The 72089-nt window shown below is 35.1% G+C and overlaps 5 protein-coding genes and 1 long non-coding RNA gene across 6 annotated transcripts; 3 read left to right on the top strand and 3 right to left on the bottom strand.

The window, feature by feature from the left end:
* The first annotated feature begins 3937 nt into the window (after nt 1–3937).
* On the top strand, nt 3938–6455 carry LOC149989968 (uncharacterized). Its single transcript, XR_016505820.1, has 2 exons — nt 3938–3972; nt 4786–6455. It is a non-coding gene; the product is annotated as an uncharacterized LOC149989968 (long non-coding RNA).
* On the bottom strand, nt 5312–9126 carry LOC149989967 (uncharacterized). The gene is made up of 2 exons (XM_090254925.1): nt 8417–9126; nt 5312–7318 (listed from the first exon to the last, which is right to left on the bottom strand). Exon 2 carries the CDS (start codon nt 7145–7147, stop codon nt 5591–5593), a length of 1557 nt encoding a protein of 518 aa, XP_090111051.1. The 5' UTR covers nt 7148–7318; nt 8417–9126; the 3' UTR covers nt 5312–5590.
* Nucleotides 9127–41367: 32241 nt separating this feature from the next.
* On the top strand, nt 41368–43244 carry LOC112290451 (large ribosomal subunit protein uL30y). The gene is made up of 4 exons (XM_024536691.3): nt 41368–41624; nt 42241–42338; nt 42562–42699; nt 42831–43244. Exons 1-4 carry the CDS (start codon nt 41445–41447, stop codon nt 43147–43149), a joined length of 735 nt encoding a protein of 244 aa, XP_024392459.1. The 5' UTR covers nt 41368–41444; the 3' UTR covers nt 43150–43244.
* Nucleotides 43245–47989: 4745 nt separating this feature from the next.
* LOC112295044 (SNF1-related protein kinase catalytic subunit alpha KIN10) lies at nt 47990–53608 on the top strand. Its single transcript, XM_024546202.3, has 10 exons — nt 47990–48879; nt 49291–49475; nt 49850–50032; nt 50196–50327; nt 50631–50816; nt 51351–51440; nt 51671–51754; nt 51944–52102; nt 52316–52618; nt 52996–53608. Exons 1-10 carry the CDS (start codon nt 48687–48689, stop codon nt 53107–53109), a joined length of 1629 nt encoding a protein of 542 aa, XP_024401970.1. The 5' UTR covers nt 47990–48686; the 3' UTR covers nt 53110–53608.
* Nucleotides 53609–55467: 1859 nt separating this feature from the next.
* LOC112295168 (protein PLANT CADMIUM RESISTANCE 7) lies at nt 55468–57066 on the bottom strand. The gene is made up of 2 exons (XM_024546431.2): nt 56325–57066; nt 55468–55753 (listed from the first exon to the last, which is right to left on the bottom strand). Exons 1-2 carry the CDS (start codon nt 56778–56780, stop codon nt 55655–55657), a joined length of 555 nt encoding a protein of 184 aa, XP_024402199.1. The 5' UTR covers nt 56781–57066; the 3' UTR covers nt 55468–55654.
* Nucleotides 57067–58437: 1371 nt separating this feature from the next.
* On the bottom strand, nt 58438–60172 carry LOC112295102 (large ribosomal subunit protein eL15z). Its single transcript, XM_024546323.3, has 3 exons — nt 60128–60172; nt 59647–59813; nt 58438–58983 (listed from the first exon to the last, which is right to left on the bottom strand). Exons 1-3 carry the CDS (start codon nt 60129–60131, stop codon nt 58540–58542), a joined length of 615 nt encoding a protein of 204 aa, XP_024402091.2. The 5' UTR covers nt 60132–60172; the 3' UTR covers nt 58438–58539.
* Nucleotides 60173–72089: the final 11917 nt, after the last annotated feature.

The raw sequence follows: 72089 nt of genomic DNA, 5'->3' as shown, positions 1-72089 counted from the left end.
TTAAAAAAATTAGTAGATTAATTTAAAGAAAGTTGGTGTAAGAAAATTTATTTTAAAATTTATTTATTTTGATTATAATATTTAAATTATAGAAGATTTAGATATTTAATATAAAATTTTGAAAGAAGATAAGAGCTTAAAGATGAAGATTCAAACTTCTAAGAAGCTTATTTGGAAGAATTAAAGCAAGGTTTGAATGGATGAAAGAAAGAGATAAAGGTCTTCATTCCTATTGGTCAAAGATCATGACCAATAAAATTTTAAGAAGCTTTTTGCAACCATAACAAGGATTTTAGCAACTTCAAAAGAAAAATCTCAAAATCAAAAGTAAGAATTCTAAGGTCTAGAGTTTGAACTATAATTTGTGTATAAAATTGAGAGGATTTGGAATTAGGATGAAGAAGATATATCCATTTGAAATTAAGGGATATTTTTAGACATATTATTGCTTTTTTGAAAATATGAGGAATTGTATAATAGCTTTTATGAATAAAAAAATACAACTACAAGAATAATTTTAAGATCTACATCTTTCATCAAAGAATTATTATATTTAGAGTTTGTATGAAGGAATTATTTGAAGTTGAAGATAGCACAAGTAATTCAAAGACAAGCTTACGTATTAATATAATTACCCTCATGTGGATAATTTTAAATATAAACTTAGTACTTTTTTATCTTGAGATTTAATTGAGCCATTAGTGATAGCAAGAAGCTCAGTGCTTTCTTGAAACAAACTCTCTCTACTCCAACAATGCTTTATTAGATAATACTTAAGGTGATTTATAGATTTTTTTGACATTTTTTATCTATTTGATAGAGATAATGTTTCCTTATTTCCTAAAAAAGATACATATAGTATGCTTTGGAGTAGCTTAGAGCTAGATGGTTTATCTCTTTGTAATCTAAAAAAGAATGTAGTGGCAAATATTTATAGTTGTGTATCCTTTCACAATGTCTTAAATTTCTCACAAGAATTGTTAGAGGCCAATTAGCTAAAAAAAGAGGTAATTTATCAATTTCAAGATGGCTTACTTTTGAAAAACTTGAGATGCAAATGAGCTTGTTATTCTTTTATTTTACCTTTTGGTAGGATTTGGTCTCAAATGTTGCAATACAAAGGATCCATAGATTGGATTTTTGTTTGAAAAAAAATTCTCCCATGTTAGACTAAGTAAAAAAATATTAAGAAAGAAGTAGGATTTTCTGTAATAGAAGATGATGTTCTTTGTCAGAGCCTTGAATAGGTCAAAAATGTATTAAAATACTTATTTAAGTTGCCTTTAGAGATCACACATCAAGTAATAGTGATGTGATTGCTTCAACGTCTAAAAGCCAATGATGGTATATATATATATATATATATATAAATTATTACACTTATTAAAAAAAAAAATTGGAGACTAGAGATACTAGATAATAGAAGCCAAATGGAATAGAATTGGAGTAGAAAATACAAATGGGTTGAATGGTGAGATCTCCCTTCTTATGGCTTTTGAATGAAATGAGATAGTGTAAGCCTATTACTACAAGCTTGCTTTAGAAGAAAAATAAGGCAGATTATGTTGACAAAGTTATAGGTTGAATGAACAATTTAAAAAGTATGTTGTGCTGAATTTATGTAAATAAAATTAGAGACTGTATTGTAGCTAGTGACATAATATTAATTTAAGTTTGAAACTTTTTTAAAAATCTACATTCTAAAGGCTTAGTAAATATGTTAGCTTCTTATTCTAAAGAAGGTACGATTTTTAATTGAATTTTTTTATTTTCTATCTTCTTACAAATGAAACAATGGTATATAAAAATATATATTTTTTTAGAAATTAATATTAGAATTTATAGCCATCTTAATATTTCTTTTATTATCATAATATATGATAATAGATTTTAGTATGTTGAGACCAAAATCCTATACTAATTTATCAAGCCATGCAAATTTATGAGATGTTATTAAAAGGCCCATATATTTAGCTTTGGATGAAGAGAGGGCTACAATAGCTTGTTTTTTGGATATCTAAGTGATAGGACTCTTTTCGATCTTGAAAATAAAATCTATTGTTGATTTATCAACTATTTAATTTTCTATTTAATCAATGTGTATGTAGTCCAATATGATGCAATCACATGCGTTGGACTTTCATAATCACATGTATCTATAATGTATCAAATGATACATATAGTTGTTGTTATTTGAAGCTCTTCAAATTGTTGCATGAATCTACTTATAATATTGATTGAATGTAATAAGTTTGACCAAATATAATTCATTTGTATTAATTTTTTAATTATTTCTTGTAGTATGTGAAGTTTATTATATCTTCATGCATTTTTGGAATTATTTTAAGTTATTCCGCTATAGATGTAATAAAAATTTGGCATTGTTCAGGTCCATAGAGCTTAATGACCTTGTATACATAGTTTTTATATATCATGAACAGACAATTTCAACCTTGAGGTATAACATGAGATCATTATTGCCAAGCTTTGACATCTCAAATTTGATTTTTAGTGTTATCTTGAATCAAATTATCTACTTTCTGTGATTGCCTATAAATTTGAGATCATCAATATAGAATATTAAAAGAAAAATTCTTCTATTGTGATATACCACATAGAGGTCGTAATCTCTCTTTCTTATTTTGAATCTTTGGTCTTATAATCATGTATTAAACTTATCATATCTTATCTTTGAAGCATGTCATAGGCTAATTATCTACATGAAAATCTTGATAATTAACAAAGTCTTTGTAAGTAAGAAGGTCTAGGTATAAGGCATTAAGAAACTTATAGATGAAAGTTGACTCTTTTATTTGAATTTAAAAATATGGTTTCATTAAAGTCAAGATTGCAAGTCACTTGCACTTTGTGAAGTTTGGATAAATAGATGTGATATGCCTTTGATTTAAAATATGTCCCTACATAAAGTCTTATTTGAAATGAAGAATCTAATTTGTATCTCTATATTTGGTTATATGTATGTCTTTAAATAAGATGTAATAGTAAGGGTTTCTTAGTATTTTGATTGGTAGAGGACTACAAACATCTCTATATATTAGTGTTTAAGGAGATGTAGTGCGTCAATGAGACTTCTCAAAAATATTATCACAAGCTTGTTTTACTTAATGATAGACTCAGCATAGGATGTTTTTGACCAAAAATCTTGATAGCCTAATGACTAGTTCTTAAGAGCTCATAGTAGTTAGACTTTTAGCATTTATGTGTCTTAACCATTTATACCAAAGTATAGATAGGTTTTTTGAGGAAATTTTTAGATTGTGTAGTCCTAGATTATTTTTTTATTGTAAGGTTGGCTAGTTGTTTGGTTTTTCCTATTCAAAATTTTGGTTCTAGATACTCTAATTTATACAATCTATTGTTTGGATCATGTGTTCTTTTTGCTACTATTATGTATAGTTTTTGAATTGATACTATACTACATTGTGTGGAACTGAAGATGCAGAAATTTCCTACATTAAAGATTTCGCCAATAGATAGGATGTTACCATAGAAACCAAGAACATAGATAACATCCTTTAAGGTTTTTAAGATTTTTCTCTATTGGTAAAGGTCGAAATATTTGGTACCAAATAGGTCAATTGTGCCTTAACCACCAATTACATGACTTTGTTTGCCGGTTGATGTCACCAGTGTATTTTGTGATTTGTCTACATTGCTAAACATTGAATAATCTCTTGAAAAGTGTTTGGAAGCGCCTGAATCTATAATCCACTCTTTTCCTTCAACTCAACTCTGTAACTGCTGGCAATTCTACCGCTTCTTGTACAGTTGTCACTTGGCAGATCTGAGGAGTTTTCTGGTAAGTAGTACTCATTGGCGTATTCTTCTATCAGATTTACTCAAAGGTTGGCTGCCAATGATGTGTTTCCATGGTTCTCTTTTAAATAATAGGAGGCTCGTGGTGGGTTTGGTTGATATGGCAGAGACTCAGGAGCTCTATAAAACCAAGCGGTATGTTCAGGTTTGCCACATCTTCTATATATGAGTGGAATATTATGCGGTCTTGATGATCCTCCTACATATGATCAATGGAGTTCACTGGATCCTTGTCAATTCCAGTGTCTTCTCGATGGAGTGCTGGTATGTCGCATTTCATGACGTCCATTGTTTCCATAACGACGCTGGTTGTATAGATTTCTTACCTTCATGAGGAGAGCTTCATCAAGGATTTTCGTCAACCGTCGTCATGCCGCATTTGTTTCTGTAATTTGTTTCTGTTCCAAACTTCTTGCAGAGTAGGCAAAGTTTTCACAGAGAATATCTTAGATACTAGTTTCTCAAAGTGGCGAAAAAGGCAGTTGAGGATGCAATGAACAATCACCTCTCTTGACTGCTCTTAGTTTATTGCTTGAGGTCTTGGAGGACATTGTTCACATGTTGCGTGAAAGTTGATATGTTCTGTTGTTCCGTCATCTGCAGGCATTTCCACCTGTTCAACACCATCATGGTGTCTGAGATTGTATTGGTTTGGAACATGGTGTTTTGCACATTCCAGACTTCTCTCGTGTCGGTTATGTCTGGAATATTGTAACTTAGATTTGATCAACAAATTGAGCATGACTTTGGCTCGTCTAATTCTTCTCTGATCTGAAGCTATGATGTTCGAAGGCTCCATTTTCTTCCGTAGGGTGCTGGCTTCTTCTCTCTTGGGATCCGCAGACGTCGGTGTTGCAGAAGATGTTGGTTGTATCAAGTCCCATAGATCCTCCCATTCGAATATGCTTTGTAACACAATCCCCTAATGCTTGTAAATTTTTGGTCCAGTTAGCATAGTTCCTTGGAGCAAACATGTTCAGGTGTGCTCATTGTGCCGATCTATAAGAACAATATATCAGATGATTAGTTTTGAAAGAGACGGTTAGCTATCACAGTAGTAAACGGAAATAGTGGTTTGCCGAGTAACCAACGTGAACAACTTACGAGTCAATAACTAGAATCAACAAAGAGAACCTCATATGAGGATACAACTCAGATGCTCCGGATATGCTCCGGATTTTGCAGTGCTAGATATCAAGGTCTCGAGCAACTGGGTATTACACGGAAGGGATCCATGCCAGTCAAAAAAAAAACAAAACAAAACAAAAAAAAAACAAAAACAAAAATGTTTCACAACATTGATATCCGTTTCTCAGTTGGATGGTTTGTCTAGTGAATTGCGCGACGAAGAGTGACTAATACACGCATTTCTCCACTGGACCCAGTTGGACATGTGCATCAATGTAGACTCGAGCACAACAGATACTGCAGCTTGATAGTTGCAACTGTGTAAACCTCACATGAACACTCGAGATAAACTACTGAAGCTGAACACTTAAATTATGGTACAATGCACCTGCAAGAGCTCAACACTGTGTCTGGATCGATGAGCGTGACAACCGACCTCCTTCACTATCTACAGTTACAAATCCAGACTTACAGTTCTCCTTCGTCTTTGTTGAGCCTTCTACTGAACGCACTTGTAGCCCCGAGATTACTAACCTGCTTTGCGCACACTTCGTGCACCTGAAGATCGAAACAGACGCTGACATTTAGTTGAACACCAATCTATACCTGAATCACCGACATCTACTCATAAAAACAACATGCTCGGGGAGTTACAGACAGAGGCAGGTGCGGTAACAAGCGGAGTTTTTGGCAATTTCAAGCCAGTAATCTGGCCAATGGGCATGCGGTGCGCTATCTCGTCGAAGGACTTGCGCGAGGCTCGCTTCACAATGTCTTGGACGGTCAGCTCATTGTCCTCAACTTCACCCAGTACGTGATGGTGATGCTCGTGAAGGTATTGCGATGAGTTGCCCTGCTCGAAATCGTCGCGATCATCGTGCAGCATGGCTCTGCGAGATTTCTGACCAAGGGATGGAGTCGAATTAAGGGAGTAGGAGCTCTTTCGGCGCTCCCTCGGCTCCTTCAATAAAACAGGTGTGTTGTAAGCCAACGAACCATGTCTAAGGTGGTCACGGAGTCCTTCAGCCGGGTCGGGGTTCCTCATGTCGCTGGATAATCGAACAGTGCGGCAAACGTTTGGAACAGTCACCATTTGCACACTAGATTTCAAAACAGGGGAAAGGAGAACCTGTTTGTTGTGAGCGGGTCGTGACCCGGTCTTGGTTTTAGTTGGCGATACGTACTGCGCTTCATAGCCATCGCTGTGAGCGCTATCACTAGAATCGTCGTCGTAAGGGCCAAATCCGATTTTCTTAAGGTCACCTTCTTCACTTGATTTGCGCCCCTTCTGGGAATAATCATCCGGCACTATGCGCGCTTGACGTGTAGACCTTGGAGAAAGGCTACCCTTGGCAGTTTTCAAGCTGAAAATGCTACGCAACTTCGAGCTTTTTGATTGATGGTTATCCTTATTATCTTTGAAAAGGGCAACCTCTGAGGATGAGTCGAAGGAGGTGTGTCGGGTTCGACCTTGAAGCACTTTCCCCCAGCTTCGCGTCTGCAAAAACTGCATTGTTTTGAATAGTTTCCCTTGTGGTAGAACTTCCTGCACATCCTTGCAAAGCTCGTCGTACATGTCCAAGTTCAGTTCCAGTTTAGGATTAGATTGATATTCATATCTGTTGCTTCTGTTTCCATTGCATCCATACCCTAACTGGTCTTGGGCGTCTCCCAACGGGCACGACTCGTCTACAGTGTCCAAACAGTTCCCACAAACTTGTTGAGACTTGTGCACGCTCTCGAGCCAAAATCGCTGCTCGGGTCTATCATAGTCTTCCGGAGCGCCGTAGCCATGTCGAGGGTAGCACTGCTGGTCCTGGTCGTAATATTTAGGAGCATCAAATGAGACCTTCTGATGAGTGTCGACGGATTGTAAAGCTCGATCAAGATGCTTGAAGACAGAGTCTAGCTCATACGCATCAAACAGAGTACTAGAGGCATCTTGAATTGGAGGCACATGACTCCTGGTTTCAGGACAACATTCGAGTTCACGTTTACTGAGTGCTTCAATCTTGAAGCGCGTCGCCTGCGATGCTGGAACAGCACCATTGTAACGGTTCGACCCACCTCCATTGCGGTGCTGAAACACTGCCCATGCCACTGCCTTGGTGGTTTCCTGAATGTCTCTCTGTACCGATCTCTCGTAAGCTCGCGTTAGTGGCTCTTCCATGTTAGTGACCATGCCATGAATAGTTCCTTGTTACAACACAGTTTGGAATATTCCACCCAAGTTGTGACTCGCTTTAGAAGGACTTCTACTGCATCTGCACAACCGATAGAATCCCATGATCACCGCTTTCGGAACATGTAGAGGTCTCGACATCTCATCTCTATAGGCGTAGTTGGATTATATCTGAAATCAAACAAGGAAAAGGACGAGCCTTAGTTTCCGAACCCTGTGCACAATTTGCTCAAAATCTTACTTGATGGAACCCTCTCGCACAACCTGATCGGCATTCAAATGTGTACGAATGTATCACAACAGAGACGGCATCAAAATGCTATTTGAAACACATCCAGTGAAACTTGTAAGAATATATCGCCAGTAGAAATGGGAGGTGAAACACTTCATTAAGAATGTGCAACACACACAAAGTACCTACACCTTGATTCAATGCTCCTTCATCCTGAAACTGCTTTATAGTTTCTTCTCAGTAAGAACCAACACGCTATTCTTAGCATCAACCAAGTCACAGTGAAGGACAGAAAGACATTCCATGTCGACAACTTTGAACTTCTTCAGTTTAAAGCATCTAAACTAGTTCGTCAGGCATCGAAGCGATCCTAAATAGCATTTCATACATAACTGTTCAAAGATTCTAATTCAGGTCATGCGGTTTGTTTAGTCACACTGAAGACAATGAATTGACTGTAAAGTTGACGGTAAACGATCGACTGCGGAATATTAGAAGATCTAACCATCCGAAACAACTGTATAAAATCTAACCACCCGAAGATTATTGTATAAATTACAGTCATTAAGAAGGAGTACATTCAGAGAGTTGCAGATAGTCTATGCTTGCGTCCTATTCCAATGCAGACAAGTATGATGACCATTACAATAACCTTCATAATAACAGTTTGCAACTGTGCTTTTTCAACCCATCCCCGTACCGACTCATTATCACGCGACATCTACATTCTCATGTGGATATTTCGGTAAGACAAAAGACGGGCTATTTCTGCGCTCACGCCGCTGTTTTACATATTACTATCTATGACATCAGGCTCTGGTGTACAACAGAACCCATGAGGCAATATAGAAGAAGCCTTCAAATTTGTCGTGTATACCAGCTGTTGCAATAACCTCTTCTTAAAACAAACAAGTCAAGACTAAAAACCCACTCTCTAGGAGCAAGAAGCAAATTCAAATTCCGTCTTCGCAGACAAATGCTGCACGTTTCGACGTGATCAACTGAGATACACTGTAGGACAGCAAAAGCAAAATTACCAGGGCACGGGATACTTGCTCAGCATCACTGAAACTTAGCGATCGGATCAGCTGAAAGACGAGACTCATTCGTCCCGTTGCAATGTTCTTGTCGCTTGCGGTTCTACATAAGGCTGCACTCGAGTTGTATGTACAAATGCCTCGCACATCCCGCGCTTGCAGTCCATCTGTTTTGACGGTCCTGCCGTGGACCGAGATTTCTACCACTACCCGAGATGCTGCTAATCAACTAATCCACCTCCACGAAGTATGCTCAGCACCGATCGTCAGTCAAATTGTGTGCAACAAGTCAGACACAACCGATCTTGGACAACTGCTTCCTGAAGATGTTTGCATGACTGAAATCTGAGACAAAGAGAGCCTGCAACTATCCAGCAATCTGGCTCCGTCGAATCTGCAGAAAGCCCAACAAAAACTCGCCTCACACTTCAGAGAGCACCCCAAGGAGAATAAAGCACATCTCTACACATCGACCGTCTTTGAGACTTCGTCAGGACATGCTTTACTCATACGAGACAACGACACAGAGGGAGAAGAGATGCCAGAAAATCCAGATACTGCCGATCGCTCGAGCGTGCCTCATCCACTGCGCTATTCCACCCACAGTGAGACAAAACAAGGAAGATGAAGGTCGTTGGGCAGAGTCCCTGATGAGTGTGAAGGCAATATGCCGAGCAACTAGCCAAGGATGACACGCTGGCCGATTAACCTTTCGCAGAAGGATCTAACGCACAAATGGGGACTGTGTGGATGAGGATCCAATCTTGGTGAGGCTCTTACAGGCTACCGAAATCCTCGGACATAGACTGGTAGGCCCATGAGGTTCACGATGCTGTGGGCCCACAGCTGCAATACCTATGTTGCGGTTTCGTAGCCCTCCTGAGTCATTAGAGCTATCATGTGGTGCTGAAGTAAACAAGGCGAGGAGGTGAGTTGGCTCTAGTTCGAAGGCGGCGGCATAAAGCTGGTGATTGTACAAGATCAAAGACATCTCTTACTGACCTACATTCATAAGTACAAAAAAAACAATTTGTCAGGAAACGGATTGGGGTATGGCAGTGACAAAGTGGGTGAAAGAGAAATCTCCTTCGAACACACGGCGATGAAGACAAGGTTCCCATCTGAGCTCATCTTTGCATACGTAGAGATTTATCAGACTGTCCAACTGGGTTGCACTATATTTCTACCCATGTACAATTCAACTGTTTCTTTCCACGGTCCTGCATCTGTATTATAGAAAGTAACGACGGGAACTTCACAAAAAAATTTGGAAAAGATTGTTTGTTTCCGAGCATAAATTAAACAAAAAGTATAAATACTATTCATATCGATGATATCTGATTTCATGCATTGATTCTTTGTATTGCAATCTCAGTTATTAAATACATGAAATCAGTATTTATCATATTACTGATTTCATGCAATATATCTGATTTCATGCACTAATTTTACGCAACATAGTAGTTATCCGAAACAAGAATTATGATAAATACTGTTTGACGATTGGACGGCATAACAATATGTAATTCATCTTTAATATATTCTGAGAGTGGAAGAAATAGTTTTCAGCCTGTTTGACCAATCGTGTGGTGTGTTTATCAGCGTAAGTGAAATAACTGATCCCATACTCCAAAAACTGTAACCACCGAAGTACACTTCATTTCATTTGTTCTCTTGAAAACCACTTCCGTTAAAAGTACCAGGCTGAACAGAATGTCGAGAATCTCCATAGTTTCATGCAAAAAGAACATGCAAAACGAACTTGTTCAAAATTTGGTGTTCATGTCATTTTGGCTGCACTTGTGAAGTTATTTTTTGTGGTGTGATTGTTTACTCAATAGATGATGTGGAATCGAGGGGAAAAAAACCAGGCACCCTGCAAGACAGTTACGGTCAAAAGTAGATTCCTAGTCTTCTACTTTCCAGCTCTGACCACAATTCTCTTGTGGAACTTTGTCAGTTCAATCGATGTACAGCTGTTTGAATTACCATTAGGTCGAACACCTTTCAATTCTATCATAGGGCAGACATTTCTCACCGACCCCTCTGAGTGAAAACAAAATTAGACAACAAAAAGACTAGGGAAGGACCCACAATTGGGTACTTTCGACCTCTAGGTAGAATCCATCGATGCCAGGCAATTCCAGTGACCAAAATCACAGAAATGAAATAGGAACACTGTCAGCCCCCGAAGATTCAAGATGTGAAAAAGAATGAAGTGAGACCATTTCTAAAACACCGAAACCTTTCCGATCCCCCTGTCATCAGACTTTGTCACAACAGCGGTCACCTGAGCGGCATTCAATACATGAAGTACCGATACTAATGAAACAAACATGACATTTTTTCCTCTGTTTTTCTCTTTCTTCTTTTTCCCATTCCAAGGACGTCTGTAACATTGGGACGTAGAATCGGCACCTCTTCTACCATGGTTTCAGTTTTTTATTTTTATGTTTCTTTGTTTACTTATTTATATTTTGGTACAAAAGGATATATCCTTTGCATTGATTAGAAGTGGTTGAGAGTTATTCAAGTTCCTATCATCATTTGTCTAAGGCAAATTTTGAAGCATGGTTACTTCACTATCTAACTAAACATGATAGTTGCTTTCTTTGATCTAAAGAACTAATAGACCTCCAAATATGTAATTATGGTTTTATTTAATTGACAGGCTTATTTGTGCTGTAAAGATTTTGTTTGTCATCCAAGATTGGCATGATTTTGTTAACAATGCCTTATTGACAGTGGCTTGATATTTTATTTTATTTTTTATTACTTCCTAAATTAATTTTTTATATGCTAACATGTTAAAACATACAAGTTTTTTAGTCTTCATATCACTCCTTGCCTCATTATTAAATGTCCTAATATTTTTTTTGCGTGCAAAATATCCATAAACAAGAGCTTTTAAACAATGACCAATTTTTTTGGATCTTTCAAATATCTAAAGAATTTCTTCTATAAATATGGCTTATTTCTAAAAACAAACTTTATATATTCTCTATTTTATAAAAGTTGTGACTAATTTATGAGAAATATTTATAATATAGTTTTAATTTTTTTTTAGCTCAAGAGCATTTACATAATCTATGAAGTATTATTTTGGAAATTTTTAGAAAATATATTTAAAAAAAAATCATATTATGATTAGATAATACCTTCTAAAAATTAACTATAATACTTATATGATAAATTAATGACATGTATATATAATGGACATACATATTTTGTCAAAGACATACTATTATGGATATATATATATATTATAATAATTACCTATATGATTAGATAAAAGTATGTAAAAATAAATAAAAATAGATTAATTTCATAATATCTTCTAGAAAAGCTTTCGAGAAGCTTTATAGACATGGTTTTGACTTTACATGTATTTATAGTTGACTTTTAGGTTAAAAACTTGGTCAACAAGTTAGCAACATGTCACATATGTGAGTAGCTTGTAGAACAAGTTAACTATGTGTCACGGACATACATATAATTACCTATATGAATAGATAAAAGTATGTAAAAGTAGGTTAATTATGTAATATCTTCTAGAGTAGCTTCTTAGAAGCTTCATAGATGCTGCTTTGACTTTATAGGAGTCTATAGTTGACTTTTAGGTTAGAAACTTGGTCAACAAGTTAGCCATGTGCCACGCATGTTGGAAGCTTAAAGAACAAGCTAACTACGTGGTCCATCCATAGAAAACTTGCCTTGCAAGCAAAGGCATGTGGCCTAGAAAGTCAACATATATTGGAGGTCTTATAGAACATCGCCACGTGGCTTCTAGTTAGATAGTATATATAGAGGCAAGAGTGAAGCCCTCTTCACTCTTGTCAACTCCTTTCTTGCTTCTAGTCTAGTTTCAAGGGTCTCTAGTTTTCTTGTATTTTGGCAATAGCCATTCCAGTTTCTTTCTTAATATACATATTTCTATTTTGTCCTATTTCTTTTTGAGAAAAGTCTCACTTACTCTTTAGCTTTCATCGAGTTCTTGTCCTTGACAGATTGACAAGAGTACACTTACAATATCAGAGCTTTGTCTTTTCTTGATTAAGAGTGGATTACCCCTTTTTCTTGATAAGACATAAGCGCATTAGAAGTTGCGGATTACCCTCTTTTAAACTGATATTGTTCTTAGTATTTTCTTTGTTATCAATTCCTCTCTTCTATTTGTTTTGAGCGTTATTAGGCATCTTCTCTTTTCTAAGTGCTACTATGGCAGAGCTTGTTGAAATGAAGAGTGCAATGGCACAGATGCAAGAACAATTGAGGGAGTTAATGCTTGCGATGCATCAACTCAATTTACCACCACAAGGAGCAACAAGAATGGTAGGAAGTGAAGATATAGAGATGATTGGGGCTGCTTCAACATCTGCACCAAACCATGTCCCTTCTCCCAGAATGGAACACCCTTCGAGTGTTAGAGAACCGAGAGTTGCCTTGCCCGAGAAGTTTGATGGTACCAGATCCAAGTTTCGAGGATTCATCAATCAGGTCCAACTAGTGATTGAACTTCAACCCCAGAGCTATCCAACTCCAGGGTCACAAGTAAGATTCATTGGTACACTTCTTTCAGGTTCAGCATTGTCATGGTTTTCATCTTTTCTTGAACGACGAGATCCAATATTGGATAATCTGGAGGCTTTTTTGGCGGAGTTTCGATCCATGTTTGGAGAACATGATGCAATTCGTGTTGCAACCAACAAGATCCGTATTTTGCGACAAGGCAATCGATCAGTAACATTATATGCTTCGCAATTTCGACAACTTGCAACTGATATCAAGTGGGATGATGCCGCACTTGTGAGTCAATTTCTCTACGGATTACAATATGAGGTAAAGAAATTGATGCTTAATTTATCTGATCCTCAAACATTGAGTCAAGCAATTGACTTTGATGTGAAGTGCGACAATCGACTTTTTGAATTTCGATCCGAGAGTCGCACAAGTGGGCCTCAACGTTACTACAATTCAATGGCAACACCGACGTCTCCTCAACACATACCTTCAGAAGTAGAGGATATGCAAATTAATGCGGTACGTTTCAAACCTCTTACTGAGCAAGAAAAGTCTCGTCGTCGACAAGAAGGATTGTGCTTATATTGTGGAGAATCTAAGCACACTGCTCAACATTGTCCAAAGAAGCGACGTAACTACAAAATGAGGAGTACGGCTGTCAAAGAAGACAGTATGTCGGAAAACGAGTACGTCCAGCTACAATAGGGACCGTGCGGCTGGAATCTTGTACAACTTCTAATAAAGGTCCTATCCTCTCCTCAGAACCATCTCCTTGTTTTATAATAGATGTGCGTTTAGGACCTAATAATTACAAAGCCTCTGCCTTGGTAGATTCAGGAGCCTCATCTTGTTTTTTAGATGAAGAATTTGCTAGATGTCATAGAATATCATTAATACAAAAAACTAAACCTGTACACGTAGAAGTCATAGATGGTCGTCCGTTGTCTTCTGGAGATGTAACTCACGAAACACTTCCTGTAGATGTAGTAATAAATGGTCATAGTAGTTGCGTAATTTTTAATATAATTAGATCTCCCTCTAATCCAGTAATTTTAGGCTTATCATGGTTAGAAAAGTATAATCCTCGAATAGATTGGATTTCTCGTAAACTTGATTTTCCTCAGAGCATTAATAACAGTTCTATTAACCAAGTAAAAAACCATGAGTCTAGTATAGTAAAACTCGCACCTATAGGTGCAAAAGCATTTATACACGCAGCAAAAGAAGGATCAACTTTTGCTATTTATGCTGCACCTATTTTTGAAAGCGTAAAGACTTCAAGTGGCATTCCAAGTCAATATCAGGATTATCAAGACGTTTTTGAGAAAAAGAATGTAGATATTCTTCCTGAGCATCGCCCATACGATTGTTCAATCGATCTCAAGGAAGGAACTCAGCCACCATTTGGACCAATTTACAGTTTATCGCAAGATGAGTTGGCTGAACTCAAGACATATATTGACGAAAATTTAGCGAAGAATTTCATACGCCATTCAAAATCTCCAGCAGGAGCTCCAATTTTATTCGTAAAGAAAAAAGATGGATCTTTACGAATGTGTGTTGACTATCGAGGACTCAACAAGATCACAATCAAGAACAGGTATCCATTACCTTTGATATCAGGACTCCTTGACCAGTTAAATCAAGCTAAGATCTATACAAAAATAGATCTAAGAGGAGCATATAATCTAGTACGGATCAAAGAAGGAGATGAATGGAAGACTGCGTTTCGAACCAGGTACGGGCATTTTGAATATAATGTCATGCCTTTTGGACTCACGAATGCACCAGCTGCTTTTCAACATCTCATGAATGATGTATTTCGTGAATTCTTAGACAATTTTGTCGTCTGCTACCTAGACGATATCCTGATTTATTCTAAGAATGTTGAAGAACATGAAATACATGTTCGTCAAGTATTACAAAAACTCAGAGATGCAGGATTGTACGCCAAGATGGAAAAGTGTGTATTTCACACTACTCAAGTTGACTTTTTAGGATACATCATTTCAAATGATGGTCTTATGATGGATTCTAAGAAAGTCCAAACAATCATGGATTGGAAGATTCCAAAGACTGTAAGAGATGTCCAATGTTTCTTGGGATTTGCCAATTACTATCGGATCTTCATCAAAGACTTCTCACGAGTTGCAGCTCCACTTACACGCTTGACTAGTAAAGATAAATTCCAATGGAATCAAGAAGCGGAAGCAGCATTTGAAGCCTTGAAGACATCGTTTGTCTCTGCACCAGTCTTATATCGTGTTGACTTTTCCAAGGCATTTTTTATGGAAACAGACGCATCGGATTTTGCCTTGGGTGCAGTTTTATCACAAATGGGAACAGATGACAAACTTCATCCGATAGCTTTTCATTCAAGAAAATTCTCAGCAGCCGAGATCAATTATGAGATCCACGATAAAGAACTTCTTGCAATCGTGGATTCTTTTCAAGAATGGCATCATTATCTAGAAGGTGCTTCTAGTCCAGTCATTGTGTATACAGATCACAAGAACCTCGAGTATTTCATGTCAGCACGCGTGTTGAATCGTCGTCAAGCTCGTTGGAGTATGTCTTTGTCAAGATTCGACTTCATTATCACTTATCGGCCAGAAAAACAACAAGGTTTGTCCGATGCCCTGTCTAGACGTTCTTATTTTGCACCAAAAGAAGGAGATGCAGCTTTTGAGCAACAAAGAACGGTCCTCTTGAAACCGGAGCAATTTCATCTCCGAGCAGTGAAATCAACATTGACTGTTGATTCAACTTTTCTCAAGCAAATCCAGTCCAGTATGTCCTCAGACCCTCTTGTTCATGATATCGAGAATAATTCTTCCAAGTCTCATGATTCTTCTAAGTTCGAGTTCAAGAATAATCTATTATATTTTGAAGGACGCCTATATGTTCCAGAAGGAAAAGCACGTTTGCGTGTTCTTCAAGCACGTCATGACTTTCCAGCAGCAGGGCACTTTGGATATAATAAGACTTTGGAACTCATATCAAGAGATTTTTGGTGGCCACAAATGTGGAAGTCAGTCAAAGACTTTGTACAATCATGTGATATTTGTTCAAGATCAAAAATTCCTCGACATCGACTTTACAGACTTCTTCAGCCATTACCTATACCAGAACAACCATGGTCTTCTGTTTCTATGGATTTCATCACAGATCTTCCAAACTCAAGATCTTATGATTCTATATTTGTGATAGTAGATCGTTTCACCAAGATGGCACATTTTGTGCCATGTACAAAATCTATCACAGGTGAAGAAACAGCTAAGCTTTTCATTGATAATATCTATCGCTATCATGGATTGCCTAAAGATATCATATCAGATAGGGAAACTCAATTTGTGTCGAGATTCTGGAGGACTCTTTTCAAGATTTTAAAAGTGGACATAAAGCTATCTTCAGCTTTCCATCCTCAAACTGATGGACAAACAGAGCGCGTAAACCAAGTCTTGGAACAGTATTTAAGGTATACCATCAACTACCAACAAGATGATTGGACAAACCTTCTGCCATTGGCAGAGTTTGCTTATAATAATACGGTACATTCCTCCACGCAACAAACACCTTTCTTTGCCAATTATGGCTATCATCCACGACTTGATACTTTTGATTTTTCAAAAGTTGATAATCCTGCAGCAGAAGATATGGCAAATCGGTTGTCAGAGTTACATGCAATAATGAAGGCGCAGTTGAAGAAAGCTCAAGAACGACAAAAGATAAATGCAGATGTATATCGTAAAGAGCAACCACAACTCAACGTGGGTGATAAGGTATGGCTACTTCGTCGTAATATCAAGACCACTCGACCTTGTGACAAATTGGACTATCGTAGGCTTGGCCCCTTTTCTGTTTCTGAACAGATCAACCCAGTTGCATATCGGTTACATCTACCGGAGTCAATGAAGATCCATCCTGTATTCCACGTGTCTCTTCTTGAACCATATAAGACAGTGGATATACAAGGAAGAAGACAAATGCCACCGCCTCCTATAGAAGTAGATAATAATGAAGAATTTGAGGTGGAAGAGATATTAGACTCAAGGCGGCGTCGAAATAAGCTGGAATATCTTGTTCATTGGTGCGGATATGATATTAGTGAGCGCACATGGGAGCCATCCAGGAATCTAGCAAATGCATCAGCTAAAGTCAAAGTTTTTCATCAACGACATCCATCAAAACTAAGATGAAAACCTCTCTTATAAAAGAGACAAGATTGAGGCAAGATAACATTCAATTTCCTATCCTTGTTTGTAACTTCTTTGCATTTTGTGACGCTAATTAGATGGAGAGCCAACAACCAACGGATTCAACTCAAGAACCTTCATTTGCTGACTTACCGGATGAGACATTGCGATTGTCACAACCTTCAAGACGACGCAACCGAGATGAAGACCCTCAAGAACGACATGTTCTTCCTCGAATAGATGGTGAGATACAACGCGTTTGGTATCACGACCTTGGAAGAGATTCTCGATGTTTGGTGATATTATTGGAGATAGGAACGACTCCTGATGGTGTTTCAAATGTATTATTTGAAGGAAGTTATGAAGGCCTCAACAGTGATCAAATAACAGGGTGGTCTTCTCGCCCTGGAATGGGACACTATCGATGGCTAAGAGGACCCATCAACTATCTTCGAAGAGAACAAAGATCAGAGTATGTAGCAAATACAATTCGCCGCATATTAGATTTTCTCAATATATAATCACCGCTCCTCGTGGAACTCGTCCCTAGAAGGGGGGGTAATGTCACGGACATACATATAATTACCTATATGAATAGATAAAAGTATATAAAAGTAGGTTAATTGTGTAATATCTTCTAGAGAAGCTTCTTAGAAGCTTCATAGACGCTGCTTTGACTTTATAGGAGTCTATAGTTGACTTTTAGGTTAGAAACTTGGTCAACAAGTTAGCCATGTGCCACGCATGTTGGAAGCTTAAAGAACAAGCTAACTACGTGGTCCATCCATAGAAAACTTGCCTTGCAAGCAAAGGCATGTGGCCTAGAAAGTCAACATATTGTCAAGGACAAGAACTCGATGAAAGCTAAAGAGTAAGTGAGACTTTTCTCAAAAGAAATAGGACAAAATAGAAATATGTATATTAAGAAAGAAACTGGAATGGCTATTGCCAAAATACAAGAAAACTAGAGACCCTTGAAACTTAGACTAGAAGCAAGAAAGGAGTTGACAAGAGTGAAGAGGGCTTCACTCTTGCCTCTATATATACTATCTAACTAGAAGCCACGTGGCGATGTTCTATAAGACCTCCAATATATGTTGACTTTCTAGGCCACATGCCTTTGCTTGCAAGGCAAGTTTTCTATGGATGGACCACGTAGTTAGCTTGTTCTTTAAGCTTCCAACATGTGTGGCACATGGCTAACTTGTTGACCAAGTTTCTAACCTAAAAGTCAACTATAGACTCCTATAAAGTCAAAGCAGCGTCTATGAAGCTTCTAAGAAGCTTCTCTAGAAGATATTACACAATTAACCTACTTTTATCTACTTTTACATACTTTTATCTATTCATATAGGTAATTATATGTATGTCCGTGACATTACCCCCCCTTCTAGGGACGAGTTCCACGAGGAGCGGTGATTATATATTGAGAAAATCTAATATGCGGCGAATTGTATTTGCTACATACTCTGATCTTTGTTCTCTTCGAAGATAGTTGATGGGTCCTCTTAGCCATCGATAGTGTCCCATTCCAGGGCGAGAAGACCACCCTGTTATTTGATCACTGTTGAGGCCTTCATAACTTCCTTCAAATAATACATTTGAAACACCATCAGGAGTCGTTTCTATCTCCAATAATATCACCAAACATCGAGAATCTCTTCCAAGGTCGTGATACCAAACGCGTTGTATCTCACCATCTATTCGAGGAAGAACATGTCGTTCTTGAGGATCTTCATCTCGGTTGCGTCGTCTTGAAGGTTGTGACAATCGTAATGTCTCATCCGGTAAGTCAACAAACGAAGGTTCTTGAGTTGAATCCGCTGGTTGTTGGCTCTCCATCTAATTAGCGTCACAAATGCAAAGAAGTTACAAACAAGGATAGGAATTTGAATGTTATCTTGCCTCAATCTTGTCTCTTTTATAAGAGAGGTTTTCATCTTGGTTTTGATGGATGTCGTTGATGAAAAACTTTGACTTTAGCTGATGCATTTGCTAGATTCCTGGATGGCTCCCATGTGCGCTCACTAATATCATATCCGCGCCAATGAACAAGATATTCTAGCTTATTTCGGCACCGCCTTGAGTCTAATATCTCTTCCACCTCAAATTCTTCATTATTATCTACTTCTATAGGAGGCGGTGGCATTTGTCTTCTTCCTTGTATATCCACTGTCTTATATGGTTCAAGAAGAGACACGTGGAATACAGGATGGATCTTCATTGACTCCGGTAGATGTAACCGATATGCAACTGGGTTGATCTGTTCAGAAACAGAAAAGGGGCCAAGCCTACGATAGTCCAATTTGTCACAAGGTCGAGTGGTCTTGATATTGCGACGAAGTAGCCATACCTTATCACCCACGTTGAGTTGTGGTTGCTCTTTACGATATACATCTGCATTTATCTTTTGTCGTTCTTGAGCTTTCTTCAACTGCGCCTTCATTATTGCATGTAACTCTGACAACCGATTTGCCATATCTTCTGCTGCAGGATTATCAACTTTTGAAAAATCAAAAGTATCAAGTCGTGGATGATAGCCATAATTGGCAAAGAAAGGTGTTTGTTGCGTGGAGGAATGTACCGTATTATTATAAGCAAACTCTGCCAATGGCAGAAGGTTTGTCCAATCATCTTGTTGGTAGTTGATGGTACACCTTAAATACTGTTCCAAGACTTGGTTTACGCGCTCTGTTTGTCCATCAGTTTGAGGATGGAAAGCTGAAGATAGCTTTATGTCCACTTTTAAAATCTTGAAAAGAGTCCTCCAGAATCTCGACACAAATTGAGTTCCCCTATCCGATATGATATCTTTAGGTAATCCATGATAGCGATAGATATTATCAATGAAAAGCTTAGCTGTTTCTTCACCTGTGATAGATTTTGTACATGGCATAAAATGTGCCATCTTGGTGAAACGATCTACTATCACAAATATAGAATCATAAGATCTTGAGTTTGGAAGATCTGTGATGAAATCCATAGAAACAGAAGACCATGGTTGTTCTGGTATAGGTAATGGCTGAAGAAGTCCGTAAGGTCGATGTCGAGGAATTTTTGATCTTGAACAAATATCACATGATTGTACAAAGTCTTTGACTGACTTCCACATTTGTGGCCACCAAAAATCTCTTGATATGAGTTCCAGAGTCTTATTATATCCAAAGTGCCCTGCTGCTGGAAAGTCATGACGTGCTTGAAGAACACGCAAACGTGCTTTTCCTTCTGGAACATATAGGCGTCCTTCAAAATATAATAGATTATTCTTGAACTCGAACTTAGAAGAATCATGAGACTTGGAAGAATTATTCTCGATATCATGAACAAGAGGGTCTGAGGACATACTGGACTGGATTTGCTTGAGAAAAGTTGAATCAACAGTCAATGTTGATTTCACTGCTCGGAGATGAAATTGCTCCGGTTTCAAGAGGACCGTTCTTTGTTGCTCAAAAGCTGCATCTCCTTCTTTTGGTGCAAAATAAGAACGTCTAGACAGGGCATCGGACAAACCTTGTTGTTTTCCTGGCCGATAAGTGATAATGAAGTCGAATCTTGACAAAGACATACTCCAACGAGCTTGACGACGATTCAACACGCGTGCTGACATGAAATACTCGAGGTTCTTGTGATCTGTATACACAGTGACTGGACTAGAAGCGCCTTCTAGATAATGACGCCATTCTTGAAAGGAATCCACGATCGCAAGAAGTTCTTTATCGTGGATCTCATAATTGATCTCGGCTGCTGAGAATTTTCTTGAATGAAAAGCTATCGGATGAAGTTTGTCATCTGTTCCCATTTGTGATAAAACTGCACCCAAGGCAAAATCCGATGCGTCTGTTTCCATAAAAAATACCTTGGAAAAGTCAACACGATATAAGACTGGTGCAGAGACAAACGATGTCTTCAAGGCTTCAAATGCTGCTTCCGCTTCTTGATTCCATTGAAATTTATCTTTACTAGTCAAGCGTGTAAGTGGAGCTGCAACTCGTGAGAAGTCTTTGATGAAGATCCGATAGTAATTGGCAAATCCCAAGAAACATTGGACATCTCTTACAGTCTTTGGAATCTTCCAATCCATGATTGTTTGGACTTTCTTAGAATCCATCATGAGACCATCATTTGAAATGATGTATCCTAAAAAGTCAACTTGAGTAGTGTGAAATACACACTTTTCCATCTTGGCGTACAATCCTGCATCTCTAAGTTTTTGTAATACTTGACGAACATGTATTTCATGTTCTTCAACGTTCTTGGAATAGATCAGGATATCGTCTAGATAGCAGACGACAAAATTGTCTAAGAATTCACGAAATACATCATTCATGAGATGTTGAAAAGCAGCTGGTGCATTCGTGAGTCCAAAAGGCATGACATTGTATTCAAAGTGTCCGTACCTGGTTCGAAACGCAGTCTTCCATTCATCTCCTTCTTTGATCCGTACTAGATTATATGCTCCTCTTAGATCTATTTTTGTATAGATCTTAGCTTGATTTAACTGGTCAAGGAGTCCTGATATCAAAGGTAATGGATACCTGTTCTTGATTGTGATCTTGTTGAGTCCTCGATAGTCAACACACATTCGTAAAGATCCATCTTTTTTCTTTACGAATAAAATTGGAGCTCCTGCTGGAGATTTTGAATGACGTATGAAATTCTTCGCTAAATTCTCGTCAATATATGTCTTGAGTTCAGCCAACTCATCTTGCGATAAACTGTAAATTGGTCCAAATGGTGGCTGAGTTCCTTCCTTGAGATCGATTGAACAATCGTATGGGCGATGCTCAGGAAGAATATCTGCATTATTTTTCTCAAAAACGTCTTGATAATCCTGATATTGACTTGGAATGCCACTTGAAGTCTTTACGCTTTCAGAAATAGGTGCAGCATAAATAGCAAAAGTTGATCCTTCTTTTGCTGCGTGTATAAATGCTTTTGCACCTATAAGTGCGGGTTTTTCTATACTAGACTCATGGTTTTTTACTTGATTAATAGAACTGTTACTAATGCTCCGAGGAAAATCAAGTTTACGAGAAATCCAATCTATTCGAGGATTATACTTTTCTAACCATGATAAGCCTAAAATTACTGGATTAGAGGGAGATCTAATTATATTAAAAATTACGCAACTACTATGACCATTTATTACTACATCTACAGGAAGTGTTTCGTGAGTTACATCTCCAGAAGACAACGGACGACCATCTATAACTTCTACGTGTACAGGTTTAGTTTTTTGTATTAATGATATTCTATGACATCTAGCAAATTCTTCATCTAAAAAACAAGCTGAGGCTCCTGAATCTATCAAGGCAGAGGCTTTGTAATTATTAGGTCCTAAACGCACATCTATTATAAAACAAGGAGATGGTTCTGAGGAGAGGATAGGACCTTCATTAGAAGTTGTACAAGATTCCAGCCGCACGGTCCCTATTGTAGCTGGACGTACTCGTTTTCCGACATACTGTCTTCTTTCACAGTCGTACTCCTCATTTTGTAGTTACGTCGCTTCTTTGGACAATGTTGAGCAGTGTGCTTAGGTTCTCCACAATATAAGCACAATCCTCCTTGTCGACGACGAGACTTTTCTTGCTCAGTAAGAGGTTTGAAACGTACCGCATCAATTTGCATATCCTCTACTTCCGAAGGTATGTGTTGAGGAGACGTCGGTGTTGCCATTGAATTGTAGTAACGTTGAGGCCCACTTGTACGACTCTCGGATCGAAATTCAAAAAGTCGATTGTCGCACTTCACAGCAAAGTCAATTGCTTGACTCAATGTTTGAGGATCAGGTAAATTAAGCATCAATTTCTTTACCTCATATTGTAATCCGTAGAGAAATTGACTCACAAGTGCGGCATCATCCCACTTGATATCAGTTGCAAGTTGTCGAAATTGCGAAGCATATAATGTTACTGATCGATTGCCTTGTCGCAAAATACGGATCTTGTTGGTTGCAACACGAATTGCATCATGTTCTCCAAACATGGATCGAAACTCCGCCAAAAAAGCCTCCAGATTATCCAATATTGGATCTCGTCGTTCAAGAAAAGATGAAAACCATGACAATGCTGAACCTGAAAGGAGTGTACCAATGAATCTAACTTGTGACCCTGGAGTTGGATAGCTCTGGGGTTGAAGTTCAATTACTAGTTGGACCTGATTGATGAATCCTCGAAACTTGGATCTGGTACCATCAAACTTCTCGGGCAAGGCAACTCTCGGTTCTCTAACACTCGAAGGGTGTTCCATTCTGGGAGAAGGGACATGGTTTGGTGTAGATGTTGAAGCAGCCCCAATCATCTCTATATCTTCACTTCCTACCATTCTTGTTGCTCCTTGTGGTGGTAAATTGAGTTGATGCATCGCAAGCATTAACTCCCTCAATTGCTCTTGCATCTGTGCCATTGCACTCTTCATTTCAACAAGCTCTGCCATAGTAGCACTTAGAAAAGAGAAGATGTCTAATAACGCTCAAAACAAATAGAAGAGAGGAATTGATAACAAAGAAAATACTAAGAACAATATCAGTTTAAAAGAGGGTAATCCGCAACTTCTAATGCGCTTATGTCTTATCAAGAAAAAGGGGTAATCCACTCTTAATCAAGAAAAGACAAAGCTCTGATATTGTAAGTGTACTCTTGTCAATCTGTCAAGGACAAGAACTCGATGAAAGCTAAAGAGTAAGTGAGACTTTTCTCAAAAGAAATAGGACAAAATAGAAATATGTATATTAAGAAAGAAACTGGAATGGCTATTGCCAAAATACAAGAAAACTAGAGACCCTTGAAACTTAGACTAGAAGCAAGAAAGGAGTTGACAAGAGTGAAGAGGGCTTCACTCTTGCCTCTATATATACTATCTAACTAGAAGCCACGTGGCGATGTTCTATAAGACCTCCAATATATGTTGACTTTCTAGGCCACATGCCTTTGCTTGCAAGGCAAGTTTTCTATGGATGGACCACGTAGTTAGCTTGTTCTTTAAGCTTCCAACATGTGTGGCACATGGCTAACTTGTTGACCAAGTTTCTAACCTAAAAGTCAACTATAGACTCCTATAAAGTCAAAGCAGCGTCTATGAAGCTTCTAAGAAGCTTCTCTAGAAGATATTACACAATTAACCTACTTTTATCTACTTTTACATACTTTTATCTATTCATATAGGTAATTATATGTATGTCCGTGACACATATATTGGAGGTCTTATAGAACATCGCCACGTGGCTTCTAGTTAGATAGTATATATAGAGGCAAGAATGAAGCCCTCTTCACTCTTGTCAACTCCTTTCTTGCTTCTAGTCTAGTTTCAAGGGTCTCTAGTTTTCTTGTATTTTGGCAATAGCCATTCCAGTTTCTTTCTTAATATACATATTTCTATTTTGTCCTATTTCTTTTTGAGAAAAGTCTCACTTACTCTTTAGCTTTCATCGAGTTCTTGTCCTTGACACTATGTGAGGCACACATAGAAAACTTATCTTCCAAGTCAAGTCATGTAGCTTGCAAAGCCAATACATGTTGAAGGTTCCATAAAACATCGCCACATAGCTTCTAAATAAATAATATATATAGAAGCAAGAGTGAAGCCTTCTTCATTCTTATTAGTTCCTTTCTTGCTCTAGTCTAGATTCAAGAGTCTTTAGTTTTTTTAGATTTTGGCAATATATATTCCAATTTCTTTTTAATATACATGTTTTTTTACTTCTATTTTGTCATACTTCTTTGAAGAAAGTTTGACTTGGTTATTTTCTTTTATCGAATTTTTGTCCTTGAAAAATTTATAAGAATATACTTACAATAATTTATTTTTAATTAAGAAAAGGTAAAGCTTTGATACTCTATTTTCTTGATAATACTTAAGCATATTAGAAGTTGCGGATTATCGTCTTCTAAATTGATAATGTCTTTAATATTCTCTTTGTTTTGAAGTCCTCTTTTCTATTTATCTTGAGCAATATTAAACATCTTTTCTCCTTTAAGTATTATCATAGTAGAGTTTCTTTAAATAAAGAGTGCAATAGCACAAATACAAGAATAATTGGAAGGATTAATGTTTACAATGCATCAACTAAATTTACTACCACAAGAAGCAAGAAAAATGGCAAAGAGCAAAGATATAATATGATTGGAGCTGCTTCAACATTTGTACCAAATCATATTCATTTTCTTATGGTAGAACAGCCTTCTAGTATTAAAAAGTCAAAGATTATACTGTTCGAGAAGCTTTGTAGTACAAGATCCAAGTTTTGAGGATTTATTAATAAAATAAAACTTGTATTCAAACTTCAATTCTAAAGCTATCCAACTTTAGGATTGTAAGTTAGATTCATTGTTATACTTCTTTCAGGTTCAGTATTATCATAGTTTTTATCTTTTTTTGAATAATGAGATCTGATATTAGATAATTTGGAGGCTTTTTTGGTGAAATTTTGATCCAAATATAGAAAACATAATACAATTTGTATTGTAACTAACAATATTTATATTTTTTACAAAGATAATTAATCAAAAAAATATACTTTACAGTTTCAATAACTTATAATTTGTATTAAGTGAGATGATGCTGCATTTGTTAGCCAATTTTTCTATGGATTACAATATGAGGTAAAAAAATTGATGCACAACTTATTTGATTTTCAAACATTGAGTCAAGAAATTGACTTTGCTGTGAAGTGTGACAATTAAATTTTTGAATTTTGATTTGAGAGTTGCACAAGTATGCGTCAATGTTATTATAAGTCAATGGCAATACCAACGTCTCTTCAATATATATATTTCAAAGTAGAAGATATACAAATATATTTTAAATCTCTTATTAAATAAAAAAAGACTTATTGTTATCACAAAAAATTATACTTGTATTGTGGAGAATTTAAGTACACTACTCAACATAGGCAAAGAAACAACACAACTAGAAAATAAAGAATACGATTGTCAAAGAAGACAATATGTCAATAAATAAGTTTGTCCAGCTACAATAAGGGGTGTGGAATTGAAAACTTGTATAGCACCTAGTAAAGGTTATATTCTTTCTTCAAAACCCTCTTCTTATTTATAATAAATATTATTTTAGGACCTAAATATTACAAAGCCTTTGCCTTATTAGATTCATGGATTTTAGTATGTTTTTTAGATGAATAATTTGCTAAAAGACATAGCATACTTTTAATAAAGAAAACTAAATATATTCATGTAAAATTCATAGACGGACATTTATTATCTTCAAGAGATGTTATTTATGAAATCCTTCCTATAGAAATAATAATTAATGGTCATAGTAACTTTGTAATATTTAATATCATTAAATCTCCTTCTAATCCAATTATTTTAGATTTATCATGGTAAAAATAATATAATCCTCAAATAGATTAGATTTCTTATAGTCTTAACTTTTTTAAAGTATAATTAAGAATATAATTAATCAAATAAAAAATTAAAAGTTTAATATAACTTAATATATATTTGTAGGTGCAAGAACTTTCTTGCATGTTACAAAAAAAGGATTATCTTATGTCATTTATGTTACATCTGTTTTTAATGGTTAAAAGGCTTCAATTGGCATTCCAAGCCAATATCAAGATTTTCAAGATATATTTGACAAGAAGAATGTAGTTACTCTTTTAGAACATTGTTTCTATGCTTGTTTAATTGACCTTTAAGAAAAAGCTCAATTGCCGTTCAGACCAATTTATAATTTATCAAAAAATGAGTTGGTTAAATTCAAAGAGTGTATTGAAGAAAATCTAGCTAAGAAATTCATATATTATTCCAAATCTCCAATAAAAACTCTAATTTTAGTTATGAAGAAAAAAAATTAATCAATAAGATCACCATCAAGAGCATTTATCTACTACCTTTGATATTTGGACTTCTTGATGAATTTAATGAAGCTAAAATCTATACAAAAATAAATCTACAAAGAACATATAATTTGATATACATGAAAGAAGGAAACAAATAGAAGATTGTATTTTGAACAAGGTATGGACATTTCAAATACAAGTTAATACTTTTTGGACTTACAAATGCACCAACACCTTTCTAATATTTAATGAATGATGTCTTTTGAGAGTTTTTAGGTGATTTTATTATTTATTATCTAAACGACATCTTAATCTATTGTGAGAACATAGAAGAATATGAACTCCATATATTTCATACTATTCAAGTTGACTTTTTAAAATACATTATTTCAAATGATGGACTTAATGGATCTTAACAAAGTTCAATTCATTACGGATAAGAAGATCCTAAAAAGGGTAAGAAATGTCCAATACTTTTTGGAATTTATCAACTACTATCGCATCTTCATTAAGGACTTTTCTTAAGTTACAACTATACTTACATATTTGACTTATAAAAAAAAACTTCAATAGAATCAAGAAGCAAAAGCAATATTTTAATCTTTGAAGATAATTTTTATTTTTGCACCAATCTTATATTACATTAACTTTTTAAAGTCATTCTTTATAGAAACAAATACATCAAACTTTGCTTTGAGTATTATATTATTTTAAATAGAAAAAAATGATAAACTTTATCTTATATATATATATATATATATATATATATATTTTAGTAATTGAGATCAACTACAAGATTTATTAAAAATAAATTCTTACAATTATGGATTTATTTCAAAAATAATGCCATTATTTAGAATGCACTTTTAATCTAGTTGGTGTTTATACAAACTACAAGAATCTTCAATATTTTATGTTAGTATGTATTTTGAATCATTGTTAAGCTTGTTGGAACTTGTCTTTGTCAAGATATAATTTCAAGATCACTTATCAATCTGAAAAATAATAAGGTTTGTCAAATACTCTTTCTAGACATTTTTATCTTATACCAAAAGAAAAAAATGTATCTTTTCATCAATAAAGAATGATTTTTTTGAAGCTAGAGCATTTTCATCTTTGAGCAATAAAATCAACATTGATTGTTGATTCAACATTTTTCAAACAAATTCAATCAAGTATGTCTTTTGATCTTCTTATTCATGATATCAAGAATCCTTCTTTTAAGTGTCATAATGCTTCAAAGTTTGAATTTAAAAACAACCTATTCTATTTCAAATGACACTTATATATTCCAAAAGAAGAATCATGTTTATGTGTTCTTTAAGCATGTTATGACTTTCTACCAATCAAACATTTTGGAAAAAGAAGAAGACTTTGGAGCTTACATCTAGAGATTTTTAGTGGCCACAAATATGGAAGGCAGTGAAAGATTTTTTTTAATCATGTGAAATTTGTTCAAGAATAAAAATTCCTTGTCATTCATCCTATAGACTTTTCTAATCATTGTTCATATCCAAATAATGATGGTCTTCTATTTCTATAGATTTTATTATGGATCTTTTAGTCTTATATTTGTATGATTTTATATTTATGATAGTAGATTGTTTTACAAAGATGGTACATTTTTTAGCATGTACAAAATCTATTACAGGTGAAAAAATAGCTAATTTTTTTTTTATAAATTTTTGTTACTATAGTAGATTATCTAAGGATATTATATTAAATAGGAAGACTCAATTTGTATTAAGATTTTGAAGAATCCTTTTTAAGTTTCTAAAGATAGATATAAAGTTAACTTTGGCCTTTCATCCTCAAATTAACAAATAGACAAAGTATCTTAATTAAGTTTTGAAGTAGTATTTGAAATACACCATCAAGTACTAACAAGATGATTAGACTACTCTTTTGCCATTGACAAAGTTTATCTATAATAATATGATACACTCTTCTACTTATCAAACATCTTTTTTTGATAATTATGATAATTATCTATAATTTAATGCTTTCGAATTTTTAAAAGTTGTTAATTTTATGGCACAAGATTTTATAAATTATTTATTAGAGCTATATGCAACAATGAGGATACAATTAAAAATTAAAAAAAAATAACAAGATAAACATAGATGCCTATTATAAGAAACAACCAAAATTCAATGTAAGTAACAAGGTATGATTACTTTATTGTGATATCAAAATTATTTATTCTTGTAAAAAATTTGACTATTATAAGCTTGTACTTTTTTTATTTATGAACAAATCAATCCAATTGCTTATTGATTATACCTATCAAAGTTAATAAAGATTCATCTTATATTCCACATATGTCTTTTTGAACTATATAAAAAAATAAACATACAATGAAAAAAACAAGTGCCACCTCTTCCTATAAAAGTGGACAATAATAAAGAATTTGAAGTTGAAGAAGTCTTAAATTTAAAGCAGCACCAAAATAGGTTAGAATATCTTGTTTATTGATATAGATATGATATTAATAAATGTACATGAAAGCCAGAAAAAAATCTTATAAATATAGTAAAGAAGGTAAAAGCTTTTTGTTTACAACATCTATCAAAACTTAGATGAAGAATAAAAAAACTTTGCTAATAAAGAAATAAGATCAAGAAAAAATAATATTCTACCTTCTATCTTTGTTTGTAGATTTTGTATATGTTGTGGCACTAAAGAGATGGAGAACCAACAACCAACAGATCCAACTCAAGAATTATTATTTGTTGACTTGCCAAATGAGACATTACAATTGTCTCAACCTTCAAGATAATGTTATTATATTAAATAAAGTTTGGTTTGAGAATGCACCGAGTACCTCGTTGTGGAAGATAAAAGGAAAATTACAACAACAAGTCATAACAACTCTAATAGATTCTTAAATAAATTATAATTAAAGATTAACAAATATAATCAATCATCAATGAAATTAAATTAAAATTTCAAAGGAATTATACAAGAAATACAAAGAATTCTTAGAAATCTTTTAAAGAAACCATAAAGAAATAATATAGAAATTCAAATATATATATATATATATATATATATATATATACATATACTAAAATAGAAATCTTAATAAAATATTAAAATAAAAATCTTAATTAAATCCTAATAAAAACCTTATCAAAACCTAGTCAAACCTTGGTCAAATTTTAGTCAAATTTTAGTCAAATCCTAAATAAATCTTAACCAAATCCTAGTCAAATCCTAATTAAATCACAACCAAATCCAAATCAAACTCTAAATAAATCCTAGTCAAATTCTAAATAAATCTTAATAAAATCCTAGAAAAATTCTAATCAAACCTTAATCAAATCTTAAACAAATCTTAATCCTAATCAAACTTTAAATCAATCCAAAAACCTAACCCTAATCCTAAACCAAATCTTAAATTAAATCCTAACCAATTCCAAGTTATTCCTATAATAGATTTAAACCTTAATAACTAATGAACAAACCATTGATTTTAATTCAAATTTTGCACACTTTTTAATAATTAAGTTGACAACAAGTAAAAAAAAATTAAAAGGGATCGAAATTACTAAATAGATGATAACCTTAAAAATGTGCTCAAGTGTCGGCTCACCTCCTCCTCTGACTTTGATGCCAATCTCTCAAAGTCAATTACTCCCGATTAAACTATTACTTTAATTCTAAAATTTACATACTTATTAGAAATTAAATTGACTATCTTTATAAAAAAATCTTTGTCTCAATCTAATTAGTGGATTGATAGATATCTAAGAAAACCTCACTCGTCTTTAAAACCCTAAATTCTAAGACCATAACCTACAAAAACCTTCATGCTTTTCAATCCAACCGTTCGATCAAATCTAAATTTATAATACACATCAATCACACCTACATCCACAAATACATAAAATTTCACCCGTAGATCTATTACCAAACTTTTGAAATTGCCCAAAACATCAATCCTATTTTATTTTCCAAAAACCAGAGTTATTAAAAACAATATTGACTTTGTAAAGCTCTTATAAGGTTATTTTCTATCCAAAACCTTCAAAATGAATGCCTATAGAAACTTTATCAAGTCTCCTCTCAAACCCTATTCTGTGATCAACCAAAGAACCTCTAATTTATCGTTGAGGCTTGGTTTTATACCTTAGGGTTTGATTTTGACCCTAGTTAGTAATTAGTCTTCTTCGGATATCAACTTTTGTCCCTTTTGAGATAAATTTTACTAAAACCAACTCTAACTTCCTCCGTCATATGCCTATATCTTTTATTTTTCTAATCTACTTTATTTTTCCTTACTTATGGCCCTACAAAGTAAGTAGAAGCCACTTTTTAAAAAAGACAATATTACTATTAAAAGTTTTACTCCCTTCCTATCTTTTATCTATATTTTTCTACTTTATCTTTTAACTTGGCTCTTCTACAATAAGATCCATATTATCATCTTTCACTATATAGTCATGTTACAACACGACAACATAATAAAGATGAAGATTCTCATAAATGACATGTTCTTCTTTGAATAGATGGCAAGATATAATGTGTTTGGTATCATGACTTTAGAAGAGACTTTCAATATTTGATGATTGTATTAAAGGTAGAAACAACTCCTGATGGTGTTCTAAATATTTTATTTGAAAGAAATTATGAAGGCCATAACATTAATCAAATAATAGGATAGTCTTCATGTCCTAGTATGAGACAATATCAATGGCTAAAAGAACTTATCAACCATCTTAGAAGAAAACAAAAATCAGAGTATGTGGCAAACTTAATTAGTTCAACATATAATAATTGCACCTTGTAGAACTTGTCTCTAAAAGAGTAAGTAATGTCATGAAAATTAATACCTAAAAAAAACTAATATTATTATGTTACTCAAATATGATAATATATTGAATTTATTATATATTGAGCTAAAAATTAATAACTAAAAAAGATCAATTATAAATTGGGATCAAAACTACATCTTATGGCACAAAATTGCACAGTTATGGCAATTTTGAAATTATTTTGTTAATAAGAAATAAAGATTAAAGAGCAAATTTGTTAAAATTTAATTAAGCATTGTTTTAAGTGATTTAAGTGCAATATTTTAGTAAATCTGGCAAAATCTGGCTAACGAATGAGAAGCAGAAGAAGAAGCTTCAATGATCAGAGAAGAAGAGTGGAAGTGTGCGGAATTCATGAGGTCAATGAAGAGACCACATCGATGCTCCGAGACCTGCAGAGAGCCTGTGAGAGGGCGTGTCGGTGCGTGGGATCTGTCAAGCTTGTGTCCATGTGCCACTAGAAAATTTAGGAGCATGCGTGCGCGCAATGGCTTTGCAATCCTCGTCATTCATTCCATGAGCAGCGGCAGCTCTTCCACAAATCCCCCTCTGCGACGGGCACTCCCCCAAGTGGCACCGGCGAGGACTTCATCAATTAGCCCGAAGGAGAGCTCCACGCCTGCCACATAAGCCGCGATGTAAGGGTCAGTGCACCAGTCTATGCATGTCTAGCTTGCGGGAGCATCAGAGTTTCGGATCGATGGAGCCACGAACTGCCCACATGAAAGCGGCATGCAGAAGTGGGCTGCGTACTCTAGGATCAAATGATTCACATCGGAGAGGAGAGGAGGGTGCCAGAGGAACTCACCCTAAATTCCTCAGCTGCAAGCTCTGCGCCTGCCCTTGTGAGCGCAAGCACGTTCCACTCGGTTGACGTATCTGTTACTAGATTCAATAAAAAATTGCTGCTGCTAGCAGCAGCAAAAGAGTAACGTGACGAAGTGCTCCCTCTCCAGCGGCTGCAGTAGATCATGCAACCTTCACGCCAGAAAGAAAGAAAGAAAGAAAAAAAATTAGAAAGGCACCAAATTCCTGTCATAGCAGTAAGCTCATCCTGGGCTCCGCATCAGTCAAGAAAGTGACGAATCACTACTGCTGCAAAGCTACGAAGGGATGCTTTGGACACGCTTTGATGAAATCCATCTTGAGCCATGAGATGGAATGGATCTGCCGCGTTTGCTGTCGAGCAGGTGAATATAACCACGAAAAACCGAGAAGAACTGGAATGTGCAGAAATCGTCGCGACCTTCAAAGCGCTGACTATAACGTACCTCTCTGTCTTTCCATCAAAACAAAGCTCACTGTCAGAGTCACACAACTAGTACATAGGTGTACTGAGTTTTCTAATCACAAATTTGTCGGCATTGGGCTGATAACACCGACCATCAGCTGAAAACACCCACGCATTACCAATGATAACCAGAACAACAACCTCCATCCATATGTGCATCTTCTGCAAAGTGGTAATCTGTTCGTGTTCGTAAATCGGGATTGATTAGAGACAACTATTTCACCGATACGGTCGTGAGGACGTTTCCGTAGTTTCAAGGAGAATCGTGGATACATATTTGAATTCCTTGCAAATTCCACGCCGCTGTGGCTGGGGGAGCCTCAGGTCTTTTGGCAGGAATCACTGCGCAGATGCGGGACGATCCTAGCGCCCACCCACGCTTCAGATCGGCGAATTGGAAACTGGCAGCCTCGAAAAATCGATTGCGAGGGCTGCAGCGGTGGCACCATGTGCTAAGTGCGTGAGTAAAGGAAGGGATGGGGAGTCCACGAATTAGTCGATACACCGCCGTGGCGCTGACGATGGTTTGTGGTGGAGGCATCGGGTACAGGGTGTCGAGGTTCAACATTGTCTCAGGAACTCGACGCATAAGCTCTGGGCTGTGCGCCGTCAGTAGACTTATAAAAGTTGATGCACAGTCTCCCTGAGGGCTATTGCTATGTGTCGAGGGTCAGGATTGCCCTAGGGACTCGACGCACAGCCTCGGGGCTGTGCGTCATTGATTAGAACCTTGTCCACAAACAAAATCACGCAAACAGAAGCACAAACAAACAGTATGAGGAAAATATTTCCGCCATGCAGACCACCAGTCCGGCCCGAAACTTACGTCAGATGTGCGCCAGAGAGACAGAATCCAGGTACGTCGAACAGATGGAGCTTTTCTTTGACGTGTTTTGTATCCTCGCAGAGCAGCCCGATGGGTGCAAGGCGGGCAAGGTGATCGGGTCCAGTCCTGGACAGGCAAGAGTTTTGGGGCAGATCTATCCGCAGCCATGGATAACTAGAGCCTTGGCGAGGTTTCTATCCATTGCCCCCGTTCTGATGTGATTCAGTCAAAGCGCTTGCGGCTTGTGTACTCCGATCCTTTTGCGGAGCCATCAAAATCTATCATAAATTCCCCAATCTCCGACGTTCTCATAGGACCAAGCACGAGTCTCTCAGCCGTAGTTATCTGGATTCCTACTGTGTACCGTGACGTTCCAACTTGGGGAATTGGGAAACTTTATGGTAGAACCCACTGGGTGTGTTGGGAGACACGAACATGTGCGTTGCTTGATGCATCCTCCGTGTGAACAAACAAGTGATTAAAGTAAAATTAATTTTTGTGTTCCGAAGTATTGCTAAATTCTGCGGACATAGGATTTCTCACACGCCACAGAAACGCCTCTGGCGCCCCTTTCAATGACTTGAACACCAACGCACAGCCAGAGTTGACAATGCACATCAAATTGAACAAGATGGAACATAAAATGGCGATAGAATAATGGCTATTGATTCCATCCACGTAAGATTTGGAATGTATTCCGGATCTTCCTTCATATCCTTTGCCTTTGGTCTGCAAGGATTCTAAGGGATTGAGCCCCGCACCTCAGGAGTAGGTTGTGGAGGTACAACGCCCATGATTTTCATGATCCTGGCAAATAAGTCATCAATTGTTTTGTACCGCCGGTGCAGGGAGCTAACTTCAATTCTGTAATAAATCAAACCTGCCCTGGTTGAAACCACCGTTCAATCCAATCCTCCACGGTAGTAATCTCTGTAATAGCTCGGAGTAATTGAAAAACCATGCCTCCTTCAATGTTTCCTTTCAACAGGTTGAAAACGAGGTCTAGAACTCCATAGCCATTCTTACGCTGGACCCACTTCCCAACTGCGTTCCATAACCAACTTGCCATTTGCAAAAGTTACACTAACAGGTTCTTTGAGACGAGTTCTTATGCCATTTTTCAAGAGATGGTTCTCGTTTTGCATAGAAACAGTTTGTATCCGAGACTTCATAGCTTCCACCTTGACCGCAAAGGCTTAGCATTGATCATCCAAAAGACGTAGTGAAATGTCTACAATACCGCAGTTCCTCACTCATGCATGCGCTCTTCTCCAGATAGCATGCAGAAGCTGCTTTCTTTACTTAAATTCTTGGTTTTCCCCACAACACTGAACGTGTTCCTGGTAATAGCCAATAAGAAAGAGGAAAGGAAAATAATTAAATGAATAAAAAATATGTTAACAAATAAACGAGACGATGAAAATGTACTCTTTACATTTCCTTGCTTACCTGTATAATTTACTGTACTGTGTGTGAGTGAAATATTTACATTCTTGGATAGTGAGGAAATATATGAAATATTTACTTTCTTGGAGTCAACAAATATTCATTGGATGACTTATGGGGACTCCCTTGGTTAGGAAGAAACTATTTCTACATGCATATTTATATAAAATGAAGACTTTGGACAAATCAAAAAACAATTTGGCATGTCCTCTTACTTTGTTAACTTTAGAGTGGAGAGCTCAATTAAGATGTGAACATTTTTCATTTCAAAAAAAAAAAAAAAAAAAAAGGATTTGTAGTGTTAAACATGAAGTGATTGTATCATAGTCAACAACAAGATATGAATCTAAAATTGAGTTTGTGGTAAGATTTACCTTCCTTTGTCTCTTTAAAATAGTCTCCATCCTATACACAATCTTACAAAGTTTTGAAATATACTTGCAACAAATATATATATATATATATATATATATATATATTTGCTTCTTGTTTTCAAAGCTAAGAAAACAATATGAAGTAATCAAAACCCTTAATCCAAATAATGTCTTGCAGATGAAAACCCAACAGAGGACATTTATCCAAAAAGGGCGAATTTCAAGATAGTTTTGTTAAAGTGACATTTCAATTTTTTTTATCATGAGAAAAAATCATAATCCAAATTATCTTATCTAATTAGAATAAATTAAGTAATAAATAAAATAAAAATAAATCCACACAAATCTATAAACTAAATTTGCAAAATAAAATATTTACAAAAAATATAAATGATTTTGTAATAAATTTGGACCTAACAAGTCACACAAGAACTTATATTCTAAATTTGATAGAAGTATGTTTTTATAAAGTTCAATTAAAATTATCAAAAGAAATTGATAGAAATATATTGAAAAAAATGAATAAAAATAAAATAAAAAATAGTTCATCAACTAAATCTTAAATAACTAATAATTATTATATATATATATATATATATATATATATATATATATATTAAATACCATAACATATTTTCTTGCATAAAATATTTCATAAATTAATATCTTGTTTGTAAAACACATCTTAAAATATACTTAATAATTTCAAAGTTGCTCTGCTATATATCTCTTTAAAAATTATAAATAATAAACAAAAACAAAATTTTTATCTACCTAAAAATACAAATATATTGACTTTTCTTTATATTCTTTTTATTTCACTTTTTGCACTTCTTTGAACTCCATTTCTTCTTTGTTGCCACTAATGTCATCCTTCTCCTATATATACGTGCCTTTGTTTTCTTTATTATTCATCTACTTCTTTCTTATTTATTTATATATTTTTTTTTCATCGCTGTTCTTTCACATTCTTAATTTTTCTCATTCTCTTCTTTAGTCCATCCTTGCTTACAATCTTTTATATCTTTAAATATAATATATAATATCTAAAAATTTCTTCATTCTTACTATTTTTAAAGACAATTGTTAATCTTTTTTACTTGTTCTATTCATTGATTTTATTATTGAGCGTATTCTTTAAAATCTAAAAATACTTGATTATTATTGTAATAAGCTTGGTTATACTAAATATTCATGTTCAAAAAAAAATAATTTAAACTTTAAATTAATATAAATTCATATTTGTATTTAAACTTTATAATTTATAAAAAAATAAATTATATATTAAAAGTATAATTTTAAATTAATTCAATACTTTATAATGAAAAAATAATATTATTATTATCATTCTTGATTCTTATTGCATACTATAAACTACTAGCAAATTTAATAATTTCTTTTTATTTCTTTGATATAATTTTTTGTATGTCCTTAAATTAAAGATTATTCATGGTTAATAAACAAAAAAATATGAATTTTTTTTATCTGTGATTTTCTTGTTAAAATTTATTAACATCACATAACATTAAATAAATTTAGTCACTTATAAATTTAATATACACATATATAAATATATATTTATACATTTATATATATTTATATATATTTATATATTTATATATATTTATATATTTACATATTTATATATATTTATATATTTATATATTTATATATTTATATATATTCATATATTTATATATATTCATATATTTATATATATTCATATATTTATATATATTCATATATTTATATATATTCATATATTTATATATATTCATATATTTATATATATTCATATATTTATATATATTCATATATTTATATATATTCATATATTTATATATATTCATATATTTATATATATTCATATATTTATATATATTCATATATTTATATATATTCATATATTTATATATATTCATATATTTATATATATTCATATATTTATATATATTCATATATTTATATATTTATATATATTCATATATTTATATATTTATATATATTCATATATTTATATATTTATATATATTCATATATTTATATATTTATATATTTATTTAATAAATCCTTTAATCTCATATTTATTTTTAAACTTTTAAGTTTATTGTTTAATATTTTAATTCAGTTTTCTTTTCTTTTAATCAATTGTTTTTTATACATATTTTTAAAACACTTTTCCAAGGTGGTCTTTTCTTTTTTATCCCGAATTTTTATACATTTATGCTCTTTTCATGATTTGGTAAATGTATTTTTTTACTACATTTGAATAATTTAGTTTTACCTTTCTATTGTGCTCAATTTTTTACATATTTAGTGTTTATTTTATTAATTTATATTATTCCTTGCAAAAAAAATATTAATTATTAGAGAATAAGAATTATGAGAGGTGGTGCATTGAATCCTAGATAAAAATTATCCTTGCCAATGCCCTATAATCTAGGCAACCATAGAGCCTTGTGTATGCGCCATGGATAATGTTAGTAATTTTTAGTGAAAGTTGTAGCATTGAAAAATGTCAATACTATAAGAGAACATTGAGTAAAGACATGACCATAGAACACTACTAGTAATTAATCAAAGCAACATTGCTAATATATGAAGGAAATAGTGATTAGAAAACTTTTAGGTGTTATAAACATCCTTAGAAAGACAAGTATACACTCTCTTTCTTAGTCTTTTGGAATTTGGATATTCAATATTTAATGTTGTAAACATATCAAGTTAGTTTATTAAGTTTTGCAAGCATTCTTACTAAGCAAAACTATATATTGTTTTGTACTTGAATGAACAATAATAAATAAAATAAAATAAAATATTTGATTCATTGAATCCAGGGTATTTGTGAACTAGATAGCATTGTGTAGAAGTATCATAACAAATGAATTGTTTATATCTTAGACACATCAGTATATCATTGTTACTGTTCCACTGCACGTCTTTGACCATCATAACCTATGGGCAAACACCTTGCTATGCTCAATCATATATATTTACTTGACCTCTGTTAATAACCTTTGTTGAATAATAAAAAAATCAATGAAAATGAATTAATTATAGGAAATTAGTGTTTGTTAATTATGCACCATAAATCATAGTCAATTGCCAAAGTTTTGATTAATTATTTGAGGTGTTCCTTTTTTTAGAGATTAATTATTAAAGAGAACATTGTATTTAAATTTATAGTTTTCAATACTTATTCAAAATTTTATAAATTTATAAATTAATTAATTAATTTTAAAATAATTTATAAAATCTTATTGAATATATAATCTCACTGATATGAATGACTTGCTTAATATTTAAAATAATTTTTAAAAATACAATTATTGAATATTTTATATTTGATAACTTTTTCTTACTAAGATTTGTTTACATTGAATACTTGATCCTTAAATTTTAAAGTTTGAAAGATTTAATTTTATTGTCAACTTTTAACTCATTCTATAATTATTTTAAATATTTTATATTATTATTAAAATTTTAAAAATTTAATCAAATGGTAATTTTTTAATTTATATATATATATATATATATTAATATTAATTATATAAATATTTTAATAAATTATTTAATTTTTTAGAATAAAATTTTTATTTTTTAAGATTTTACTATTCTAATCATTAAAGTATGGTATTACTTTAAACATTAATAATCATTGTTTCATAACACTTGTATTTTTTTATAATATATGTTAAAAAAATTGTATTTAAATTATCCTATTCAATCTATTGATTAAAGAGACTATATTTTTATTAAAGAGAAATAAATTAAATATATAATTAATTTATTACTTAAGTTTTTTGAATAATTATAACAAAAAACTCTTTTAAAAGACGATTATTAATTTTGCCAAGATAAGAAGTGAAAGATAATCTCTAAAAAATTTAATATTTACTATGTTTAATATTTTTGATATATGGTTTTATGTGCTATTAAAAATAAATTACAAAACAAGACAAAGTAAGTTATTTTCTATCTATTATCATCATTGCTTTGAACATTGTATATTTAGATTACTTTTACATTCTTAATGTATATACATTTTTTTTTAATTAATGATTCTATATTTATTTTGTAAAGTGATGATTTAAAATTTCTTTTCACTCATGATTATAATTTTTTTCTATACATGTTTGAAGAAGATAGTATTTATATGAGATCTATACAAGATTTTTTCTAAAAAAAAATTAATTAATAATTAAAATTTTGTCTTTACACAAACCACATTATTTTAGTTACATATTAGTTTAGTAACCATATTAAAAAAAAATAGTAATTTGTATGGTTCTATAGATATTTATTTTATGTAAAACAAATTGAGATAGTACTATATAAAGTATTTAAAGAAATAATTGAATAAATTATTATTTAAAAACTATAGTTATAAATATATATATATATGTATATATATGTCTTTATATATTACAAAATATTAATTAAAAACTTAAATTTGAACTTAAATTTGAACTTAAATTTGAACTTAAATTTGAGTCATTAATGTATATATATATATATATATATATATATATATATATTCATCTATACATTATACTTTAATTCATAATTTTAATTTATTTTATAAACAATTAAAATAAAGTATTAAGGATCTTATACAATATAGGAGTGAAATTGGAAAAACTCTACAATAATTGTTGCAATTCTATGAGAAATTAATAATATTTCCATTGCATGCAAACACTATAGATATAAATATTAGTTTTTTTAAAAAAAAATTACACTAGATTCTTATTAAGACTAGTAAGAGGTTTTTTTTTTATATAATGTCAAAGAATTCTAAATTAAAGAGATTTTTTAAAAAATATTTGAATGTGTTTAAAACTAATTAAAGTTAATTTTTTATTTTTAGAGAATTTTTAAATTTAAAACATTAATATGTAGACAATTGTCTCTTCAATAGATCATATAACCAGTAACTAATAACCTCCAACAATTAACAAAAGTCTCATAGACTATGTCACCTAGAATCTAGATTTGGAATATTTTTTTGTTGTTTTGATAGTTTATAACCTGTGATAATTGATACTTTTTTCAATAATGGATGAGATTAATTAGTAGGGAGACAATCATATATATAATAAAAATATTAAACAAAACTAATGTAAAGTAGCATTTAATGTTGTTGAATTACAAGCTTACTTTGCTTACTTTTAGTTTTACATTGATGTAGAAACTCTTTCTATTTTCTAAATTACATAATCATGTTTCAAATTATAAAAATAAAAATATGAACAAAAAATCATTAAAAAAAATTAACAAGAAGTTTTTATTTGACCAAATTGAAGAAGTATTTTTGAGCATTCAAAACTTTCATTTATGAATGAATGTAGCTTCAAAAATGTGAAAGCAGGCCTAAGTAAAGAAAAAAAATGGGTTCTATTAATAATAAGAACATGTTGTAGAAGTTCTATTCAAATTTTCCAATCACAAGTAACACAAATTTTACAATTAACTTAAAAAAACAGGCAGTCAATCATGGAATGGGTGAGTCGAACGAAGTTCTCGAACTCAACTGGCACGTTCCCAGAAGCAAAGCCCATCGTGGCCGTCCGGAGCGGCGGGCGATCTCAGCCCTTGGATAGGAAATTAGGGTTTGGGGTGCAGGATTGAGCACGGTAAGGCAGAGCTGTGCTGCAATGTCCAGTCCTTTCCAAGTTCCCCGCGTTGTTGTTGTTGTTGCTGCACCCGCTCAGGCCAGGCTCCCCTTGCTTGCCCCCCGTCTCTTCCCGCAACCATGAGTGCCGAGGCAGCCCCGCCTGCTGTGCCCGAGACTCTCTTGAAGAAGCGCAAGCGAGATGAGCAATGGGCTGCCGCTAAGGCTGCGGAGCTTTCCGCTGCTAAGTCCCGGAACGCTAAGAACAGGACGCTCATCTTCAAGCGTGCTCAACAATACCAAGAGGAGTACGAGAAGCAGGTGAGATTCTCGGGAGTGGTCATGGATCTCTCCCGTCACCGTAATTTGGGCTGCAATCCGCCGTGAAAGCTCTAGTGGTTACTGTTAATTGTAAATTGGTCAGCGTTCGGTACGGTTTGCGAATTTGATTTTAGGATTCGTCATTGGGCCCGTACCCTCATCTTTTCTCGTCATTTGGAGCAATGTGGCATGGGCATTTGTGGATAAACTTGCATAGACTGTGTCTAGGGTTTTGCCTTTGAGAATCTTTCTGGCGCGGTTGTGTGAATCTTTGTTGTCAGTGGGTGGCCGTTTCTCTCATTTAGCTGTGATCGTACATTAATGTTCCATGGTTTCATATATCTGTACTCACTGTTTTTTTGTAGATGAGAAACCGCTTTTAGGGTTTAGGTTGTTATTTTCGGCTTATCGACGATATCAAGATGCCAATGACCTAATTTTACATGAAATAGGTTATTGTCTTGATTCCACGTTAGTTTTGTGGTAATCAGTGCTTGCACGGCTTTGTTCGGGTTGATTCAGGTCATTGTCAAGGCGTGATGTAACTGACGTTTCTCCTTGTTCTCTCCCGGCACTGAATGCCTTCTTAATATTGTGGCATCCTTCTCTTTTACAGGAAAAGGAACTGATCACTCTGAAAAGGGAGGCCAAGCTGAAGGGTGGATTCTACGTTGAGCCAGAGCCCAAGCTTATGTTTGTCATTCGAATCCGTGGGTAAAGACGGGCATCTTTGACTTTGTATTCAATACGTCAATGTGTTATGTGGTGCTGAAAGATATTTAGACGTCCATCAAACGTCATCGTCTGACGAACTTGTCAAATAACGTTTTATTATCCAAATTAAAGATATCATTTGTTTCAGATTGGCTGACATTTATTGCGAAAGTAGGTCATGTTGACTTTTTTCGTAATGCTGATTTGTTCTTCTGTAATTCAGTATCAACGACATGCACCCTAAAGTCAGAAAGATCATGCAGCTGTTGAGGCTGAGACAGATCTTCAACGGCGTGTTCATGAAGGTGAACAAGGCCACCGTAAACATGTTGCGCAGGGTTGAGCCTTACGTAACCTACGGGTGAGTCACCATTTGTACTCGAAGTGCCAAATAGGCTTGGAATTGGCGTCTTGCTAACTGGCTATAAACTTGTGTTTTTCAGTTGTTTGCACTGAACATAAAACTGACATCGCCACCATTATTATTTTCAGATACCCCAATCTGAAAACTGTCAGGGAGTTGATTTACAAGCGCGGTTATGGCAAGCAGGACAAGTGCCGCACCGCCTTGACCGACAACAGTGTCATTGAGCAGGCACTTGGCAAGTTCGGCATCATCTGCATTGAGGATCTCATTCACGAGATTTACACTGTCGGTCCTCACTTCAAAGAGGCCAACAACTTCTTGTGGCCCTTCAAGCTGAGCGCTCCCCTTGGTGGCCTGACGAAGAAGAGGAATCACTACGTGGAGCATGGTGACGCTGGAAACAGAGAAGCCAAGTTGAACAACCTCGTCCGCCAGATGAATTAGAGTTATGGTGTCTCTGATCAAAACATTGAGGTTGTTTTTGTAAACAATGTTCCTAATCGCAAGGTTTTAATCTGTCCTTACTGGGCTTCAAGATTTGAGCGTGAATGTTAAGTTTTGAATTCGACTTTTTCCCGGGATGGGCATTTCTCAATTGGTGGCTGATGGATATTTCGCCTGTCCCGTTCCATACCTCTTGTTACTAACACTTAAGCACCGTGGACAGAACGACCTGCAAAGCAGCATTGCAATGCCTTGTGGAACCGAATGCATGCTCAAGTCTCAACCTGGGCTTTACACAGGATTTGTTTGTGGTGGTGACAGTAATCTAAGACAATATGTGCCCAAAACTATTTCTGAAGTAATGATTTGCAGTGTGTTCAAACCGTATTTCGTAGTTCCTCTGCTCTGTAAAGTAGTTTTATTTTGGCAGAATTTATACATTTACAGAGACATGAAATGAAAGTAAGAGGACATCGTCTGGAATCTCTGGGTGTAGTTTTAGAGGCATAACCTTATTATCCTTCCAGTTTCAAGTGCTATCATCAAGTGTTGATCTACTCCTTGTGCCCTCCCGAGTAGAATTATCCGTTGAATGACCCAAGTAAGGAATGCTCAAGCCGTAGGGAAGAAGTGTCTGACGTAGGTGACGTATTTCTCTACCAGTACATTGAATGTAGTTTCTTTGTTGTCACTTTTAATCGTGGTGCAAGCAGAACATCCACTTTCAATGAATAATTGGATATAAATAGATGCGGTTTAATCAAATTACATGTTGTCGGGTATGGAAAAGGAAACAAGTCCATCGTTTATTAAACTCAAAGGAATGTTGAAATGTTACAGGTTGATGTTTGGATCTCAGTACTCTATCAGAAGATAATGTTGACAGATGGGTGAGAACATGAAGTGAGATTTTTTGAAGCTCTATTACCTGTAAATTATTTCTATACCATTCACCACCTTAAAAGTGAACTTTAAATACTTGCTTGAAAACTGATTTTTTGAACATGTACTTCTGTTGTATCAAAAGAAATGAAATGTGTTTAGATATATATATACGTATGTAAATCTTAAAATTTATTGAAGCAAAACACAACAAAACTTGATAAATATGTTAAATCACCTCATTAATTGATTATTGAAAATGCAAAAATATCATTGCATTTTTTTGAAAGAGGATATTTTATTATATATTGAAGATATTATTTTAATATAAAAAAATAATTATTTCTTGTTATATTTTAGCAATCAGTTTTGGGCTTATACATGAAGCATATTTTAAATTGTAGTATGACAATTTTACATTATATTTAAATTGAATTGGAGATGGATTGAATTATACCATAGGGTATTTTTCTACTATTGACTTGTTCAAACAAAGACAAATAACAACACATAACAATAATGTAAAACCTATAAACTTATAATGATTGGTGCAAAGAAGTAATAAATATTTATTTTAATAAGTAAGATAAAATAAAACTTGAAATATCTATTAGAAATATACATCTCTCTCTCCCCCCTCTATCTCACTCTATATATGTGTGTGTATATATATATGTTAAAATGACCCATCTATTTACTAAAAATATATCCATCCTATTATGAGAAACAAGGGGAGTGAGAGTTGGGAACAAAGGGGGTTGGGATGAAGGCCATGATTCAAATGATGGTTTTGATAGGATGGATTGATTTAGTAAATAGGTGGGTCATTTTAACATTCCTTATATATATATATATATATATAGATGCTTTTAATTTCTTCTTCTTTTGTTTCCTTTTTTTTACAAGGAAACTCAACAAAGAAACAACAAGAAAAAAGAAAAAGAATAGAGACAACAAAAAACATGAAGCACAAGAAATTCCAACAAGAATCCCAAGAGTAGATTTAATACACCAGAGTAGTTTCTACAAGACAGTATCAACAACAATAAAAATAGATTAATTAAAATAATAATAATAATAATAATAAACAGTTGAAAATCAAACACAAATCTAGAGAACCAATAACATGAATCACACCCCAAATACACTAACCATAATAAGAAACAGACACCACACAAAACAAATGGTTAAATAAGAAGAGCAAAGGCACTGCACTTCCTTGCCATGAATGCCCACAAGAGTGTGAAAAACAAGTGCCAACCTCCCCATCCAACAATGTCCAGAACTTGTGGCACTTCTCAAAAAGGCCAACTTCAGAGCACATGCTTTAGTATATAATAACAATTATGAACCCTCATGCCCTCTTTTTTTTTACAGACCAGACAGTGAGTGAGGGAAAGAAACCTTCAAACCCTAATCTTCTTATCATTCTTATTATTATAATAGAAGACGAAACTTATGCCACTACCACACTGAATCATGCCTCCTCTGCCTTGAGATTTGTGGAAGTGAGTTTGTTTGCTTTGCATGGGGGGTTCAGGAGTAGGGAGCTTGCAGTTTTTGTGTAACTTCTTAAGAAAGTGATTCACTGTTAAAATACATAGAGCAATAAAGAAATAAACAATTGAATGATATACACTCAGGTATGTTGGGATGATGCACAAGTCAAGTATACAATTTTGGACTCATAGAGAAAAGAAGCAAGGTCATGTTGTTTATTTGATGTTGGTACAATTTGGTGGTTAAAAAATTTGATTTAGAGTGTGCCTTTGGATTCTTTTTTTGTATTTTTGAGTTCTATTGTGGCTTGAACTATTGAATAAATTTTCTGACTTTCATTTTTTTATTCTTCTATTATATATATATATATATATATATATCACATTGAGTAGGGCTTTCTTGCAAGCAACGTCTCATGGGAGAAGAAAACGTTTGATTTGCAACAAAGCAGAGAAGCCCACAGTTTGGGATTCTAGATAGAAAAGCCTCTTTGAACAAGTCATAGTGCCGCTTACCCACAATATAAATATACACACACATGTCCGTATTTATTATTATAATATGTATATATATTTGTGTTGTGTGCTGCCTTCTGGATTCTTAAAGAGAATCCTATTAGCAGATGCTACAGAATACACAAGCCTAGGTCCTAATTCTCATTTTAATCAATGATTAATTACAGCAAGAGTCATAAAAGCAAAAGCATGCCACACAGAAGCCACAGATTTCCGATTTCCGATTTCATTTCTCTGCCTAAAAAGAAAAGAAAAAGAAAAAGAAATGAAACATTCTTGTTGCTGGTTCCCTTGAACCAGGCAAAAACCTTCACGGCAGTCTCAGTCAGGGCAAAAGAACACAAACCCTAGTGAAAGAAAAAAATTAAAGGAAAAAGTTTATCACATTGGTATACAGCAAAACAAATAAAAGTGGATGTAATCTATGATATATAAATATACTGGGCTTTCTGCTCAGCTTGCTCTTAATGAAACCTGGCTCAAACTTTAAAGTTAAGTCACCAACAGCTCAATTGATTGGCCCCATGTTCGCTTTCTCACAATCCAACTCTATCTCTCAAGCTTTTATCATATATAGAGTTATATAAATAGAAAACAGTAGGGCACATACATGAAAAAGTAAACCCCCCCCCTCCCCCAACTCCTCCTCATTTTTTTAACACACTACAAAAATATGAAACCCATTCAATACAAATTCATTCCATTCAAGTAAAAAGGAATGGAAAAATATGACCCAATGCATTACATGGGTGATTTCAGGGATTTTGTAGGGAAAATACTCACGAAAGCCTTAAACATACAAATCCACTTATTTATATATTTTTTATACTTATTTTTATAAAACACAATTCCTTTCTCCATTATTGGTTGTGAAAAAACATCAAAGGGCCACTTTGAACTCTCTATGCATCATGTGACAGCTTATGGTCATTGTTGGTCTTTGCATAAAAAAAAAACACATCATCGTCATATCAAAACTGATTCTTTACTTGATCTCATTGCAATGAAGAACCTCAACCCTAGGTTTTGTTTATTTTATTTTATTCAATTGACACCTTCAAAAGAGAGTGGGACAAAGTTATGAAAAAGTAATATCGTAAAGAAGGGGGACCACCAAGCAACAACAACAACAAACAAGGGGGATAGCAAACCATCATCTCAAAAGCAACAGAAACCGAACCTGGGCAATCGAAAAAAAGGCATTAAAAAAAGATAAAGGCATCGAGGGCGAGAGAAAAAAAAGGTAAAAAGCAGAAAGAAAGGAAGACGAAGCCTACAAAGTGTACGAGAAACGGGACAGAGGGCGAATGATTAAAGTGGACGAAAAAGCAACAAACAAACGAATGAAGAAGGGAATCTGGAAGGTCAATAGCCGTCGGTTGGGGCGGAGGGAAGGGAGGGAGAGGGGTGTAGGGTCCATATCCGGTGACCACAGAGTATCAATCGTTACCGGGTGGGTATGGGGTATCAATTGAGGCTCCTTATGAGACAGAGTGAGAATCATGCCTTGAACTCTTTCTTTTCCCTGCACATGTTGTCGTCCCCCTCGCTCTCATCTCTTCTTCTTCTTCTTCTTCCTCTCCTTTTTCTCTTTTCTTCTAGTCTATTCTAGTCTATTCTCTCTCTCGCTCTCTCGTTTGGAGGGACCTTCCTTCTCCTTCGATCCCTGGCAGTAGTCCTATGCCGGTGTCTGATTCACGGCTCGGATTTGCTGCACCGCCTCTGGATTCTGATGTAGTTTTGCTGTACAATGTCGGATTTTCGTTTGGTGGCTTTGAGTGGCGTTTGAGGCGAAGGGGGAGGAAGAAAGCTTTGGTGTGGTGGATGGATGGGTAGACAGGAGTTGGACATGTTGTGAGGATTTCGGGAAGGGTAGGGTTGGAAGCGGAGTAGGAAAACACGGAAGAGGTGGAGGTGGAGGTGGTGGAGGTGGAGGAGGAAGAGGATGACATAGAGGTGTGCTTGGATATGCTTGTTGTTTGACTTGTTGTGGTGGTGGTGGTGGTGACGAGGAAGAGTGGGGAAGGAATTTGGATGCGTAGGGTTTGTGGTGGATCTTTGAGGTCGAAATGAAGGGGGTGTATGGGAGGGATAACGAGGAGGGGGATCTGATGTGTATGTTTTATGTAGGGGTTGGAAGGGTGGATTGCAGAGTTGTGGATTTATAGTTGGGGTTGGAGTAGGGAGGTGAGGGTTGGGTGGTGTGATCTGCGGAGGAGGGACAGTCGGGTAGAGGGGGGTTTTATTTGAGGTGGTAGTCTGGTGGAGTTTTATGTGGAGATGGTGTGATAAGGGTATATTGATCTGGTGCGGGGAATGGGAGTGGAGGTTTTAGAAGGGTGTTGGAGTGCATTGACTGCGTGCCATTGTGGAGATGTGTGGCGGATTTGAAGGCGTTTGATTTGAGGTGATCTGGTTTGGGAGGGTGTAGTGTGAATGAGTTTGGGGGTGAGGCTGTGGCGGATTCAGTGTCCCACGGTAGATGAATTTGGGCGTGATGGAAAGGAGGGATCTCGCATTGAGGAGATGAGGCTCTGCGTAATTGGCGGGTCGTGACGTTGAGAGCCATTGCCCGGGAGTGGATAGAGAGACTGCAGACGTGAGTGCCGGAAGGTTAGGGTGGGGGTGAAGGAGTTAGCGATGGAGGCAGGTGGCCGGCCCATGGGTCCTGCTACAGCGGAGTACTATTTGCCCAACTACAAGCTGGGGAAAACCCTAGGGATTGGGTCTTTCGGGAAGGTGAAAGTGGCAGAACATTCACCCACTGGCCACAAGGTGGCTATTAAAATTTTAAATCGACGGAAAGTCAAGATGATGGACATGGAGGAGAAAGGTCGGTTTCAGCCTTTTGTTATACTTTGATCCACTTCCTTAGGCCTGATGAAGTGCTTTTGCGTGTCGAAGGAAAACATGTGTGTGTGTGTGTGTGTGTGTGTGTGTGTGTGCGTTGAGTCTGTCAGTGGGTCAGTAGGGGATTTAGCATCTGCCCAAGAGTTTTAGCTTACAGTCAGATCAGTACTTTCCTTTTTTTTTCTTTTGTGTATGGGTTCAGGGTCTCTTGACTAACTTTAGTGTAGCTTGACCTCCTTACAAATATAGAAATATCTTGTACTGCTTATCGTTCAGTCATTAGGGTTCATGAATCCTTTCTAGGGTTCGACTACTCATGTATGATGTTCGCATTCAGTCCCTAAGTCCATAAGTTGATTCAGTAATGGCTGAGGTGTGGTGGCATGTTGTGCAGTGCGGCGTGAGATCAAGATTTTGCGACTATTCATGCATCCCCACATCATACGCTTGTACGAAGTTATCGAGACACCGGCAGACATATTTGTGGTGATGGAATATGTAAAATCAGGGGAGCTGTTTGATTACATTGTTGAGAAGGGACGTCTAGGTGAACATGAAGCTCGACGATTTTTCCAGCAGGTAGCCTATGCTCTGGTTTTACAGCTATTCTAATGCAAGTTACTGAATTGTACGTTGGGGCTTCATTCAATCACCTTGATATGCCTGCTGTGGTGACGTAAATTCTCGAGGGTGGATTGCGGAGTTTAAAACCATTTGTTGGCATAATGATGCTGTGAGTAGAAAATTTCCGCTCCGATTAAGTGGTTCTTAATTTGTTTTCTTGTGCTTTTTTCTCTTCTCAGCAACACTTGATACTCATGGGACTCCCGTGTGTGTGAGAGGGAGAGAGGGAGAGAGTGTGTCTTTTGTCTGAGGGATAAATGTTTCATGAAACTTTGTATTTCGTGTGCACTCTTATCTTGAAGCTGATTGAACTTTCTTATTCTGTACAGATTGTGTCCGGAGTGGAGTATTGTCATCGGAACATGGTAGTTCATCGTGACTTGAAGCCAGAGAACTTACTTCTTGATTCCAAGTCTAACGTCAAGATTGCTGATTTTGGGTTATCCAATGTTATGAGGGACGGTCATTTCCTCAAAACTAGCTGTGGAAGTCCAAATTATGCTGCTCCAGAGGTTTTGCTCTATGCCTGATTGCCTTGTTTGACACTGTTTTAATTCGTCATGTGATTGTGTCACATGTTTCTGTTTTCTGTGTTGGGTGCCTGAACCAAGTTGTAGGTTTTCTGTGCCCGGACACACTCCTGCTTGTTGACTGTTGATATTGTTGAACATGCAGGTCATTTCAGGGAAGTTATATGCCGGTCCCGAGGTGGATGTGTGGAGCTGTGGCGTTATTCTGTATGCTCTTTTGTGTGGTTCTTTACCCTTTGACGACGAAAACATTCCAAATCTGTTTAAGAAAATCAAGGTTAGATTGTTGGTTCGGCGTGTCTAGCTATTTGTTTCGTGTCTGGTAACAGCGCTGCAGTCGAGTATTGTGTTTCTTTCAGTCCGCTTAGAACCGCGTAGTGCAGTTTGTGTACAAGCCCATGTTCTTACTTGAAGATAATGTGTACAAAGCGATTTTACATACTTATTCTGAAGCGAAGGTTTGCAACCCTGAGTCTCTGTCTGATAGCTTGTGTTCTACGTGCATGTACATATAAAATGATATACAAATACGTAGAATTTACTGGTTGGTATTCACTTTTGAATTGTATTTTCTGCTCAGGGTGGCATCTACACTCTGCCTAGTCATTTATCACCAGGAGCAAGAGATCTCATTCCAAGAATGTTGCTTGTAGACCCGATGAAGAGAGTAACAATTCCTGAGATTCGGCAGCATCCATGGTTTTTAAATCATTTGCCCCGTTACCTTGCAGTTCCCCCTCCTGATACAACTCAGCAAGCTAAACGGGTAAGAGCTCATTATAATTTATTAGTGTATGTGCTCTTGAAATTCATGGGGTTGCGCTTGGGTTCACTTGCTGCTTTCTTTACTTTTTTAATTCAACCGCCAGAGGCTCTAGATTATTCCCTGAAATTTCTAAAAATGTTTTGATGGCCGTTTGAGAAATTTTCTCTTTTCTAGTATGTACATGCAATTTAACGTGTATGTAAACGACGAGCATGTGTCGTATCTTCTCTTACTCGTAGAAGAACATGAGAACTTCGATCAAATTAATACCGAACTTCAAAACTGAGGCTAAGCGTTGTAATCTTCGAAATGATCGCGGATTAAAATTGTTCTGAGGTGTTTCCTCGAAGTTGATAGCTTTGCTTGGTCTCACTTTTGAGGATATGGATGACCGTGCTTATCAGAGTATGTTTAATATATAAGTTTGTGAAACTTGATGTCTTTTTTTTGAGTAATGTTCTCATTTATGAGCGACACTGGTCGTGCCGTCTTCTGAGTATGCATATGATTGTTTGGTGGTGTGTTTACGGACAGATTGACGAGGAAATATTGGAGCGGGTTGTTGCATTGAATTTTGATCGGGACCTACTTATTGACTCACTGCTAAACCGCGTGCAAAACAAGGTACTTACTCTTTCGTAGCGTATCATACTTCCTTACAGTGTAATGCAATTTATCAATGCCCCAGTGGCTTGGTAGTGCCAACCTAAACCTTGTCTAAAGTTTGGAAAGTAGTAGGAAATTCTGACTACCTATCCATTCAAACTTATCAGCAGAAATTCTGTATCTTAGGGTTAACAAGGTTTGTGAACATGGGTCCAACTAATGAGAACATTTAATTTTCTATTCTGCAGGCCACTGTGGCATATTATTTGATGCTGGACAACCGTCGGCGGCTTTCAAATGGTTATCTTTGCTCTGAATTCAATGAGGGAAAGGTTGGTTTAGGGCTGTCAAGACTTATCTTGTTCATGATCTCATGCGTCCTTAAATTGAGTAGGTGCAAAATCGTTCATTTATGGTATTCTTTGGCTGGCACGGCAAACACATTCCATTTTTGTTTTGATTTCTTCTCAGAACTTAAGGTAAAGCATTGTCTAAAGTGAGGAGTTTATTTCTTGATGCAGGAGCACTTGATGTCTCCAATGGATGCATTTAACGGGACGCCAAGATCTGGTTATCCTCGAACTTTAACCCACATGTCTAGTATGGACCGAAGAAGTGCATCGCCCTCTGGGCTACAACATAGGGTTGTAGCTGAGAGGAAATGGGTTTTAGGTCTCCAGGTATTTTTTGAATTTCCTTTCTCTACCATTCTAATAAGTCCATTTCATATACCTCTTCCCTCAGATCTCGTTCCTCTCAATTTCGGTAGTATCTATTGTAACGAGCTACAGATTCTTGTTGACACCAATTTTTTATACTCTATTCGGTTTGAGAAATCTGAAGGACAGTGGCGATTGTAGATAACTTATTTAGGGTGGTTAACTGTATTGCAGTTACGATCACACCCTAAAGAGATAATGAATGACGTTTTGAAGACCCTCCGCGATCTGGGCATCAACTGGAAGAAGACAGGGGCTTACAACTTGAAGTGCCGATGGGTTGCACCAGGCCAAAATTCGAATGACACGACTGCAGAGAATCATAGCCTTCCTGATTCCCCAATGGCTGGATCTATGCCTAGAGCTTCTTCTTGCCGCTGGTCTTCTGAGCAGCACGGAGTTTCTGGTTCAGTGGCTGCTGGAAACAGAGATAACGAGAGTGGCGTCGAGAGTAATGTCCTCAAGTTTGAATTGCAGGTTCGTCTCTTCAAAAATATTAGTTCTCGGTTTCCTAGCACAGTAAGGTGTATCATTTGCTTAAGCCGTCTTCATCTTGGATTTATGGTGACTTCAGAATTGGGTCATTCTAATTGCCAAGTTGATACATGTCTTGATCAGGGCCTCAGCTAAATAGCTTACTTCTCATCACTCTTCTATGTAATTGTGAAAGGACCAAGTTTTAAACACCAGGAAGTTGGATCAAACAAGTTTCCTTTTCTAGGAACTTTTCGTAGCATTTCACATGCTTTGCAGGACTTTGTGCAGATTATGATACGTTGCTGAAACCAAATCAGTTTTTACAAGTCATTACAAGTGCAATGCTAACAAATTCTGCCTGTATCTTCTGAATGCAGCTCTTCAAGTTGCGAGAAGAGAAGTATTTGCTGGACCTGCAAAGAGTAGTGGGTCCCACATATCTCTTTCTCGACCTATGCGCAGCTTTCCTAGCGGAGTTACGGGTGCTGTGAGATACGGAGGGTCGCTATGTTTTGATTGATGTCCGATTGGATGTGTACATGACAGAGGAAATTCTGGCATAAGTCTTGAGATCCTGCTGTAAGGCAATTTAACTGAGTCTACAAAGCCCTTGTATTATGGAAGCGACCCTCGGGAATCGTTTATGTATAGTAATTAGGGTTTGAAGCTCAAGTAGGCCCAAAGGCAGGTGAAGTCAATCAGGCGCTTTGATTTCTTTGAACTTCTGAACTCACCCAAAGCACATCAGGTTGGAAAATTAAAGAAGTCTATTGGCTTCATTTGTTCCCTGCCTCTTCCCGCAGTACTCAGGTAGGAGTGAGTGGGATTACCTACTCACATCAATCCGCTAACGTGACATTTTAAGTATCTTTTCAGCTTCTTGGTAGCCCGTTCCAGCGATACAGCATCGGCAATTTGAATTCTTACAGTCTGAGCCTTGTTGGTCATGAGCTTCTTGATTTCAACAAGGTAAGGTTGTGTTCGGTTTCACTTTTCTGGTCTCGCTTGGTTATGTGCTTCTCTTGTGTTGATCTTACCTAGGTCTATCATTTGAGAATTATGGCTAGTCTTGGTATGGTTGACCACTATGGAATGTATATGGGTTCTTCTAAGTAATGCATTTAGATAGCATTCTTGTGCTCTGGATTGTTGTGCCTACCTTCTTAATGTTAACAGCGTTAATCAAGTTCTAGTTTTCTTTATGGCTGGATTTTGAATGAGTGCTTCATCATCCTCTGATTACACGGTTTACATTATTATTCTTTTGTCGTTGTGTACTTGACAGTTTACTTCAAAAGTTACTTGCACATGACTGCTGTACACATTGTACAAGGCTTCTAGTGTCTGTCGCAGGAGCTTATGACGCATGGGTCATCTGGATATCTTGTCATTTTTTACCTCGTATCCGTTCTCGCAGAACTTTCAATATAATTTTTTTAGAGTTTGGATGTGATGGTAGTAATCATCGTGGGGTGAAATTTACTTTAGAACAGTATGATTTCAATTGACTTTGATTTTCAATGACAGTCTGTCATGTCAAGGTTGTTTAATCTTGAATTGTGCTCATCTGGCCCAACCTACCTCTACTAATAAAATTGTTGAAATTTTAGCATGTCTTCATTAATACCCATATCATTACAATCGTTTTGATGTGTTGAAATGATGTAGAATAGATGGTCGAGATTATTCCGCTTCACTGCAAGTGAATTAAAAACTTTTAGAACTATCAGAAGGTGAGAAGGTATTCTAGCCATATTGCTAGTTGACGTCCCTCTCATATAAGTTGATTATTCATTTTATTACTTTTTTAGGTCTAACATTCATTACCCTAGCAAAGCGGGTACATGTTTATGCATGTATATATATATATATATACATATATATTCTAATTTTCAATTCTGAAACCAATAACATTCCACCAGACAATATGCACACAATACTTTTTTTCTACATAAAACCATAAATTCGACATTTATTAAGATAAAACAGAAGTTTCTCAGTTTGGCCAACATTACTATTCAATGGAACTCTTTTAACCTTTTTTTTCGTTTGGTTTTTTTGTTTTGTGTTTCTTTTTTTTCTATGTTTGTGGGTTTAATTAATTAACTCAAGAAAATGTTAACTTTATGCATGTGTTTCTTGACTTTTAATATAAATTTGATCTAATTTTTTTCCTCCCTTTTTCAATTTCGAAGAAATATTTCCAAAGTAACCATGTCTTATAGAAGGCATTCAAATCATTAGTGATATTTTCTTTTTCAGTTTTAGAATGCTAATTTCCGTGCAGTGTACAATGATATTTTACCACCTCTAACTCATATTACGTTACTAAATTTATGACTCTATACACAAATCCGCCTTTGTTTTTCATTGTTTTTCAACTTTTCAAAAATTGTACCTTCAGTTGCTTCTAGACTCATAAAAATCATTAATTGGGTACTTTATGGTAATTGTATAGGAGTTCAAAAACTTAGCTTTTGATACTTTCTCATATTCAGCACAAAATGGATTTTATCATTTGCATTTTCTCGTCTCTGGTTTGCTTCATGAGGCTTTATAAAAAATCAAGATCAATTTCGTTGTTCAATCCTACCTGACCCTTTGTTTTCATCAAGACTGTTCAAGCCAAACTTCGACCAACCTATGATGTAGGATCGGATATAGTCTAGTCAACTATTTCATGAATACTATTACATTAAAAACAATTATCTAAAATCATCGGGTACTGTGCTTTTTCATGTACAAACACAGAAGCACAAGGCATTTTCACTTAAGTTGCCCCGCAAAAATATTCGGTGAAATTTGTGTATGAGATACTTCACCACCTCATGTACACTCTGCCAAAGAGGTCAGCATGAATCTGTGTGCACCAAAGTTAAAAAGTTTGAGCTCACGCCACCATGAGCTTGCAGTACACGTTTTCCTCGCATACAAATCGTTTACTTCGCTAGGCAAATGTGCTGCCAAGTCTGGCTGACCCGCAAGACCATTAAGATAGAATTCCAATCTAAATGTACATGCTATGATTATGAAACATCACCACCTGTGTGGAAACGATTGACGTGGAGGTGGCAGCATAACTCCGCCAGCATAATACCTGTTGATCACTTCTCTGTTCTTGATTTCTCGGGTCTCCTGAATCAGGGCAAGCAACGATTAGTTCTGTGAGACAGGAACAAGCAATTCCATGAAAGAAAAAAAAAAGTAATCGAGCGGCAATGCACTCATCTGACATGGACAGATATAGGCATCTCCTTCTCTCCATCACAATTCATGTGTGAATTTGCACACCGACACGACACAAGAAGTAAACTGAAAGTAGTTGATGAATTTTCTGAATGATGATAAGCTATCAAATTAAGAGCAAGAGGCTCAAAAAGGGCTTTAAAATGCAACTCAACTCAAGAATCAGCAAAACAAAACACTGTTTTCATGACGAAGGTTACCGTGTGCGTGGCAAGACTATACCAAACTCTCCTGAACATGCCCTGTTCTTAATAATGCAAACACGCTGAAGTACCGGATTGTAACCTAATTTCTTCTTCATACTTTTCCTCATTCATCATTTTAGAACCAGTAACGAAAGGGATCACTCTAAAAGTCTATATCGCCACCTAGAGTTCTACACCGCAAAAACGATTATTTCTATTAGTTAACAAACCACTAGATTGCACAGCAATTTTGCGAGAGGAGCATTGAACATCACCTGACAGATTGCGCAGGACCAGCAGAAATAATGGACGAACCAATCTGGCAATGGTCGACTAGGCAAGTTATACTTGCGCCTAAGCTTCTTACGATACCCGTAAGAGTATACACACCCGCACGACGTCAATTGCTGAATCACATACCACACAAGCGCTGCTGTAATACATGGAGTGTTCCCATCATCCAGATGCTCAACAACGCGCCCGAACGCAAGACACGGGCAGACCATGGTGAACACGCAATTCGGGACATCTTCCATGCACCCAAGGATCCCCGTCGTCCAGTCGTTGTCCGTGTACACATGCACAACCTGGTGGCTACCCCCGTAGTAATTGACGGCGAGCGGCGGTTCCGACCGAATGACGGGATATCCATGATGCTCAACCGTCGCATTTGATTGCGGCTGCTCATTTCCTATGAATGGTTGCGTCGACTGCCCCGAAGTGGCTCCCATAGTTCAGTTGCTTCAAAACCCAATAATCCTAGACCGCACAAGATACCGAAACGACACAAAATCGCGATGAATTCAACCCCAAATGACCGCAACTTCTTCCCTTCTCCAAATTCAACCTAGCACGAATTCACCACGTCGGTATATCTTCCTCCACCACCACCTTCAGAATACCCCACTGAAGGCGATGAAAGCCACGTCCGGAGCCTGACCATGCATACAAGGATCCTAGTCGGAGTTATCCGCGGAGAATAGTAGGATTTTCACCAGCTATGGAGCAATCCAAATGTGAAATACCGCAACAGCGGCAACTGAAGTCGTGAAGGAGCAGTGGCTTCGGCGTCGATCAATGGAGCTTTCCGTGTAATTTCTGACTTCCTCCGTGGCAGACACCGTGGACTCTTACCCTGCCAGATTGATGACGTGGACGCACTTTTGCCGAGTTGGACGAAATCGTGGTTGCTTTGTTCATCCATGTTCAGCGAGGCAATTAGGAAAGAAAAAGTGAAAGGCATTCAGGTTTTTAGGGTTGATGCCCTCGGTATATTGATACCAGTACCTTGGGAGGATGAAACTCAGATGATACCCAGATGTGAGGCTTCATCGACTAAAGGACGAGACCGATTTAGATTCGAGCTGCGGCAGCGACGCTATTGAGTCGTTGTTGTTGCTTGGTATTGAAGCATCACATGGATTTCGGTTGTAGGTGGGCCGTCTGTTGAGCGATGGGGAGCAGTGTGCAAAGAGTGGTATATCGCTTCGGAATCGAAGCAGTGAGAAAAGCTGCGCAGTCTCGTACAATATGAGAGCCACAGCAATAACAAAGGGACGGAGTTTGGAAACTTCCGTTGTTACCATGTCTATTCTTCGATTCTCCCCGAGCTTGGTTTAGTGTGGAAATTGACTGGTTACCAATCCTTTTCGCCAATTGTCCTGGTGCTAGATCCGTCGATGTTCGGGATCCTGCATGTAGAGGTTACGAGGTGGTTATGAATGGAATCTCCTACCGAATTGTACAGAAGCGTTTGATTGCGGCTACTGCTGGGAGAATAATAAGTGAGCAAATCTTTGACAAGATGTCATGCGTCATTCGATTGTCAGCATATACTGTCGTAACGGATGTTAAGAGAGATGTAAAGTTAGTTCATCAACAATCTCGACGTCTCACACATTCAGCCGTCAAGAGCACTTGATCGGCGAAGTAGCAGGTTGGTTCCGGACCATTGCTTACCATTCTTCAGATTCAGCGAGGGAGGTAAAGACCTGGAGGTGAAGTGTGTTATAGCGATTACCCACGACTTTCTCAGGCTAAATCTATTGATGACTAGTCTCCTTTCATCATTTGAGGGTTCACCACATATGTTCTGAAGTTATCATCGTTTATTCCCGACACAAATCTGTCCGCCCACAAGAGACCTCCACAGACGAGGAGAGTACCAAACAGTACAATCCTGGTGAAGAACACCCATTGGCTATAATCACAACAAATTACGAGCTTTAAGGCCACATATCCTTCTAGATGCAGGGATATAATCCAAGTAAAATTCACAGAAAAGACCTCTACGACCATGAACAGAATCACCTACAAATCAGGGGTCGTGTGCGCTCAGACAAGAATAGGAAACTGCAAATGAAGATCAACAAAACAAACAACGTGATGTTGAACACAAGAGGGGATTTCCGAACTTTTTGAAAAGCCCTTGCATTTTTAGAAAAAAAAGGCGACATGGAAAACCACCGCAATTCCCAACATCCACGCCCTCTATCGGTAACGCTTGAGGGAAAGAGTGTTGTTGCGCTTCCATGTAGCGCGAATAGAAGGACGAGCCTTAGTGTACAAGTGCCCTCTACCACGAAGACCACGGTACTTCTTGCCAGCAGAAGTTAATCCACGCAACTCACGGTGCTTGTGCACGGGGTTGACAATCCAGTTGATCCTTGAGTCCTTGCGGATTACAGTATGTTGTGGATCCACCAAGATAATCTCAAAGTACTTGTAGGTTGAGTCCTGGTTGATCCAGTAGGAGTTGAGGACCCTCAGGCCTCCAAGCTTCCTTCCTGCACGCTCCTCAGCAACTGACCGCAAGTTACGCTGGAACTTGAGCTGTGTAATACCCTGGTTCTTTGGCTTTCCGTACACAATACCCTTAGCAACAGGCCTCTTCCTGCCTCCACGGCGCACACGAACACGGTACACCACGTAGCCCTGATACAAACACACAGAAATAATCAGCTCCAAGTACCCCACAAGAAATTGAAGGAGACAAACAAGCAAGAGAATGTATTTTACTCAAGACTGACAGCAGAAAATATATTAGTATACATAATGGCGGAAATACCAAGACAAAAGTCAACTCTCGAGGATCGAGATGTACGATTATAACATGACGCCACATATTCCAAAAACATACCTAGTACCGCGTTAACTAACAGACGCATCGTCATCCACGATTACAGATTCAGGACGTGGAGAATACTTGTAGATGGAAAAGGTCAAAGGGTGTGTACGCTTCAATCTCATCAACATCCATGTATGCAGAACCCTACGACAACAACAACCAAACTCTAATTTGACCCATAGAGACTAAGATAATGGCTGTCGAGAGTTATGTGTATCGTTCTGCGCGAAAACTAATTGTGATTCTATTTTTTTAAAGTGACAGTGGTAATTCGCATAATTTGGGTATTTAACAGAAAAATAACTTACATGAGCCTAGAACTTGGAAAATTGCGAGCCGCGATGAAACCTAAAGGCATACATTTTTGGATCTGACGAGTACCTCCAGGCACAACAGTACTGCAACTACAACAAACGACATAAAGTATCCACATGAACGTAACAAGAAGTAATCGGTTTAATGACACGCACTTGCTTAGCCTTGTAACCTAGTCTACGAGCCTTGTCAGGCCGAGAAGGCCGAGTGACGCGGACAATGCCGGGAAGCTGCCTGTACTCCCAGCAGCGCACACGAAGCAAGAATCGCAACACATCGGACTGCTTCTTCCGCCATAGCTCCTCAATGTATTTGTACGCCCCTAAACAAACCAAAACAAATAAATAAGACCCCGAAACCCCATACACAATTCGCCAACACTAACAACATGAAGCAACACCGGTGCAACGTAGCTATCGAAGTCGAATACACAACATCACAATTTCAACCGCTCCTCAAGACACACAATCAAAAACAGAATCTCAGACAGGCCACAACAAGACGCTAGAGCTTTAAACCCTAAACTACAATGGAAGGCTCTGACTACAAAAAAATGCGAAATAGCGCACCATGATCTAGTAAAAAACTCGCACAAAACACCAGTAACCAACACAACCTACGGGAAAGTGCAAGTACCCATGACGAGGAATTTTTCTGAGTCGCGGAGTCGACAACGCAAGCGCGACCTAAGAAGGAAGAGCAAGTGAAGAGCTCGTCCCATTCAAAGCAATGAGCCGCCTCTTCGTGAACTAAACCCTAAAATCTAAATGAACATTTTATGAACATAATACGGGATTTCTTGCGAAAACGTAGACTTTCTGTGTCACACGTAAGTTTTGTAGATCTATGGCCCTACCGACCAAAACACCCTTCTCAGGCAGGCTTTGGGAGCGTAATGACCTCTGGAGTTCAGTTTCGTGAATGTTCCCCAAATCAGGATCTACTGGAATTTAAGTGAAGAGATACATAAGCGGATAAAAGTTTGAGGATTGTAAATTTTATTCTTGTAGTTGAAATATAGGAAAAATTATAAAAAGAAGTATGATGGTAGAAATGTGTGCTGTTTAAATATGTTTATTGCAATTATTCATAATTATATTTTTATGTAAATGATGGATGTAATGTAGAATATTATAAATTAAATATGTATATATATATATATATATAATATTAATTTTATTTAATAATATTTAAAAGTGTCTTCTTTAGTATCTATTAAGGATATGAATCTCAAGAAAAGAAAATCTTTAATACACTCATGTATCACTGAAAGGAACTAAAAAATCACTCAAAGATGATAAAATATTGAACTAGAATGGTTATTGCCAAAAATAAGAAGACTAATAAATTTTGGAACAAAACTAAGGACTAGAAAGGCATTGACAAGAGTGAAGAAGGCTTCACTCTTGCCTCCATATATACTCTCTAAGTAGGAGCTATAATGTAATGTTCTATAGGACTTCCAACATGTGTTGACTTTGCTAGCCGCATGTCTTAATTTGTAAGGCAAGTTATCTATGTATGCGCCACATAGTTAGCTTATTCCATAAGTTACTACACGGAATTAACTTCTTTCATAAGCTACCAATACGAGGTTAAACTGTTCCACAAGCTTCTAATACGAGGTTAACTTATTGGCCAAGTTTCTAATCTACAAACACATCCAAAGTCAAAACCATGTTTATGCAACTTTAAAGAAGCTTCTTTAGAAGACTTTATGAAATTAATCTATATTTATTTACTTCTACCTAATCATATCACTTATTATTAAGATAAATGTATATGTTTGTGACATTATCCTCCCTTCTAAGAATGAGTTCTAAGAAGAGCAATCTTCATATGTTGAGGAAATCTAAGATGTGATGAATTATATTTGCGACATACTTTGATCTTTGTTCTCTTCAAAGATAATTGATAGGTCCTCTCAACGATCGATAGTGTCTCATATCAGGGCGAGAAGATCACCTTGTTATTTGATTGTTGTTAAGGCCTTTGTAACTTCATTCAAATAAAATATTTGGAACACCATCAGGAATTGTTCCTACCTCTAATAAAATTATCAAACATCACGACTCTCTTTCAAAGTTGTGATACCAAACATGTTATAACTTGCTATGTATTTGAGGAAAGATATATCATTCTTGAGAATCTTTACTTTGATTTCATCATCTTAAAAGTTGTGACAATCGCAATGTTTTATTTGGTAAGTCCGGAAATGAAAACACTTGAATTGAATCTACTAGTTGTATCATGAACATATATTTACTATAATTATTATCTAGGTGATATAAATAGGTAGAAGTAAATAAAAGTAGATTAATTTCATAATATCTTCTAAAGAAGCTTCTTGGAAGCTTCTTAGATGCTGTTTTGACTTTATATGTGTTTATACTTTATTCGTAGGTTAGAAACTTGATCAACAAGTTAACCATGTGCCACACATGTTGGTAGCTTGCGAAACAAGTTAACTATGTAGCACCCACATAGAAAACTTGCCTTGTAAGTTAAGATATGTGTTGTACAAAGTCAACACATTTTTGGAGGTCCTATAGAACGTCACCACATAGCTCTTAAATAGATAGTATATATATAGGCAAGAATGAAGCCTTCTTCACTCTTGTCAACTTCTTTCTTGCTTTTAGTCTAGTTTCAAGGATCTATAGTTTTCTTGTCTTTTGGCAATAGCCATTCTAGCTTCTTTTTTAATATACATATTTAGTTATTTCTATTTTGTCATCTTTTTTTGAAAAAAGTCTCACTTGTTTATTTATTTTTATCAAGTTCTTGTTCTTGATAGATTGACAAGAATGCACTTATAATATCAGAGCTTTGTCTAATCTTGATTAAGAGTGGATTATTCTTTTCTCTTCATAAGACATAACATATTAGAAGTTGCAGATTACCCTCTTCTAAACTAATATTATTTTTAGTATTTTCTTTGTTTTTAAGTCTTCTTTTTTATGTATCTTGAGCGATATTAGACATCTCCTCTTTTCTAAGTATTATCATGGCAGAACTTGCTAAAATAAAGAGTACAATGGTACAAATGTAAGAACAATTAAGGAAGTTAATGCTTGCAATGTATTCATTTAATTTACTACTACAAAGAGCAACAAGATTGGCAAGAAGTGAAGATATAGAAATGATTGAAGTTGCTTCAACATCTGTACTAAATCATATCTCTTTTCCTATGACAGAACATCCTTCTAGTATTAGAGAACCAAGAATTACCCTACTCGAGAAGTTTCATGGCACCAGATCAAAGTTTAGAGGATTTATCAATCAAGTACAACTTGTGGTTGAACTTCAACTCCAAAGCTATCCAACTCTAAGATCACAAGTTAGATTCATTATTACACTTCTTTCAGATTCAGCATTATCATCGTTTTTATCTTTTCTTGAACAATGAGATCTAATATTGGATAATCTGGAGGTTTTTTTGGCAAAGTTTTGATCAATGTATGGAGAACATGATGTAATTCGTGTTGCAACCAACAAGATCCATATTTTGTGATAAGGCAATGGATTAATAACGTTATATGATTCACAGTTTTGACAACTTGTAACTGATATCAAGTGGAATGGTGCTGCACTTGTTAGCCAATTTCTCTAAGGATTACAATATGAGGTAAAAAAATTAATGCTCAACTTATCTAATTCTTAAACATTGAATTAAGCAATTGACTTCGCTGTGAAGTGCAACAATTGTCTTTTTAAATTTCGATCTAAGAACCATACAAGTAGACCTTAACATTACTATAATTCAATGGCAATACCATCATCTCTTCAACACATACATTCGGGAGTAGAAGATATGCAAATTGATGTGATATGTTTCAAACCTCTTACTGAGCAAGAAAAGAGACATTGTTGTCAGGAAGGATTATGCTTATATTGTAGAAAACCTAAGCACACTGCTCAACATTGCCCAAAGAAGTGATGCAACTATAAAATGAAGAGTACAACTATCAAAAAAGATAGTATGTCAAAAAACGAGTTTGTCCAATTACAATAGAGAATGTGTGGCTAGAACCTTATACAACATCTACTGAAGGTTCTATTCTCTCCTAAGAATCTTTTCCTTGTTTTAAGATAAATGTTATTTTAGGACCTAAACATCACAAAGCCTCTGCCTTGTTAGATTGAGGAGTCTCAGCATGTTTCTTAGATGAAGAATTTGCTAAAAGACATAACATAATATTAGTGAAGAAAACTAAACCTGTTTATGTAGAAGTCATAGATGGTCGTTTGTTGTCTTCAAGAGATGTTATTCATGAAATCTTTCTTATAGAAGTATCAACTAATGGACATAGTAGCTTTATAATATTTAATATTATTAGATCTCCCTCTAATCCAGTCATTTTAGGTTTATCATGGCTAAAAAAATATAATCCTAAAATAGATTGGACTTCTCGTAGTCTTCATTTTTTTGAAAGTATAACTAAGAATATAGTTAACCAAGTAGAAAGTCATAAGTCTAGTACAACTAAATATGTATTTGTAGATGCAAGAGCTTTCTTGTATGTTACAAAAGAAGGATCACCATGTGTTATTTATATAGCACTTGTTTCTACTGGTGGAAAGACTTCAAGTGGCATTCCAAGCCAATATTTAGATTTTCAAGATGTATTTGAAAAAAAGAATGTAGATATTCTTCCGGAACATCGTTCCTATGATTGCTCAATTGACCTTCAAGAAAGAGCACAACCGCCATTTGGACCAATCTACAATTTATCACAAAATGAGTTGGCTAAATTCAAGGAGTATATTGAAGAAAATTTGGCCAAGAACTTAATGTACTATTCCAAATTTTCAACATGAGCTCCAATTTTATTTGTGAAGAAAAAAGATGGATCATTGTAGATGTGTATTGATTATTGAGGACTCAAGAAAATCACCATAAAAAACAAGTACCCGCTACGTTTGATATCTAAATTACTTGATTAGTTAAATCAAGCTAAGATCTATACAAAAATAGATCTATGAGGAGCATACAGTCTAATATACATCAAAGAATGAGATGAATGGAAGATTGAATTTCGAACAAGATATGGATATTTCAAATATAACATCATGCCTATTGGACTTATAAATATACCAACAACATTTCAACATCTAATGAATAATGTCTTTTGGGAGTTTTTAGATGATTTTGTTATCTGTTACCTAGACGACATCTTAATCTATTCTAAGAATACAGAAGAATATGAACTTCATATTCGTCATGTATTACAAAAACTAAGAGATGCGGGACTCTATGCCAAGATTGAAAAGAATATATTTCATACTATTCAAGTCAACTTCTTAGGATACATCATTTCAAATGATGAACTTATAATCAATCCTAAAAAAGTTTAAGCTATTATGGATTGAAAGATTTCAAAAATGGTAAGAAATGTCCAATGATTTTTGGGATTTGCTAACTATTACTGGATCTTCATGAAAGACTTTTCTCATGTTACACCTCTACTTATACGTTTGACTTGTAAAGACAAACTTCAATAGAATCAAGAAGCGGAAGTAGTATTTGAAGCTTTGAAGACAACCTTTGTTTCTGCACCAATCTTATATTTCATCAATTTTTTTAAGCCATTTTTTATAGAAATAGACGCATCAAACTTTGCTTTCAATGCCATATTGTCACAAATTGGAACAGATGATAAACTTCATCCAATAGCTTTTCATTCTAGAAAAATTTCAGTAGCCGAGATTAACTATGAGATCCATGACAAAGAACTTCTTACAATTATGGATTTGTTTCAAGAATGGGGCCATTATCTAGAAGGTACTTTTAGTCTAGTCACCATGTATACGGATCACAAGAATCTTAAATATTTTATGTTAGTACGTGTTTTGAATCATTGCCAAGCTCGTTTGATTATATCTTTATTAACATTCAAATTCAAGATCACTTATTAATTGGAAAAACAACAAGGTTTATTAGATGCACCCTCTAAACGATCTTATCTTGTACCAAAGGAAGGAGATATTACTTTTGATCAACAATGGATAATTCTCTTGAAGTCAAAGCATCTTCATCTTTGAGCAATGAAATCAACACTAATTGTTGATTCAACTTTCATTAAGCAAGTTTAGTCAAGTATGTCTTTTGATCCTCTTATTCGTGATATTGTGAAAAATCCTTCAAAGTCTCATGTTACTTCGAAGTTTGAATTCAAGAATAATCTACTATATTTCAAGGGACGCTTATATGTTTCAGAAGATGAAGCTCGATTACGTGTTCTTCAAGCTCGTCATGACTTTTCAGTAGAAGGACATTTTAAGTACAATAAAACTTTGGAACTAATATCCAAGGATTTTTGGTGGTTTCAAATGTAGAAGGAAGTCAAAGATTTTGTACAATCTTGTGATGTTTGCTCAAGATCAAAAACTTGTTATCGACCTTATAGACTTCTTCAGCCATTACCTATTCTAGAACAACCATGGTCTCCTATTTCTATGGATTTCATTATGGATCTTTCAATCTCAGGTTCTTATGATTCTATATTCGTAATAGTAGATCGTTTTACCAATATGGCACATTTTGTACTATGTACAAAATCTATCATATGTGAAGAAATATCTAAGCTCTTTTTTGACAATATCTATCACTATCATGGATTATCCAAGGATATTATATCAGATAGGAGAACTCAGTTTGTATCAAGATTTTAGCGGACTCTTTTTAAAATTCTAAAAGTGGATATAAAACTATCTTCGGCATTCCATCCTCATACTGATGGACAAACGGATTGTGTTAATGAAGTTTTGAAGTAGTATTTAAGATGTAACATCAACTACTAATAAGATGATTAGATAACTCTTTTGTCATTGGCAGAGTTTGCTTATAATAACACGATACATTTTTCTAGAAAATAAACACCTTTCTTTATCAATTATGATTATCATCCATGACTTGATACTTTTGACTTTTCAAAAGTTGATAATCTTGTGGCAAAAGATTTGCCAAATCATTTGTCAGAGCTGTATGCAATAATGAAGGTGCAATTAAAAGAAGCTCAAGAAAAAAAAATCAATTCGGATGTCTATCGAAAGGAACAACCACCATTCCACATGGGTGACAAGGTATGGTTACTTTGTCATAATATCAAGACCACTCGTATTTGTGACAAGTTGGAATATCAAAAGCTTGGACCATTTTTTATTTTTGTATAAATCAATCTAGTTGCATATCATTTACACCTACCGGAGTCAATGAAAATCCATTCAGTATTCCATGTATTTCTTCTTGAACCATACAAGACAATAGACATATAAAAAAAAAGACAAGCTCTATCTCCTCCTATAGAAATAGGTAATAATGAAGAATTCAAAGTAAAAGAAGTCCTAGATTCAAGGCGACGCCAAAATAAATTAGAATATCTTATCCATTGACGTAGATATGATATTAGTGAATGCACATGGGAGCCAATGAAGAATCTTAGAAATACAAAAAAGGCAGTGGAGGCTTTTCATCGACGACATCCATCGAAATCAAGATGAAAACCTTCTTTATAAAAGAAACAAGATCTAAGGAAGATAACATTCTACTTTCAATTCTTGTTTGTAACTTTTTTGTAGTTGTGACACTGAGAAGATAGAGAACCAACAACCAGTGGATTCGACTCAAGAGCCTTTGTTTGCTGACTTATCGAACGAGACATTATAATTATTACAATCTTGAAGATGATGCAATCGAGATGAAGATCCTCAAGAACAACATATTTTTCTTGGAATAAATGGCAAGATACAATGCGTTTGGTATCTCGACCTTGGAAGAGACTCCCAATGTTTGGTGATTTTACTAAAGGTAGAAACAACTCCTAACAGTGTTCCAAATATTTTATTTGAAGGAAGTTATGAAGGCCTCAATAATGATCAAATAACTAGGTGGTCTTCCCGCCCTGATATGGGACACTATCAATGCTTGAGAGGCCCTATTAATTATCTTCAAAGAGAACAAAGATCAGAGTATGTGGCAAATACAATTTGCCATATCTTAGACTTTCTCGACATATGATCACCACTCCTCGTGGAGCTCGTCTCTAAAAGGGGGGATAATGTCACAAGCATATATTTACTATAATTGTTACTTAAGTGATATGAATATGTAGAGGTAAATAAAGGTAGATTAATTTCATAATATCTTCTAGAGAAGTTTCTTAGAAGCTTTATAGATGTTGCTTTGACTTTACATGTGTTTATACTTTATTTGTAGGTTAGAAATTTGGTCAACAAGTTAACCATGTGCCACACATGTTGGTAGCTTGTGGAACAAGTTAGCTATGTGGCACACACATAGAAAACTTACCTTGTAAGTTAAGATATGTGTTGTACAAAGTCAACACATTTTTGGAGATCCTATAGAACATCGCCACATAGCTCCTAAATAGATAGTATATATAGAGGGAAGAATGAAGCCCTCTTCATTCTTGTCAACTTCTTTCTTGCTTCTAGTCTAGTTTCAAGGGTCTATAGTTTTCTTGTCTTTTGACAATAGCCATTCCAGCTTCGTTTTTAATATACATATTTAGTTATTTCTATTTTGTCATCTTTCTTTGAAAAAAGACTTACTTGTTTATTTATTTTTATCAAGTTCTTGTCCTTGATAAGTTGTTGATTCTCCATTTTCTTAGCATCACAAATATACATAAGTTACAAAGAAAGATAAAAGGTAGAATATTATCATCCTTTAATCTTGTTTCATTATAGCAAAGATTTATTATTATTCATCTTAGTTTTGATGGATGTCATTGATGAAAAGCTTTAACTCTCTTTGTTGTATTTGCAAGATTCTTTACTCGCTCCTATGTCCATTCACTAATATCATATCCACACCAAAAAATAAGATATTCTGTCCTATTTTGGTTTGCCTTTAATCAAGACTTCTTCTATCTCAAATTTTTCATTATTATCTACTTCCATAGGAAGAGGTGGCATTTGTCTTCTTTCTGAGATATTCACTATTTCAAATGGCTAAAGAAGAGATACATGAAATTCAAGGTGGATCTTCATAGACATCGATAGATATAAATGATAAGCAACATGATTGATTTCTTCACATATATAAAAAGGTTCTAGCCTATGATAGTCCAACTTATCACAAAGACAAGTAATCTTGATATTGTGACGAAGTAATCATATCTTATCACCTACATTAAATTATGATTATTCTTTACAATAGGCATCCGCATTGGTCTTTTGTTATTCTTGAGCTTCCTTTAATTGTCTCTTCATTATTACATGTAGCTTTGATAAAGGATTTGCCAAATCTTTTATTATAAAATTATTAAATTTTGAAAAGTCAAAAGTATCAAGCCATGGATGATAACCATTATTGGCAAAGAAAGATATTTTTTGAGTAGAAGAGTGTACCAAATTATTGTATACAAACTCTAATGATGGAAAAAAAATTGTCCAATCATCTTGATCATAGTTGATGGTACACCTCAAATATTGCTCCAAAATTTCATTCACATGTTTCATTTTCCTATCACTTTGAGGATGAAAAGTCGAAGAGAGCTTTATATCTATCTTTAAAATCTTAAATAGAGTTTTTGAATATCTTGATACAAATTGAGTCCTCTTATCTAATATAATATCCTTTGATAATCCATGATAGCAATATATATTGTCAATGAAAAGCTTAGCTATTTTTTTTTTTTTTTTTTTTTTATCTAAAATAGATTTTATACATAGTACAAAATATGCCACTTTGGTGAAGCGTTCTATAATTACAAATATAAAATCATATGAACTTAAAACTAAAAGATGTATAATAAAATTTATAGAATAGAAGACCATGATTATCTAAGTATAGGCAATGGTTGAAGAAGTCTATAGGATTATTGACGAGGAATTTTTGATCTTGAACAAACATCATATGATTGGACAAAGTCTTTTATCACCTTCTACCTTTGCGGCTATTAAAAATCTATAGATATAAGCTTTAAAATGTTGTATCCAAAATGTCATGCTGCTAGAAAGTCTTGACATGCTTAAAGAATACATTGTCATATTTCATGGTTTTTTATCTTAGAATATACTAGATATCTAGTTGTAAAAAGTTTATTTTTAACTTATTAGCAAAGCTCCAATAAGATATTTAATCATTTAAGTAAAAGATAAATAAATATTACAATATCAAAAAGATATCATGTTAATAAAAACTTTTATATTTAAAAAGGTTTATATATAAGGCTTTCTAAAATATCTAGGAATTTCCTAATATTCTTAGTTATACCAAATCATAAGAAACCATTTGCTAGTAAGTTAGATTTTCAATAATTCCAAAGAAAATCCATAATCTCCTCTCAAAAACTCATTTTTATATCAAAATTTAATCATAGCTCCAAATATCCATCTTCAACATATATATAAAGTCTTGACTTCCAAAAATCCCTTTATGTTATATAAAATGCTCAAATTATAATAAAACTCGTTCAAAACATATGTTTTCTACAAAGATTTTTTTCTTCATGAACTTTAGAAATTCATATTTCTTGAATCAATAATTTATTTTTGTCAAATTTACAAATAATATAGAACTTATCCTTAAAAATTACTACAAAAAAATTCAAATGTAAATTTGCTACCAATTGTCAAGTATCTCAAAAACCCTGGCAGGTGCTTCAAATCCTAATTCACAAGCACTTGAGTACTATTTTCTTCATATCTCACAAATCCGAAATCAAAATACTAAAAATTTTATACATAAAGTTTATGAACATGATTATATATATTTTTAGAAATTTTGAGACAAAAACTTATCAAATTACTCAAGATATAGCTTAAAATACAATTACTAATGAATCGGATCAGTTACTTCTCTTAGATTTGTAAGCGCTGATTTCAACCTCCAATATCTCCTTTATTCCAACTTGGAATCCATCAAATAGTATGCCAAAACTATAGACAAAAAAGTGTTCTTTCCTACCTCAATTGCCGATCCTCTATTGCTTTCTGTATGCATATGTTATATCCAAAAAAACAACAGTATGTACAAGATCAATACGTCGACTTTGAGCGCCTATGTCTTCTTCATAAAAACTCTAATTGACTCAAAATGTGAACCAAAACTATAGTCAAAATCTTGATCCTATTGATTCTAGTCTTCAAAAGCTCAAATGGCTCAAAAGTATAATTCTAATCCCTAATTTGGCCTCAGACAGCCTCTTTAAAGCCCATTGGTCATGATTTTTGACCAATAAGAATGGAGATTTTTATTATCCATCTCCATTCATCCATATGGATGCCTTAAATTCTCTTTTTGCTACCAAAATCCCTCTCTAACACTTTTCTTTACAAGATTTACACAATATATGCTCTAAACTCCATATAAAAGAAACAAAATAAGACTTTAATGATCACCAATATCTAACAAAGGTGATTCTAAATATTTAAAACTTACTACTAATAAGATCAACTTCAAAGTCACTATCAAAAGAAAATAAAGTCATATAAATTCTAATAGAAGATCTTTTAAACAACTTCTTTTTGAGCTAGTAATCTATCTACATCCTATAATCAACAAAAATCTACTAATATGGCTTTCACCATGTTGTCTAATATATTGTGTATTAAACATATAAACCAATTATTTTCACATGGTAGCTAAACCACAATACAACAACGTAAACATACTTCTCTTTTTGGAATATATAGGTGTCTTTCAAAATAGAATAGGTTGTTTTTGAACTCGAATTTTAGAACATTATAAGACATAGAAGAAAGATTTTCAATATTATGAACAAAAAGATGAAAGGATATATTTGATTGAATTTGTTTGACAAAGGTCAAAGCAACAATTAATGTTGATTTCATTACTTAAAGATAAAAATTCTTTGCCTTCAAGAAGATTATTTTTTGTTGATAAAAAGATACGTCTCTTTCTTTTGGTGCAAGATGAGAGCGTCTAAAAAGAACATTTGATAAACCTTGTTTTTTTTTAAGTTTATATGTAATCTTGAAATCAAATCTTCATAAAGACATACTCCAACGGGCTTGGTGACAATTCAAAACATAAGCCAACTTAAAATACTTGAAGTTCTTGTAATTTGTATATACTATAATTTGACTTGAAGCACCTTCTAGATAATGACGCCATTCTTAAAATGAATCCATAATTTTAAGAAGTTCTTTATCATGGATCTATTAGTTAATCTCAATTGCTAAAAATTTCTTGGAATGGAAAGCTACAAGATGGAGTTTGTCAAGTTTTTTCATTTCTGACAATATTGTACCCAAGGTAAACTTTAATGCATTTCTTTCCATAAAGAATGCCTTAGAAAAGTTGATATGATACAAAGTTGGTGCAGAAGTAAATTCTTTCTTTATAGCAACAAATGATGTTTTGGCTTCTTTATTCTACTAAAATTTGTCTTTACAAGTCAAACATGTAAGTGGAGTTGTAATTTGAGATAAATTCTTAATAAAGATTCAATAGTGATTGATAAAGCCCAAAAAGTATTGCACAACTTTTATTACTCTTGAAATCTAATCTATAATAGTTTGGACTTTGTTTAGATCCATCATAAGGCTTTTATTGGAAATGATATATCCCAAAAAGTCTACTTGAATAATAAAGAATATACACTTT

Source organism: Physcomitrium patens, chromosome 1 (assembly GCF_059467195.1).
Source record: "Physcomitrium patens ecotype Gransden chromosome 1, ASM5946719v1, whole genome shotgun sequence".
Lineage (NCBI taxonomy): Eukaryota > Viridiplantae > Streptophyta > Bryopsida > Funariales > Funariaceae > Physcomitrium > Physcomitrium patens.
Note: the sequence above shows the minus strand (reverse complement) of the source record. Positions and strands in the feature narration are given on the sequence as shown.

What these genes read in the sequence shown, in the direction of transcription:
- LOC149989967 (XM_090254925.1), bottom strand. Translation starts at nt 7,147, where the DNA reads ATGGTCACTAACATGGAAGAGCCACTAACGCGAGCTTACGAGAGATCG.
- LOC112290451 (XM_024536691.3), top strand. Translation starts at nt 41,445, where the DNA reads ATGAGTGCCGAGGCAGCCCCGCCTGCTGTGCCCGAGACTCTCTTGAAG. An exon ending in AAGAGGAGTACGAGAAGCAG is followed by an intron (nt 41,625 to 42,240) that starts GTGAGATTCTCG and finishes TCTCTTTTACAG; the next exon opens with GAAAAGGAACTGATCACTCT. An exon ending in TTTGTCATTCGAATCCGTGG is followed by an intron (nt 42,339 to 42,561) that starts GTAAAGACGGGC and finishes TCTGTAATTCAG; the next exon opens with TATCAACGACATGCACCCTA.
- LOC112295044 (XM_024546202.3), top strand. Translation starts at nt 48,687, where the DNA reads ATGGAGGCAGGTGGCCGGCCCATGGGTCCTGCTACAGCGGAGTACTAT. An exon ending in CAACTCAGCAAGCTAAACGG is followed by an intron (nt 50,817 to 51,350) that starts GTAAGAGCTCAT and finishes GTTTACGGACAG; the next exon opens with ATTGACGAGGAAATATTGGA. An exon ending in CTGAATTCAATGAGGGAAAG is followed by an intron (nt 51,755 to 51,943) that starts GTTGGTTTAGGG and finishes TTCTTGATGCAG; the next exon opens with GAGCACTTGATGTCTCCAAT.
- LOC112295168 (XM_024546431.2), bottom strand. Translation starts at nt 56,780, where the DNA reads ATGGGAGCCACTTCGGGGCAGTCGACGCAACCATTCATAGGAAATGAG. An exon ending in GGTCCTGCGCAATCTGTCAG is followed by an intron (nt 55,754 to 56,324) that starts GTGATGTTCAAT and finishes GCCCTGATTCAG; the next exon opens with GAGACCCGAGAAATCAAGAA.
- LOC112295102 (XM_024546323.3), bottom strand. An exon ending in TAGGTTACAAGGCTAAGCAA is followed by an intron (nt 58,984 to 59,646) that starts GTGCGTGTCATT and finishes TGTTTGTATCAG; the next exon opens with GGCTACGTGGTGTACCGTGT.